General features: G+C 36.0%; 1 protein-coding gene and 2 long non-coding RNA genes across 6 annotated transcripts; 2 read left to right on the top strand and 1 right to left on the bottom strand.

Annotated features, from left to right (window-relative positions):
- Positions 1 to 1,093: 1,093 nt before the first annotated feature.
- Positions 1,094 to 7,313, top strand: LOC109791037 (uncharacterized). 4 transcript variants are annotated; one of them, XM_083076164.1, is made up of 8 exons: positions 1,094 to 1,284; positions 2,739 to 2,895; positions 3,002 to 4,786; positions 5,307 to 5,395; positions 6,023 to 6,436; positions 6,531 to 6,752; positions 6,829 to 6,953; positions 7,032 to 7,313. In XM_083076164.1, exons 2-8 carry the CDS (start codon positions 2,893 to 2,895, stop codon positions 7,172 to 7,174), a joined length of 2,781 nt encoding a protein of 926 aa, XP_082932290.1. In that variant the 5' UTR covers positions 1,094 to 1,284; positions 2,739 to 2,892; the 3' UTR covers positions 7,175 to 7,313. The 4 variants fall into 4 exon arrangements, with proteins under 4 accessions (XP_082932290.1, XP_082932287.1, XP_082932292.1 ...); XM_083076161.1 differs by lacking the exon at positions 2,739 to 2,895; XM_083076166.1 differs by lacking the exon at positions 2,739 to 2,895 and having other exon boundaries at positions 1,095 to 1,284; positions 5,310 to 5,395.
- A 15,200-nt stretch (positions 7,314 to 22,513) lies between these two features.
- LOC145958654 (uncharacterized) lies at positions 22,514 to 27,305 on the bottom strand. The gene is made up of 3 exons (XR_014434359.1): positions 26,990 to 27,305; positions 25,496 to 25,618; positions 22,514 to 24,023 (listed from the first exon to the last, which is right to left on the bottom strand). It is a non-coding gene; the product is annotated as an uncharacterized LOC145958654 (long non-coding RNA).
- Positions 27,306 to 57,657: 30,352 nt separating this feature from the next.
- Positions 57,658 to 61,193, top strand: LOC145958650 (uncharacterized). Its single transcript, XR_014434358.1, has 3 exons — positions 57,658 to 57,854; positions 59,469 to 59,568; positions 60,957 to 61,193. It is a non-coding gene; the product is annotated as an uncharacterized LOC145958650 (long non-coding RNA).
- The last annotated feature ends 356 nt before the right edge of the window (positions 61,194 to 61,549 follow it).

Here is a 61,549-nt window from a genome sequence, read left to right as displayed (position 1 = left end):
TTATATATATCATATTTAAAATTTATATAAATAAATATTTTTTAACATGTAAATTATATTTTAAATTTATGATAATAATTTATACTATGACATATAATTATTTTTAATTATTAATAATTTTTATTTTCTAAACATTGAAATACAATTTAAAAATAATACACAAATTATATAGATAAAAGATTAAAAATATCTTTGGAAACTTTTTCATTAAAAAAGAAGTACTAAAAATATTCTTATTAAATAATTAAATAAATAAAGTTCTTAAAATCTCCATTCGATATAGTTATTTTCATTTATAACTATCTATACATATATATATATATATTAATGTAAAATGATAACTATAATTCACGTTTTACATTCATAAAAAGATAATACAAAATATAACTTTTACCTTTTATATTAATCATATTCTCTTTTATATATATATATATATTTTCCCTATTTTTTCAATATTTAGTTAAGGATATAACAAAAACTATGTCAAATACTTTATAAATAATTTAATATTATAGAACGACAATAAAATTTGAGAAATATAATTTGTTCAAATATGAAATAAATCATAGCGAAGAAGAGATGATAATATAACAAGAAGTTGAAAACTATTTAAAAATAATTAATTAAAATACTTATAAAACTTTTTTTAGAATATTTTTTTTGTTGGTTCCTGGAGTATTCAAGACCGATAGATACAAAAGGTAGAATAACTGATCCCAAGATTTAACACGACTATATACACAAGGTACGATTCGAACCCCTGACTTTGCTTAAGGCGTAGATCAACTCCTACTGCTAAACCACACACTTGAAATTCCTTTTCCCGAACATATAATTGCATTTCTGATAAACTAATAAAAACATGCTTATAATTTATCTTTATAATCTCTAAAATGGCAACGAAATATCTTTGGTATCCGGAAATAAGCTTTTTTGTTTTTCATATTTATTTTTACTTATTTATAATATAAGAAAAATATATCAACAAAATATGGTAATTTTAAATTGTAAAAATTTAAATAAGAAACACATATAAGATTTTTATTTTTGTTTTTCCTTTTCCTTTTCCGTTAATCCTATAAATTTCTTTGTTTTATGCTATCCTCTTCTCTTTGCCGTAAAGTAAACCACTCCTCAGTAAACACTCAGTTTATTCTCTAGAATTTTTTCGCCTTCAAAGCCAATTCAGCACTAATTTGATAATCACTGTTACTGTCTCTTATTCCGTTCTTTCTCCAAAATTTTCAGCGTCCTTAACGTTGCACTCGTCAAACTGATACCATGGTTAGTTTCTTTTTCTTTTTGTATTTTTTTTTAATTTTTTATTAAGTTTTTTTTTTTCTCCTTTTTTTTTTTTGACGCTGCTTTATTCTATGGACGTCGCGGTTTTGTCTTTTGTGAATGTGTAAATTGGAATTTCACGCCCAAATAATTTGTGGGTGTTTGCGAAATTATTTTTTGGGTGTTTGCTCTGTAATGCGAGAAATCTTTCGATCTTTTTCCCTTTTTATTTGCTTAGAATCATTCGAATTTTTAGGGTGAATGATTGGATAGGAGAGAGGGATTGAATGAAAATATTGAAAGGGATAGTGCTGATAAAATGATGTGATAATTTCTTTTATAAAAAAATGAAGTGAATATAAGAAAAATGAGTTCTCGTGGGTATCTTTTTGTTTGCAGTAAGGGTATGAATCGTCATTAAATATTGCCCAAATTCTCAAGTAGTAAGGAATGTGATAGTATTTTTTTGGGCTTTTTGTGATATTAATTTATTTATTTTAAATTTTTAATTCTGTTGTTATTCGGGAAGTATGGAAATTGATTTGATGTGTGTGTAGAAGTAGCATTGTACTCTGTAATCTGTTATGTGTAATTTGTGAGTGTCAATAGATATTGACAAAATTGATCTGGGTAGGCGCAACAGTGGCAGTGTTGCACATGTTTTTGGAGAATATGAAATAAACATTGGTGATTGGATACTTGAATTATTTTAAAAAAAAAAAATAAGAATTGGCTAAGGAGGTCTGCACATGTGGTGATTGTTCTTGTCATTGTAAAAGTGAACCTTCACAACCTTTTCTTTGTTAAAATGGAGAGGATTATGGTACGTGGGTGTGTATATTGAACTTTTTAAGAGTTTTAGGCTGGTAACAACTGTTCTATTTACAACATTTTTGAATTTGTCTCTCTATGATCCGAATGGCGTGTGTAGGGTTTTAGTTAGATGCATGGCAGATTAATCAGGGAGGAGTATTTTGATTGGACAGTTGGAGAGTATGATGTCCAGTTAGAAGATATATTTGGTGTGACTTGGGATGAGTATAATCATATGGACTATAGGGCTGAGTTTAAGAATCAATTATCACAGTCCATAATGTATGAAAGAGAGGCTAGAGACATGTATAATGTGGGATGATAAAATGTTTTCTGTATTGATGGTAATAGTGAAGTGGAATTGCATGTGAAACTTACTCTGAGAAATAGTGGTTTTTTCTATGCTACATGTTTCATATTATGAATTTATGGAGCCACAAATTTATGAAAATGAATGGAACGCTTGATATTCTATATGAAAGATGGCCATTTTCACACTTATCTCCATACATAAATGAACATGCAGGTTAATAAATTTGGAAATGTCAGTATTTATGTTGGGACTGGGATTCTAATTATGTCGATAGTGATAATATTTCAATGTTTTTTTATTAAACCTGAATGCTTTCCTAAACCGGGACTAGGTTGAGAGTTCAATATGGTTTGGCTGTTTAGTCTGGCTTTGAGTCGTTGAATTACTCAAATACCAATGGGTTGACCCTGATTGCAAGCACCTTCAGGTGGTAGTGCAACTATTGAGACTAGTTTGTTGATTTCTAAACCAATGGAGGCCTAAGAATGGTTTTGTATCTCTTCTCTAACCCTTCCTTTATTCTCAAACTCATAGTTGAATGCTGTAGCCATATCATTTATGCACTGCTTCATATTTGAATTTTCTTTTTTGCAGTCTGGGGGGTATCAAAATAGAAGTGATTGGAACAATATATCATTTGGAGGGTGCAGTCAGAGCCAGTTTAACTACCATCATCAAGTTCCTCATCGTGGTTGGGATTACTGCTATGGTGGTGGTACATATGTACCTCATCAAACCTCTGGACCAACTATTCATGCTGCAGCACCATTGCACCAGCCACAACCAATGGCATATTGTAAAATTTGTGATGTTAAGTTGAGCAGTTACAAAGTGGTGGAACAACATAATAATGGAAAGAGACATCAAAGTAACTTGAATCTACGTGAGGAATTACAGGGACAAAGAATTTCAAATGGACTGATTCCAAATTCTCAAATGAATTTGGTAGATCAACCTTATGTGAGTTCTGAAGCCACTATTGTCAAGCACAAAAATCACCTGCAGAAAGATGTAGGAGTTACTTCTGAAGTTACAGTTGAAGGATGCAAAGAGAATCCCAGGGATAACACTGGCACACAGGGTCATAGTTTCAAGCATAAGATTGGTGGGGCCAAAACACGTAAATACATTAAGACAAATGATGGATTAAGAAGGCCTGTGGAATCATCAAAATTCGATGTCAATGTAGAAACTCCATTACAGGTATCTGCATTACCACCGCGGCCAAGGCTTATAAAAACAAATGGTCAGCCACATGGTCTTGCAGATTCTAATATTATTAATCCACCCAAAGATGTGAGGTCTGATTCTGCAGCAACAGCAACAAGATCACCAGAAGTGACCTACTGTAAGATTTGTGCGGTTTACATTGTTAATTCAATGAAAATGCATAACAATGGAAAGAGACATCAAAGAATGTTGAAGTGGCATGAGAAATTACAGATGTCGAACATTTCAAAAGGACAGATTCCAAAAACTCAAAAGAATGTAGTAGTTCAATCTGGGAAAAAAGAATGCTCACTAAATTACATGAGTTTTGAAACTACTATTGCAACCAGGAATAACAGTAGTGTACATGATCATAATTTCAAGCATAAGATTGGTGGAAACAAAGGTAAATACATGAAGACAAATGATGGGGTAAGGAGACCCATGGGATCATCAAAACAAAATATCAATTCTCTATCAGAATCTGTAGAATCTCCTGTACAAAACTCAATACCTACATTGGCATCACTGCCAGGTCCTGCCACTTCGCAGATATTGGCACCAACACTTATTGTTAGATCATGTTTTGAGCCGCAGTTTCAACATGTTTCAGCTTCACAGACACATTTATCAGAAGGCAAAGAACAACATGAGATTCAAAATATTACCACAGAAATAACTGATCAGCCACATGCCCCTTTTAAAACACAGGTATTAGAAAGCAAAGGACATCATGAGATTCAGAATCTCGCTATGGAAAAAAATGATCAGGCAGAATCAATTTCATTGAAGTTGCATGTCCTAGTAGGCTCAGATATTAACACCCGAACTAATGCAAATTCTGATGCTAAAGCAATAGCAATAGGACCAGCACAAGGCCTTATGGAATCTCATGTGGAAGTATCACCAGCAGTGGGATCAAATTTTGAATCTCAAATTCAACATGTTTTACATATTGAAACAGAACTCAAATTATCTAAAGACACAGCAGATTGCGAGAGTCAAAATTGTACTGATGAAAAAAACAATCAACTGTTGCCATCTGTTATAGTGGAGTTCAATTCCCCTTCAGGTTCCAGTACTAATACTCAAACTGAAGATGGATGTTCTAAAGTTGAACAAGAGATGACTATTCTCACCAATCAGTCTGGAATAACAAAACTGTCTCAGGTGTTTCTCATTTGCTAATTTGCTGTGAAATTGACAAATAATATATTGGTTGCTTCTCAAGAGATTTTGTATACAAATTTGTTTATAAATTTATTGTTTTGTTTGTGAACTAAATTATCAGTATTACTGTTATTGTGACAGGAATGATTCCTACCTAACTTATCCATTTTTATTAATTTAGGTTTGTTAATTGAACAAATATACAATTCTACTTGCCAACAATTGTTGACTGAATAATATTTTATTTTATTTTTCTTTTTTGAACAGTGTCTCAGCTTAATAAAATTTATAAATATAATAAAAACTATCTTCTTTTTTATTTTTAATGATCTCTAGCAAGAACATTGATGCAATTACTAGTTTAATGACACACATCAACATTTTGAAAAAAAAAGTCGAATCAAAAACCTACTAGTTTTTACCAGTATACGTCTGTTACAGTATTTGTGTGGAAGAATATGTGTATTTTTTAGTTGTACATCTTCTTTTATGAACCACTGAAGTAAAACTCTGCATGTAGCAGGTAGCTGTTTGTCTCAAGTGTGGTGATGTAGGCTTTCCAGAAACACGTGTCTTTTGCAACAAGTGTCAGGTTTATGCACTTCACAGGTACTTTTATTTACTCTTTTTGTCTATTTGCTTGGATGTACTAGTAGCAATCTTTCATCATTATACTAGGTATATGTACCCTGAACATGTTTCATATGCACATGGATTCCTATATGGTTTTTATTTATTTTTTTAAACATATATAAGGAAGGTATGATTTTAAACTTATAAAATTGCTTGGGGATTATGATTTTAACAGGTTTTCATTGTCATACATAGCTGCAGATGCATATATTTTTATTGCTATATGGACATTATTTTGAAATACTATTAGTATGGAATGTGGGGGAAATATATATATGAATTCTAAAAATAAAGGTAATATGTATCGCAAATATGATATAGATTTGTTGATTATAGTTTTTATTATAAAAATTTATTTAATACAATTCTGTAAATAAAAGAAAACCACCCTGTAAATACCACAAATATTTTTCTAGTGATTTGATACACATTACAGTTGTATTAATACAATAAACATCCTTTTCAGCGTCTAAAGGATAGCGATTTTAGGTTTGCTGTTTAATTTTTGTCCAGCATTATTTAAACCAGATGCTTTTGTGTTGTATGAACTATGAAGTTATAGTTTCACATTCTTAAATTCCTTGACCTACTCTTCCTTTTCAGGTATTGTTTAGATGGGCCTGTGATTTTTACAGATGATGTTACTTGGTTTTGTGAGGATTGTGAGCCAATGATAGTTGACACATCTTTTCATGATCAATGTACTCTTCTCTCATCTGAAAAAAATATCTCTCTAAATTCGGCAAAAGAGGCATCTCAAGCTAGAATAGAGCCACAAAGTTGCATAGAGAGAGTAGAGAACAACAAGCAAAAGCCACAGAATATTGCAGCTGAAACAAAGGTGCTATTATCTGAGAATAACAGTTTGTCTCCTCATGGATTATCTCAATGCCGTAACAACAGTGAAATGGAAAAAAAGTTTGAGAAAGAGTGTCAACCAGTTCCCAGAGATCAAGCTAATACTAGGGAGGGGTCTATGATTGTTACTGTTCAGCCTGTTGCTGATCCAGTCTGGAGGTAAGAAATTTGTTTTTCTATCTTTATTAGAATTTGATGAATTTCCTAGCTGCTATGATGAAACATTATTGAAGTTGAATTTTCTGGCCAACAGGGGAAGTTTGTGCCTCTTGTACCCAAGTTTTGAAACTGTAATTGGGCTTCTGTGCCATGTGTCCACTACAGCATGCTCCAAAGTTCTGGAGGAGACAAAACTTTTCCCTGACGTGTTTTGCCCGGACTTGCTTCAAAGATCTGCAGTGTGGCCCAAGTCTTTCATGGAACATGGACCAAATGAGGAGAGCATTGCTCTTTATTTCTTTCCCCATAATGAAAGGTCATTTTTCAGACAAACTAGCATGATCTTATTCTTCTCTCTTTTATTCATTAATAAATATGTCATGCTTTCACAGTGTTGAGAGGGCCTTTCACAGTCTGGTTGATGACATGATTTCCTCCGACCTTGCCATAAGAGCTGAGGTTGAAAATGCAGAACTTTTAGTTTTTCCTTCTACATTACTCCCCATCCAATACCGAAGTAAGTAGCATTTATATTTTACACTACTTTTTCAATGGCACATTACAAATTTGTTTGTAAAATGAAATTGTGTAATAGATATTCGAGTTACTTGTTGTGTAGGATTTCAGAAAATGTACTACTTGTGGGGGCTCTTCAGAGCAAAGAAAACTTCACGCAATACAAATAATGCGGTGTGTGGAGAGGCTACTAGTGCTAGTTCTAGTACAGTTACACAGTAATTCTGTCTCTACTAATTGATTTAGTGTGCACTAGTACAGTGATAGTCAGTAATGTTTGTTTAATCTTTGTTTGATTAAACTTTTGTTTTAGATATATAAGTAGTTTTTAATTAAAATATGTGATTAAAAATTATGCCAATTGAGTTTTTGTGTAAGAGTATTTTTTTGGGCAATGCTATTTGGTACGAAACCAAATAACACGAAACGCACGAATTTAAAATTAAGACCAATATGTGAATATTAAGTTAAATCTGAAGAAAATATGTAAATAAAATTTGACTAATATGAAAGCATTTGCACTATAGTACGAAAATCATTTAGTACCAAAATAATATTTTCCTTTTTAATTTTCTGTTTAAATTTTGTTACTTTATGTTCATTTGTTTTTGCTAAAATATCCTTTATTAATTTTTTAAATAAAAAAAACCGTCCTTTGTGTTAAATGAACGGTCATCTAATTTTATGATCGTTCGTGATCATTTTGAAGTGGGTTATATCCGATTCATTATTCAACCAATTAAAATAGTGAGCTTGGTTGATTTTGGGTAATTTTTATATCAAATTTTAACCAAATCAATTTGGTTGATAATAAGTTGGTTGTGTTAGGGTATTGGATACGAAAAATTATGTTATAATTAGAAAATAAAATTCCTTATCCTTTTCAAATGATATTTTAGTGACTTTCTAGTAATTGTACTGTATGTAATTTTATATATTATTTTTTCAAATAATTACGTTTGTATTTGACTTTTTTTAAATTAATTTTTTTTCTTAAAATATGACAACAAATTTTGATATTTGAAGTGTAGGTTGGATTTGGTTAATACTAAATAATCTAAAAGTTTTTATTAAAGTGTTTGGATTAGTTTGGGTTCATCTCATTTTAAAATGAACCCTATTCCCTAGCATCGTTTAATTAGCTTTTAGGATGTCTTTCACAGAATCGCAATAATAAATAAGTTTAGGCAAATAAATAAGTGATTGATATTTCATCTTTCATAGTAGTTTAATTAAGTTTGTAATATTTATTTATAAAATAAGTAGAGTTTAGGGGTAGAATGCTTTTTTCCCCTATTATTATTAACTTCACATATAAGTAAAGTAAGGATAGCGGGTACAAGGATGAGATCAAAGTTTCTACCTTTATAGGGTATAAGATCAGGTATGTGTATTGTTTTTAAATATGGGTACAGAGACAAATATTATATGACTCTACATAAATCCTACCTATTGTCATTCTTAATTTTTATTGATTTGGACAATTTGATAAAATTGATGATCCAAACCAAACCAATAAATATGAGCATAATTGATTCAGGTCATGAAAATGTTTTGCTTGTTGAAGGACTTAAACATAACTCATTAAGTATAAGCTAGTTGTGTGATAAAGGTTTTAAAATTGTTTTTGACAATGATTGTTGTTTGATAAGTGATATACAAATTAAATAAAATTCATAGGTAGAAAAATAGAAAACATTTATATGTTTGATTTGGAATTTGCATCTACACACACACAAAGTGTTTACTATCTAAGGAAGAAAATGCATGGTTATGGCATAGGAGGGCTACACACATACACATGGATCATTTAAACAAACTTATAAGAGAGGAATTAGTAATAAGACTTCCTAAACTAAAGTTCTATAAGGACAAAAAGTCTTTACAACTAATTCACATAGATTTATTTGAACCTTTTAGAATCATGAGCATAAGTGTTAACTATTATAGTCTAGTAATGGTTGATAATTACTCTAGATTTATATGGGTTGTACTTTTAGCCTCATAGTGATGCATTTAGTGATTTTAAGAAACTTATAAGTTGTTCAAAATGAGAAAAACATTAAGGTTGCATCCATAAGAAGTGCTCATAGAAGAGAATTTCAAAATGACTTGTTTCAAATCTTTTATGAAAAGCTTTTCATTAATCAATTTTTTTTAGCTCTAAGAACCTCCTAATAAAATAGGGTAGTTGAGAGAGAAAAAATAGATCATTAGAAGAGTTGGCTAAAACAATATTAAATGAAAATAAATTGTCAAAATATTTTTGGGTTAAAGCCATAAACATTGCATGTCATGTTTTGAATAAAGTGTTAATAAGACTTATTTTAAGAAAGACTCCATATGAACCCTATAAAGGAAGAAAGCCTAATATATCTTACTTCAAAGTGTTTGGATGTAAGTGTGTTTTGCTACATAATTGTAAAAAACAACTTGGTAAATTGACTCAAAAGTTGATGAAACAATCTTTTTAGGATATGCATTACATAGTAAGGCTAAAAGAAGCTACTAGAGAGGATTTTTCTTAGACCTGTGCTTATCATAAGCATGAAGTATGTATTTTCTTCCTTGTTTCCTAGTCTTCTATCATATATACTTTGTATAGTTTATTTTTCATTCCTTTGTATGTAGTAGTTAAATGTATAGATTGTTTTTACCCTTGTATTTAGGAGTGTATGTTTTCTTGTTTATAGGTCATGACTTTAGGATTTAGAGGCATGTTTCTCATGAAATGTATTCCTTTTGACCTTGTATTCATGGTCACAATTTTTAGTTTTCTTGAGTTTTAGTAGTTGTAGTGGAAATAGTCATTCTAGTAGTGTGTCAATAGTCATTTTAGATGATATGGAAGTAGTAAAGGTGTGGAAATATTCAAAAGTGATATTTGTCTTGTTTTTCTTCTCTTGGCCCAAGGAATTGATTTGACTTGGTTTAACCTTCATTTGGTTAACAAAAGTAAACTATTCCCTTAGTTTTTAGTTCGGTCAAGACAAGCCAAAGGCCACCTTGGCTGCCCATTTTGGCTACTTCTCACCTTGGAACCACTTCTCCAACCACCTACAGAGGACACTTGGCACTTGCTCGTTGGCTCTTCTAGATCTAGATGTCTCTTACATGACTCAACATGTCCCCTAGAACTTGTTTGTGATTGGTGGATCTAGATCTAAGTGTATACTTGTCTCCTAGATGTCTAGTTTCTTCTCTAAGCAACCTAAGCTATATATATAGGTGTTTGTAACCATTTGTACTTAGGTTTTGAGTATTATTGGACTTGGCCAACATTTCTCCCTAAATTTCTTTCTCTTAAAATCTTAAATCTCTCTTTAATTTACTTCCAATTCTCTTATCCTTTTTTTAAAAGTGTGATGAGATTTGAAGTGGTTTATCTTCGTCCTTTAAGTGACACCACTTAAGAGTCTTTTGTAACGACCCGGCTGGCCACTACACTTCCAACCACCGCACACCGGAAACACTAGACAGAATAGAACGAGTATATAATTATAGGTTCTAGAATATAAATATATACAGAGTTCCAATCTAACTAGAGTTAGAGTGTACAAAAGAAAGTACAATCAAATGCTACTATCCCAAGTAGCTACACAGCAAAAATCATAAAAGCGATCAGCTCTACTGGTTCGCCGAAGACTCATCATCAGATGCCCACCTATCCCTGCTCTGCTCCCATACATAGTATGATCATTGCAGTCCAACATCATGGAGACAACAAAAGGGTAAGCTAGTGTAATTAAAATTCAACATACAAATATATATGTATCAATACAAATAACAACAGATACAGTTATCAGCACACTTGTACAACTTATACCACTCAACGAGCACCGCAATGCGGCAATATCAGCACTGCTAAGCAGCAACAACAGCACCACTCAAGTGGCTATAACGGCACCGCAAAGCGGCAACAACAGCACTGCCTTAGCAGTTAGAATCAGCACCACCTGTGTGGCTAACAACAGCACCGACTTAGCGGCTATAATATCACACCACTCAGCACAACCCAGCACAGCACAGCACAGCACAACGTAACACATCACAGCAATTCAATACAATTATTATTTTCTACCATTCATCCCAACAGTCTATAATTCCGCTATACTATAAAATTTCACTTATTTATCCATTGATTCCAGCTCAACAATACACCTCTAATACAACTAACATATTTATCTCAGCTTTATCCCCTAGTCATCACTGCATATTCATCAAATACAACTTGGTTCAGCATATAACATCATTGATTAACAATCTCGGTACAATTCAACAGCCAACATCATATAGGTCATCATCTCCTTGCGCGCCCGGCGCACTCGAGGTCGCGCCCAACGCGGCTTAACCCGAGAGCACCAGTGCCTGACACAATTCCAAATTGCGCCCAGGGCCTGCCTGGCAGAGACTCAAGGAGTCTCTTGAGCCCAGCGGGGCCTAGCCCGCGCCCAGCGTGGGGAAAACAGAGACCTACCAAGGTCTCACGCCCGGCGCAATTCGTATTGCGCCCGGCGTGCTCTTGGCAGAGACTCCCAGGAAGCCTCCGCACCCAGCGAGTCCAAACGGCCTAGCGCGGCACCAATTATCCCAAAATATGTTACTCTTGATATCGCGCCCAGCGCAGCTCGAGTCACGCCCGGCGCGGGCCAACCAGAGACTCCCATTTTGCAAGCTCGCCCAGCGCACACAGCCTTGCGCCCGGCGGCTTGCCTAAACAGAGTCTCCTGATGGTCGCGCGCCAGACGCGAAGAACAGCGCCTAGCGCGAACTCATCAGTAACTCTCCCGATGTTCGAAAATTGCTCAAAACCTGAAAATCTTAACAAAAAACCACATGCAAACGGTTCATAGTGTCACATTTTCACCAAGGAGTTCGAAAGTATAAGCTTTTTGTGCATGCAACAACAATTCAAGAAAAAATCCCAACTTTGACTTAAAACCCCAAAACCCCCAAAAAAACCCCAAATTTTCAGCAGCTCAGCCATACACAGAAAAACCCCAATAGCCAAAAGAGTCCCTAAACTCGCTTTCCAGCCAAAACACAGCAAAATACTAACTTCCCTTACCTCGGTGAAGAAATTCGAGCTTCCGGGAAGAGACGATTGAGGAACGGAGAAGAGAGAATAGTCAGAGAAAAAGAGGAACCCCCAAATGTTCAGCTAGCAACCTTAATCACTCCACGCCACCACCTTGAATCCAAGAAACCAAAGTGAAATCAGCCAAAATGAGAATAGAGGGAGAAAAGAGAGTGAAAGGGAGAGTTAGTGTGGGAGTTGGGAGGGGGAGTGTGGTCAGCTAAGGGTAGGGTCTCACAATCTCCCCAACAACAAGAGTTTTCGTCCCCGAAAAAAGACTTGGGAATAGAAACGGGTAACGCTCCCGGCACTGCTGCTTAACCTCCCAAGTAGCCTCACCAGTAGCTGTATCCCACAATACTTTCACCAGGGCAATGGACTTGCCCCTCAGCTCCTTCAGCTTATGATCCACCACAGCTACTGGCAACTTCTCAAAAGTCAGGTTCGGCTTCACTTGTACATCATCCAGCTCCACCACATGACTCGGATCATGCACATACTTCCTCAACTGGGATACATGAAACACATCGTGTAGGTTTGAAAGAGACGGTGGCAAAGCCAACCGATAAGCAACTGGACCTACACGCTGTATGATATGATAGGGACCCACAAATCTCCGTGTTAACTTCCGAGCCTTCAGCGCTCTTCCCACACCCGAGGTCGGAATCACTTTTAGAAATACATGCTCCCCTTCGGCAAACTCCAAAGGCTTACGCCTCCTGTCAGCATAAGATTTCTGCCTACTCTAAGCAGTCTTCATCTTCTCCTGGATCATCTTCACCTTTTCAATAGTCTGTAGGATTAGCTCCGGTCCTACAACCACAGACTCACCATCCTGATACTAGCACAGAGGAGTCCTACATCTTCTGCCGTACAAGGCTTCATATGGTGCCATCCCAATGCTAGCATGAAAGTTGTTGTTATAAGTAAACTCCACCAGTGGTAAGACCTCCTCCCAGCTACCCAAATGGTCTAACACACAGGCCCTCAGCAGATCCTCCAAGGACTGGATTGTCCTCTCTAACTGACCATCCGTCTGTGGATGATAAGCAGAACTCAGCTTCAGCTTCGTGCCTAGGGCCTGATGTAGACTCTGCCAAAATCGGGAACTGAACCTTGGATCTCGGTCGGAGATAATACTAGAAGGCACCCCGTGCAATCGTACTATCTCCTTTACATACAACTGAGTCAGCTTCTCCAAGGACCACTTGATGTTGACAGGCAAGAAATGTGCACACTTGGTCAACCGATCAACAATTACCCAGATAGCATCACTATTCCTAGCTGACCTAGGCAACCCAACAACAAAATCCATAGTGATACTATCCCACTTCCATTCTGGAATCTCTATCTGTTGCATCAACCCACTCGGCTTTTGATGTTCAACCTTTGCCTTCTGACAGGTCAGGCAGGCCTCCACATACTCAGTGATCTTCCTCTTCATACCAGACCACCAGAAATTTTTCCTGAGGTCTTGGTACATCTTAGTCATACCCGGGTGTATGCTAAGTCTACTCTTGTGGCCTTCTTCCAATACATCTTTCCTCGGCTCAGCATCCTGAGGTAGGCAAATCCTACCTCTGAACCTCAAGATCCCATCTTCCCCCAGTTCAAAACCAGCAGCTTTCTCGGTACCCAGCAAACCAAGAAGTCTCACCAACTCCTTATCCTGCAACTGCTTGAGTCCAACCTGCCTCAAGAACTCATTAGTTATGGTAACTGCCCCACAACTAATGTGATCCTGAGCTAACTCCACACAGAGATTCAAATCTCTGAACTCCTCAACCAGCTCCAGCTCTCTAAGCATCATACTCAACATGTGTATGAATTTCCTACTCAGCGCATCTGCCACCACATTGGCCTTGCCCGGATGATACATCAACTGAAAATCATAATCCTTCAGAAACTCCATCCACCGCCTCTGCCTCATGTTCAGCTCCTTTTGATCAAACAAGTACTTCAAACTCTTGTGATCACTGAAGACGCTGAACCGGGCACCATATAAGTAATGCCTCCAGATCTTCAAGGCAAACACCACAGCTGCTAACTCCAAATCATGAGTGGGATAGTTCTTCTCATGAGTCTTCAGTTGCCTTGAAACATATGCCACCACTCTCCTATTTTGCATCAGCACACACCCCAGACCCTGATGAGAAGCATCACAATACACGTCAAACAGCTCACCAGAATCCGGCAACACCAGCACAGGAGAAGTAGTTAACCTCCTCTTCAGCTCAACAAAGCTCTGCTCACAGGCATCTGTCCAAATGAATGGCTGCTCCTTCCTAGTCAATTGGGTCAGAGGCGCTACTATCTTAGAGAATCCTTCAATGAACCTCCGATAGTAACCCGCTAAGCCCACGAAGCTCCGAATATCCATAACAGTCCTCGGGCGCTCCCACTGCAACACCGACTCCACCTTAGCTGGATCAACAGCAATCCCCTCGGCTGAAATCACCTGGCCCAAGAACTTCACCTCATCCAACCAGAACTCACACTTCGAAAGCTTAGCATACAGCTGCTTCGCTTTCAAAATCTCCAATACTGTCCTCAAGTGCTCTCCATGCTCCTCCGGGGTTCTCGAATAGATCAAGATATCATCAATAAACACTACCATGAATTTATCTAAAAACGGCTGGAAGATCTTGTTCATGTAGTCCATGAACACTGCGGGGGCGTTGGTCACACCGAACGGCATCACAACATATTCATAGTGGCCATACCTAGTCCTGAAAGCAGTCTTCGGTATGTCACTCTCCCTCACCCTAATCTGGTGATATCCTGACCTCAAGTCAATCTTAGAAAACACCGACTCGCCCCTCAACTGATCCATTAAGTCATCTATCCGGGGAAGTGGATATTTGTTCTTATTGGTCAATTTGTTCAGCTGCCGGTAATCGACACACAGTCGACTACCCCCATCCTTCTTCTTTACCAACAACACAGGAGCACCCCACGGCGAAACACTCGGCCGCACCAACTGCTTTTCCAACAAGTCCTCCAATTGACCCTTCAGTTCAACCAGCTCAGTAGGGGCCATCCTATAGGGAGCCACTGACATTGGTCCCGCACCTGGAACCAAGTCAATGCTGAACTCCATCTCCCTAACAGGAGGCAATCCAGGCACCTCATCAGGGAACACCTCGGCATACTCCCTCACCACATTGATATCAACTAAGACCCTCTCGGTCTCCATACTCATAGCAGCAAGCAGAAGACAGCACTCTGCTCCATCTCTCAATAATGACTCAGCCCGGCCAGCTGAGATCAACAACTCACTTTCCTCTTGAGGAAAGATCAACCGCCTATTGGCACAATCTATTAGAATGCGATTGGCAGACAACCAATCCATTCCCAAGATTATGTCAATATCCACCAAAGGTAAACAAATCAGGTTCACCTTATACTTCTTCTCATTCACCACAACCGGGCAACCCACACACAATTCCGAAGCAATCACAGAAGTAGAAGCGGGCGTAGACACTAGCAGTCTCAACCCCAAATCACACACAGGTACACCCAACACAGCAGCACATGCATAGGATATAAAGGAATGGGAAGCACCAGAGTCAAAGAGAATCATCACATCCTTACCAGTAGCTTTGCCCTTCCCCTTCACAAGATCGGAAGAAGTCGAAGCCTCAGCACCTGTCAAGGCAAATACTCTACCAGCCGTAGTGGGTCTGTCACCCCTCTGAGTATCAGCTCTTTGTGTGCTACTCCTCTGAGTATCAGCTCTCTGCACATCACCCCTCGGAGTACTCCTCTCGGGTCTGCCCCTAGCAGAGCAGTTGGCTGACTCGTGGCCCATCTGATGACATCTAAAGCAATGACTCTCTGTGTGTGGGCAGTCCCTGACAAAGTGAGGCCCAGCACACTTGAAACATCTCAGAGTGGCACCTCCACTCTGTCTACCTCCACTAGCAGCACTGGAAGATTGCCGAGCAATAGAACCCCCTTGCTGAGACTAGGGCCTGTCATACGGCTTCCTCTGACTCTCACCCTTCTTGGACCCAGATGGCCCCCCAACAGTCCTCACAGCACGGTTACCACCTTTCAACCGCTCCACCACTTCGCCTTCTCCACTAAGGCCAGGAACTCAGTGATGGCCATAGGCACCACCACTCTCCTCAACTCATATCTCAACCCATCAGCAAATTTCCTGCATTTCCAGGCCTCAGTTATACCTTGCGAATAAAAACGAGCCAGGTGCTCAAATTTCATCGCATACTCAGAAACCGTCATCCCTCCCTGATGTAACCTCATAAACTCAGCCTCCTTAGCGTGCCTCACGCTCTCCGGGAAATACTTCTCCATGAACACCGTCCTGAAGCATTCCCAGTCAACTGTAACTCCTCTAGCAGCAAGCATTTGATAGGTGCCTCTCCACCAATGTTCAGCCTCTCCAACAAGCATGTACACAACATATGCTAACCTCCTCTCTGGAGGACATCCCAGTACTGTAAAGATCTTCTCTAGCTCACGGATCCAGCGGTCAGCTACCTCTGGATCCGCATCTCCTGCAAACTGTGGAGGATTACACTTCCGGAACTCAGCAAGGTCCCGACTCTCCTGTGTAGGTCTTGTTGCACCAGCTGTAGCTCTCTCAGCCTCCATCCTAGCAAAATAGGCATTTTGCTGTTGCATAGCCATGGCCATCATCTCTATGGCACGAGCTATCTTCTCATTGGTCCTAGTCATCGTCTACAAAAGTAACAGCATCTTTAGTAAACAATAACTAAATCACACAACAATCAATAGCACAACAAATCATCACAACAATTTCAGCACAGCAAACATCACAGCAAAACAATACAGCACAGAGTTAACACAACCAAAAAGCCTAAAGGGACCACCCCCAAAGAGTGTCCACTAGACTCGACCTGCTCTGATACCACTAAAGTGTAACGACCCGGCTGACCACTACACTTCCAACCACCGCACACCGGAAACACTAGACAGAATAGAACGAGTATATAATTATAGGGTCTAGAATATAAATATATACAGAGTTCCAATCCAACTAGAGTTAGAGTGTACAAAAGAAAGTACAATCAAATGCTACTATCCCAAGTAGCTACACATCAAAAATCATAAAAGCGATCAGCTCTACTGATCCGCCGAAGACTCATTATCAGACGCCCACCTATCCCTGCTGATGGAACTAGGTGAGGAGATTGATGATTCCTTCACTTGCTCCATGCTTAGGACCGTGAATGCTATTGAGGTTAAGACTCCAATGACTCTTTGAAGCTCCTTGAAGTGTTCTTCAATGGAGAAGAAGCCTTGAAGTGGCTCGGTTACTCCTTAGCTTGAGGTAGAAGCTTAAGGAACCAAGGTAAGGTTGAAGCACCTTTGGAGAGAACTTAGGAGAGAAAGTTTTCTTCGGTTTTTGTGACTCTTGATTTAGAGAGAAAATTCAGATTTCATTTCTCAAATTGGTCAAAAGTGTTTTACAATCAAAGAATTACAAGTTTATAGGAGTAGGAAACTTAGAGAGCAAGCTAGTCTTGACCATGGTTCACTACGAACCATGGTTGAGTCTAGATAAACCGTCCAAGGTCAAGAGGCTTGGAGAGCAAGCTTCTCACTTGGCTTGCTTGGTAAGCTAGCCAAGGAGAAGCTTGTGCTTCAAGCTTCCAAGCTTAAGAAACTCCATGAATTTCGTCCAAGTGTGAACACAAGTGTTCACACAAGTGTGAACACAAGTGTGAACACACTTCTAAGGTGGGCGGCTTCTTGGAATTAATTTACTCCTTTTGATTTGAAAATGGTTAATTTGGTTTAGTTAGGTTCATTCAATGGGAATGGAACCTAGCTAAATCAAATCTATGAAAAATTAGGAGTAAAATGAGTCCAATATGAAAAATTTAGCCTAGGACCACCTTTGGCTAAATTGCTAGGAGCACTCTCTAGCTTACTAAGGACACTCTCTAATTTGCTAATGCCACTCCTACTAGAAAACTAAGAAAAGAATGTATTTCTAGGTTAGGTTAAATGGAGTCAAAGTGTCCAAGTAACCTACCCTAGAATCAATATACAATAGCTACTAAAAAGGGAAATAAAGTGCCTTACAAATACAAAGGCAAAAATAACCTATACAAAAGAAACTATGTACAAAACATATGAAAAGGTCTTGAAGATCATCCCATTCCTCTTGGTTCTTTTATGATATCACCTCTTGGATTCCTTGGCCTTGGCCATAGTCTATCATCCCCTCCCTCTTGAAAAGGATTTGACCTCAAATCTCGAGGGTCCTCATGATTATTGGCCATACCTACAAATATATAATGAAATTCATCAGAAGTGATATTTTCAACAAATAAATGTGAAAGGAATATCCTAGAAGGAATCCTTTCATGAAACCTAAAGAAATTTATGATACTAGACCTACTAATATAATGAATAGGATCTTCTCCTAAACATAGACTAGGTATATTTCTAAATCCTAAAAATGTGCTAAAGCTAAAACTATAGCACACTAAAGACTTAATCCTAAAAACTAAAATATCTTGCCTAAAGTACCCTATGTGGTAAGCTAGGCTTTTCCTAAAAAATAAGGAAAATACTACTAAGAAATTCCCTAAATAATTTTGGATTATATTATTTGTTGGATAGTTATGAAAAGAATTTGTCACAAGGAACCTTGAAGATTCAGATTTTATATCCAACAAATAATATATTCCATAAATTGGGTGCATTATTGACACAACTAAGGTAGGAAGACTATCTACCTTGGGCACCACCAAGGAAGTAGCATGAGAAGTAGAACTAAAAGAAGTCCACTTCTCCTTCACAAAATCTTGAAGTTGAGATTCTTTTTCTTTAAAAATAATGGATTTGTGAATCTCTTCTTCAAGACTAGTGGCAGCGTGAGAGTAAGAGTTAAGGTCTTTATGAATAAAGAGAATAGTTTTCATAGGTTCTTTATTGACAAAGTAATTCTCTTTAGACATAACTCCCTTAGAGGATATTTCTTCCTCTTTACTCTTCCCTACTTTCTCACTTTTTCTTTTTATTTTCATTTGTGTTTGATCCTCAGCCACTTGTTGAGGTGAGAGAGGATAAAACACAAATTTCTTTTCCTTATGAGTGAAGGTAATTTCATTAGTAAGACCATCATGTACTGTTTTCTTTTCAAATTGCCATGGTCTTCCTAACAAAATATGACAAGCTTCCATTGGTACTATATCACATAAAACTTGGTCCTCATACTTCCCAATGGAAAACTTGACCTTCACTTGTTGGTTAACTACTATGTCACCATCCTTATTAAGCCATTGCAAATGATAAGGTTGAGGATGTGGCATAGTAATTAGACTCAACTTTTTAACCAACCTAGTGCTACAACAGTTGCACCATGAACCACTATCAACAATGAGAGAACAAGCATTATTTAAAACATTACATCTTGTATGAAAGATGTTCTCTCGTTGTGATAGGGTACCACTAGGTTGATTATGAAGGAATCTCCTAAGCATTAGAAGCTCTCCTTCATAAGGATAAATTGGCTCCACTTTGGACCTCTGAAGCTTTGTTTCAACCTCACTCTCACTAGAAGAGGAGGTAGTAGTCTCTTCTTGACTACTATAAGTGTCATGCCCCCTTAAGATCATAACTTTCTTTGTAGGACATTGAGAAGCAATGTGACCTCTCCCTAGACACTTGAAACATTTAATATCACTAGTCTTTGTGCTAGTGTGTGGAGTGATGAGATCTCTATCCTTATCTTTATTTTTCTCTTTCCTTTTAGCCAATTCTTTGGAGGGTTCTGAAATAATTTTCTTTTCAAAAGGTTTTTCTTCCTCCAAGTAGTCTTTCCTAAGAGATCTAGAGTGGGAGCTTTCTCTTTTAGAAGATTTTCTCAACATTTGTTGTTCTACCCTTACACAAAGTTGGACCAAGTCATTTAGGTCCCTGTAGGGTAGTAGCTCCACTTGGTCTCTAATCTCTAAGTTAAGACCACTTAAGAATCTGGCTACTGTAGTGGCTTCCTCTTCTCTTATGCATGCCCTCATCATTAAAAGCTCCATTTGTTGTCTATAGAGTTCTACAGACATATCTCTTTGTTGAAGCCTTTGGAGCTTATTCATAAGCTCCCTACCATAGTAAGAGGGAATGTGTCTCCTCCTCAATGCACTCCTAAGATCATTTCAATATTGGATAGGTGGATCATTGTGGAGACGTCTTTCTCTTTCCAAAGAGGTCCACCAATACATTACATGCCCTTGAAAGCTAAGGGTTGCAAGAGGGACTTTTCTTTCTTCACTTACCCTATGGCAAGCAAAGAGTTGTTCTACCTTCATCTCCCAATCAAGGTAGGCCTCCACATCATCCTTCCCAAAAAATTGAGGGAGATCCACCTTGGATTCCCTAGTTTTAATAGTTCTTCTTGGGGGAGGTTGATAATGGTTACCTACATTAAGGCTTTCATTAGGAGATGTGTATTGTGAATGTGAACTCCTACTCTTTTTCCTATGTTTTCTCATATCTTCTTTCAATTTTTCTTCCTCTTGCTTTAAAATTCTCAACTCTTCCTCAAGATAAGCAAGATGTCCTTCTCTTTCAATTCTTTCCTTCTCTCTTTCAATGGGTTCTTGCTTTTTCCATAGTTTAAGTGATTTGAGCTCTTTAGTGATATAAGAAAGACTTTTTGGAGAGCCATCACTTTCACTATTGGAGGAATTTTGAGACATTTTAATTCAAGAGATATTTTCCACACAAAAATAGTTTTTATAAAAATAAGGTTTTGGAGTGCTTTAGACTTGGCACTTAGAGGTCTAAGAGTACAAATTGAACTTTGGAGGGAGGTGAGCTACTAAAGAGCCACTTAATAACCAAGCCTCTTCAAGTAAAAATCTCTAAACCCCCTTGTACTTTTGTCTTGCACAAAACAATTTTCACAAAGAACTTTTCTTAAAGAAAAATAACAAGCAAGTGCCTATGTGTACAATTTATAAAATGCTTGAAAACATAAAGAGCATGAAAACATAAATTGCTTGAAAACTTAAATGACTGAAAACATAAATTGCTTAAAACATAAGTTGCTTGAAAACTTAAAGACAAGAAAACATAAACTAGACGTTTAAAGGCAAGTAAACCTAAGTGAGAGCTTGAAAGCACCAAAGACCTTCAAGGACCACTCTCACAAGTACTACACATGAATGACTATAAGAGTTCTTAAGGAGAGATGGAGATACACCAAAGGCACTCCAAGACACTCCTTAATAAAGGCCTTGTACAAAAATTTAGAAAGCAAAAAATTACAAGTCAAAATGAAATTCAAATTTGTTTCAAATGAAATGTAAATTCACACTCCAAATGAAATGTAAATTTAATCTCAAATGAAATTAGTGGCTGCACTTAATTTCAAGGAAAACAAATAGCCACTAATTTAGAACAAATTTAGAGACGGATTTTGTAAGGAAAAACTAGTTTTAGCAACCAAAATTTCCGTCACTAAATTTAGTTCTAAATTTTCACAAAAATTTTCACAATTAGCTTCACTCCTTCTTGCTCCAATTCAGCCACCAACTGCAGCCTCACAAGGTGTTTCACTCCTCTTTTTAGAAGTAACCTTGAGGTTAGTCACTTCTAGGTGTATTCAAGAACCTTGCCACCAAGAGAGAACAAACTCCCTAAGCAACCACCAAAGCCTTCAAGTAGATATCCCTTGCCTTGGCCTCCTACACCTTTTAAGAAGCACTCAACCACCTTCAAGACTAGAATATTAGTGCTAAAACTGAAAATGAACAATTTAAAATGGCTACACCAAGTGGTAGAAGAAAATGAGACAAGACTAGAAAGAGTTCCACAAATTGACAAGCAAAAATTAAGGCAAATTTGGAAGCTAGCATACACAAGAGTAACCTAGGAAAGGCACTAGAATGGATTACAAAATTAAAAGCTAAGATTATGAACAAAAACAATACACAAATAGGTGGCTGGACCAACTAAAAATGTAAGCAAAAATTCATCAAAACTGAGAGCAATTTTAAGCAAAATTTTCACTCCTTTTGGCTTTTTCTTTTGCTTTTTCTTTCTTTTCTTTTTAGCAAAATATTTTTCTCTTATTTTTCTTTCAATGTTCAGGAGTTTTAAATGCCTTTTTATCACTTAGGAGTCTCGGTTTTAAGGTAGAAAAACTGCAGCAAATTTTGACACAAAACAAGAGGTGTTCACATGTAATTTTCAACTAGTGCTACACAATTTTGTACTATTTTTTTTTTGTCAAATTTTTAAGCACTCTTTCCCTTGTTTTTCTAATGCATTTAAGACACTCACACCTCTGTTTTGGTTCTGTTTTAATGTTCAAAAAATTTCAATAAGTTTCAGCCACACAACATACTCAAGGAAAACCTAAGAGGAATTAGTGTTTATGAATTTTTTTGACAAAACTTTTAATATGACATAAAGGAAACCTAACTCTAGGAAATTTGCTAGAACTAATAGCAAATTAAGAACTCAATTATGTAAATCAAAAGCACATATAGTAAGGTTCAGATTTAATAAGAAAAAGACACACAAATTCGGACTCAACAACTCAACACAAAAACTAGGTCAAAACAAGCTAGTCTAGGAATCAATGACATTCAAAGGACTACACATGACTCTAGACAAAACATATGATTCAAAAACAAAAACATACACTAAACAATATCAATGTCCAATCACGGACTCATGTTATAGGAATAGAGAAGACTCAAACAAAAATCAAAAGCACAAGTACAAGAACCTAAAGCACAAACCGAATTGATTCAAGGAATTAGGAACAAGCAAAAATCATGAATCAATTACTTCACATGTGACATAAGGATCCATCAAGATATGAACAAAATTAGATCCATACAACAAACACACATTAAGACATAGAAAAGGAAGATTAGACAACACGGATTCAAGAAGGAAAAGTTAGAAACAAAAACCTCAAGAGCACTAGGCTCTAGATACCAAAAATGATGGAACTAGGTGAGGAGATTGATGATTCCTTCACTTGCTCCATGCTTAGGACCGTGAATGCTATTGAGGTTAAGACTCCAATGACTCTTTGAAGCTCCTTGAAGTGTTCTTCAATGGAGAAGAAGCCTTGAAGTGGCTCGGTTACTCCTTAGCTTGAGGTAGAAGCTTAAGGAACCAAGGTAAGGTTGAAGCACCTTTGGAGAGAACTTAGGAGAGAAAGTTTTCTTCGGTTTTTGTGACTCTTGATTTAGAGAGAAAATTCAAATTTCATTTCTCAAATTGGTCAAAAGTGTTTTACAATCAAAGAATTACAAGTTTATAGGAGTAGGAAACTTAGAGAGCAAGCTAGTCTTGACCATGGTTCACTAGGAACCATGGTTGAGTCTAGATAAACCGTCCAAGGTCAAGAGGCTTGGAGAGCAAGCTTCTCACTTGGCTTGCTTGGTAAGCTAGCCAAGGAGAAGCTTGTGCTTCAAGCTTCCAAGCTTAAGAAACTCCATGAATTTCGTCCAAGTGTGAACACAAGTGTGAACACACTTCTAAGGTGGGCGGCTTCTTGGAATTAATTTACTCCTTTTGATTTGAAAATGGTTAATTTGGTTTAGTTAGGTTCATTCAATGGGAATGGAACCTAGCTAAATCAAATCTATGAAAAATTAGAGTAAAATGAGTCCAATATGAAAAATTTAGCCTAGGACCACCTTTGGCTAAATTTCTAGGAGCACTCTCTAGCTTACTAAGGACACTCTCTAATTTGCTAATGCCACTCCTACTAGAAAACTAAGAAAAGAATGTATTTCTAGGTTAGGTTAAATGGAGTCAAAGTGTCCAAGTAACCTACCCTAGAATCAATATACAATAGCTACTAAAAAGGGAAATAAAGTGCCTTACAAATACAAAGGTAAAAATAACCTATACAAAAGAAACTATGTACAAAACATATGAAAAGGTCTTGAAGATCATCCCATTCCTCTTGGTTCTTTTATGATATCACCTCTTGGATTCCTTGGTCTTGGCCATAGTCTATCACCTGCTCTGCTCCCATACATAGTATGATCATTGCAGTCCAACATCATGGAGACAACAAAAGGGTAAGCTAGTGTAATTAAAATTCAACATACAAATATATATGTATCAATACAAATAACAACAGATACAATTATCAGCACACTTGTACAACTTATACCACTCAACGATATCAGCACCGCAATGCGGCAATATCATCACTGCTAAGCAGCAACAACAGCACCACTCAAGTGGCTATAACGGCACCGCAAAGCGGCAACAACAGCACCGCCTTAGCGGTTAGAATCAGCACCACCTGTGTGGCTAACAACAGCACCGACTTAGCGGCTATAATATCACACTACTCAGCACAACACAGCACAGCACAGCACAGCACAACGTAACACATCACAGCAATTCAATACAATTATTATTTTCTATCATTCATCCCAACAGTCTATAATTCTGCTATACTATAAAATTTCACTTATTTATCCATTGATTCCAACTCAACAATACACCTCTAATACATCTAACGTATTTATCTCAGCTTTATACCCTAGTCATCACTGCATATTCATCAAATACAACTTGGTTCAGCATATAACATCATTGATTAACAATCTCGGTACAATTCAACAGCCAACATCATATAGGTCATCATCTCCTTGCGCGCCCGGCGCACTTGAGGTCACGCCAGCGCGGCTTAACCCGAGAGCACCAGGACCAGAGCGCCCAGTGCAGGAGTACTCACGCCCAGCGAGACTCAACCCGAGAGCACCAAGGCTTTCCCGCGCTTGGCGCAATTCCAAATTGCGCCCAGCGCCTGCCTGGCAGAGACTCAAGGAGTCTCGTGCGCCCAGCGGGGCCTAACCCGCACCCAGCATGGGGAAAATAGAGACCTACCAAGGTCTCACGCCCGGCGCAATTCGTATTGCGCCTGGCGTGCTCTTGGCAGAGGCTCCTAAGAAGCCTCCGCGCCTAGCGAGTCCAAACGCGCGCCTAGCGCGGCACCAATTATCCCAAAATATGTTACTCTTGATATCGCGCCCAGCACAGCTCGAGTCACGCCCGGCGCGGGCCAACCAGAGACTCCCATTTTGCAAGCTTGCCCAGCGCACACAGCCTTGCGCCCGGCGGCTTGCCTAAACAGAGTCTCCTGGTGGTCGCGCGCCCGGCGTGAAGAACAGCGCCCAGCGCGAACTCATCAGTAACTCTCCCCAAGATCGAAAATTGCTCAAAATCTGCAAATCTTAACAGAAAAACCACATGCAAACGATTCATAGTGTCACATTTTCACCAAGGAGTTCGAAAGTATCAGCTTTTTGTGCATGCAACAACAATTCAAGCAAAAATCCTAACTTTGACTTAAAACCCCAAAACCCCCAAAAAAAACCCCAAATTTTCAGCAGCTCAGCCATACACAGAAAAACCCCAACAGCCAAAAGAGTCCCTAAACCCGCTTTCCAGCCAAAACACAGTAAAATACTAACTTCCCTTACCTCGGTGAAGAAATCCGAGCTTCCGGGAAGAGACGATTGAGGAACGGAGAAGAGAGAATAGTCGGAGAAAAAGAGGAACCCCCAAATGTTCAGCTAGCAACCTTAATCACTCCACGCCACCACCTTGAATCCAAGAATCCAAAGTGAAATCAGCCAAAATGAGAATAGATGGAGAAAAGAGAGTGAAAGGGAGAGTTAGTGTGGGAGTTGGGAGGGGGAGTGTGGTCAGCTAAGGGTAGGGTCTCACATCTTTCACCATTGAATGTGATTTTTAGAGGTTTCCTCCCCCATTGGAGACTTTGAAGAAGCTTGAGTAATGTCAAGAACAAAAAGATTAAAAAAAAACTTGAAGGAAAAGTTACAACAATCTAGTTTCTCCCAAGATTTTTCATTAGAGTGCTCTTGAGAAAGAGGAGAAAGAGTTTAATGAACAAAAAAAAGTAAAAAGGTAATGGATGAAACTATATATATATATATATATATATATATATATATAAACAATAATGAGCTTTTTTGATGGGCTTAAGAAAATTTTAATGTATATTTGAAATTTGAAAAAAATCAAAATTTCAAATTATTAAAACTATTCATAATTTTAGTTTACGAATAAGAGTGTTATATCAACCACCAAATTCTTGTTTGTTGGGATAAGAGATATTTGATGTGATTTGGCATTAGAAAGGCATTAAACGCATAGACTTTTTTTGAGAATTTGTATGGGAGAAGAATAGGTTTAAATCAAAGGAATAGACGAATGAAGAAATTTGTTATAAAAATTAGTTGTTCTCAAACAATTTGAGACAAATATTTTTTAGGGGCATCTATGTGCAAATTTTCAGCATACTTGAAGGTTAGAGATTGAATGAGAAAGACCTAGAGGGGATAATCATCAAAAGAAATTTTCGAAAGAAAAGGAAGTTAGAGAAGTTAGCAATAGTTGTTAATGGTTTATCGAAGGTTGTATAGTGTCATGTTTAGGATTGAATAATCATTGTAAGTTTTTCTTTAAATACTTGAATCAGATCTGAGTTAAGAATCAAAATCACTTTACACAAACCTCTAGATACCATTCTGCCTACTCACTTATGACTTCCGGTTTCAAGAGATGTTTGTATATATTTTCTTACCACTTTTTTTTTTCTTTTTCCTTTTAGTATAATAATATATTTAATTTTCTTTCTTCTCTTTACTTTCCTTATTATTAGTATTTTCTGATATAATTTTTTCTATCAATTTTCATGTTAATCACTAACCATTATAATTTTTACTCTTTGTGATTCAAGTCTTATAATTAATAATTAAAGAATATTTAGAAATCATAATTTATTAAACATTGTTAGAATATAAAGAATCTACCGAACAAAATTCACCCACACAGTGTAACGAGTAAGATGCCTAACTACTAGTACCTTTACCCATTCGGTTGAGTTATCATTGAAACAAAAATATCAATTGTGTCAAAATATGTAGAATCTCCTGTACAAAATTGAATACCTGCACCACTGCCATGTCCCGTGACTTCTCAAGATAATATGGCACCAACACTTGTAGTGAGTGAGATCAAGTTTCAACATGTTTCAGCTTCACAGACTCATGGCAAAGACATAATTAATGAGATTCAAAATCTCACTGCATAAATGACTGATCAGCCACATGCTCCTTTTAAGACACGGGTATATATAAGAAACCAAAGAACATCACGATCAGAATCTCAGTATATGGAAGAAAATGATCAGGCACAATCAATTTCACTGGAGTTGCATGCCCCAGTAGGTTTAGATATTAACACCCCAAATGTCAGGGAAATTTGTTATATATTTCAGCCTAAAATTATTAAAAATATATTTAAATTAAAAAAATGAAAAATTCTCAATAAACATATAGTAATAAACAATATTATAAAGTTTTAATAAATTTTTATTATTTGTAAAGTTTAATTAATGTACTATATTATTTAAAGTTAAAGATGTAAACAATTTGTTAAGTTTTTTATTTCTAGTCTTATGTAAGGAAAAAAATGTGGTTAAAAAGAGAAATCTCATACCTTCTGAAAGATGATTAGTTAGATTTCTTGATAGATATTGGTGATCATCAATTAATTTTGAATACTTCACATTAATAATATAATTTTTTTTAAAATGTTAACTTGTTTTTTAAAAAATTAAAATAAAAAACTTTTATAAATTAGTTAATACACAAGCTACTTTTAAATCATTAAAAAGCTTGAGTCTTTAAGTTTTATTTATTTAAAAGTACTTATATGGATAATTTGATCTAAATATATCGTAAATTTATATCCGATGATCAAAATTATAAAACAACATTAATTCATGCACCTTATTTCAAATATTCAAGACGAATCTATCTATAGTATCGATTTCTTCCATCCAACGTTACCGACAACAATGAAAATGAAACAACTTGTGTGGGTTTGTAAATCGAAACTTCGATTTCAATCTCTCCAAAGTCCAAACCACAATAGTGTTGCTCTTGTCTTGGTCCAAACTCCTGACGTAAGAGATTATAGGAGTCTTTAGGTTACAGTTTTCTTGAAGTAATTTACATTTTGTTTTTCAATCCTTCTAAGTTATTGGCTTATTATTCCTTCTCTTTTTTGTGTTTCGGAATGTGTAATCCGATATTTGGTGTGACAATGTAAACAACTTAAGAAATTTTTTGTCTTTTTAGTATTTTGCATGAGATAAAAAAAATTGAGTAACATTTTTTTTTATTCTATCTTCTTCAAATTTGTCTTGTTTTATATATAGTGTTTTTAAAATTAAATACAAATTAATTATATTTATCTTATATAGTACTTTAATAAATAATCAAATGGACTCTAAGACTCAAGAGTTTATTGGAAATTGTAAGTTTAGTCGAATTTAATTTTCATGTCTTTTTAGTATAAAGATTTTTTACACATTCAATTCTCTTTATATAAAAATTAAAATAATTACATTGAAAAAAAGTGTTATTAGAAGATATTTTTTGACAGGGTTGTTTTTAGAAAATTTATTTAATGCAAATGATTTTACATATATATTTCTTTAATTTTATATCTTTCAATACATATTTTATCTTTATTTCTATATTTTATTTCAATATTTTTGTTTTCAAAAAAACTACCAATAGATAATTTTTAATATTACAATATAAATTATTTAACATAAATCTAAAATATAATTTTATACATTAAAATATAAATATTACGAAATTTAATTATAACATTACTTTTTAAAAAAAATATTTATTGTAAATTTTAGTTATAAAAAATAAATAACCATCATATGCATTACACATTAAAATATCAATTAATTATAAATTATTTTAATTATAACATTTAAAGTAATTATTATAAAGAATTTGATTTTATAAACTGTCAGTTAAATATTTTATATATAAGGACTGATTCCTAACTGAAAATATCATTTATCTCTATAAGAATTGATCTAGTAGGAAGAAATTACAACTTATTATTAAACAAGTCTTATTTTTACCCTATAATAAGTATTTTTAGTCTATTAAATTAAATGTTAATCTCATTCGTAAAATTGTCATTGACTTGCAAGATTTGTACACTTAAGAATCAAATTTAAGATTATCCATTAAATTAATTATCACTACATCAACTTGTAAGCACGTATGTCATATCATAACTTCAACTCATCAAATTATCTACAGTCATTCCAAAAAGAATTAATCAATAATGAGAAGAGAATTGGTTGACCAAGATGACCGTGAAAGTTTTAGACATTAATGGTATATACACACGCGAGAAACGCAAATATTTAATAATATTACTTGTTTATATAATCTAGACATATAATTATTAGGGGTAGTTGAAAGTTGAACAAAACATTTTATTTATTATTTATTGCGATTAGATAATTTTCTCGATATTATTGGTTCACTCATTAAACACAAGTTGTCGATGATTTTTTTTAATCTCGGTAAAGATAAAATAAGATAAGATTAATTGAAAATGAAAATAAGATAAACAAGATAAATTTGACTTCCTCTTTTATAACAATTAAGTGTCGTATTAAAAAAATTTCAAATAAATATTATATTAGTTTTTAATATAATATTGATTGTTTATTTTTATTTATACCTCTAATAATATTATATAAAAAGTGAGTTTTATACCAATTCTAATAAAATTAATTTATAAAATTATTATTTTATTTTATCTATTTAATAATGTTTTATTTATATAAGATAATTTAGAACAACATTTGTTATGATATAGGATGAATAATTTATATAATATTTGATATGCTTTGATAACATATCATTTTGTATTTTATTATATATTATAAACTAGTAGTATACGATATAATTGAATTACGTTCAAATAATAAAATTATTATTGTGCTATAATTGCATATATATTTTTTAAAAAGTAAATTTTAATTTAATTGTTTAAATTTTACACATTAGAAAATTATAATTTTAACTATATTATACAAATTAAATTTAATTTTATTTATACTTTTACTTTTAAGATAAAGCTTATTACACTAAATCAATAGAATGAGATAAAAGAAATAAAATTATTGTATCATGTTAAGAAAAAAAATATTATAATTTATAACATGATAAGATAAGAATTGTTAGAGAAGTTGCCTCAAATAACTTAAGAGAGGGAGGGGGTAAATTAAGTTATCTAAGTAATTTTTACTTTTAAATTTTGAGAACTACTTTTTTATAAATTCAATTTTCTTGATAAAATCTATATGTTGAAAATGACAATTGTCACTTCTTAAATACAATTAAAAAAACAAATAATTAAAAGAGCAAGAGGAATTGCAAACTTATTTTTATATGGGTTCGATCAATCTTATTTACGTCCAGTCCAATCTCCAACTTGAGATTTCACTATACTTGTAATCTTTATAAGACTTGAGTCCTCAAATACCTTGGAATTATCTTTCCTTATGTTGAGATTCAAAAACACACAGGAGAAACACTTTCTCCTTATACAGATTGAATGGTCGAATAGGTATTTCAGAAGAATTCTCTTGATCAGTAGATTTTTACAGTATGATGAACCTTGTAGAACTCTTAAAGAGTTTTCAAGTAATTATGGTCAAGAAGTTTTTAGTAATAATTTTTCACACTTTGAGTTCGTAACCCTTTCTTGAAAAATTGTAAATATTTATAGTCAAGTATCTCATGGTTGTATCTTCTCATGAAAAGTTGTAACTCTTTGAGTTTTTCAGAAAAGACACACTGTTAATCGATCATAAGGATTTGGTAATCAATTACAATAGTTATAATTTCAAAATAATTTAAATGTTGTATCTTCCAATTTGAATTTTAAAGTTTCCACTTCTAGTAATCGATTACATCAATTGGTAATCGATTACAACAGTTATAAATTTTAAAGTAACTTAAACGTTGTATTTTGAAATTTGAATTTTGAAGTTTTCTTCTTCTGGTAATCAATTACTACATCTGGTAATCGATTACCAGACCAATATTATTACTTTTGCTTAAAAAAACTTTTGATATAGGAAACTTCTTTTTCATGATTAAAAAAAATTCATTAATCCTTTTTGAACACTCTTTTACTTTCCTTTCAAAATATTTAAAACTTGCTTTTAAATTCAAAAGGATTAAATTGAGGTTTTTGAAATCTTAATTTTAATGGCCAAGTATACTTGCAATTTCTAAAAGTTTCTTTTATATGTTTAACTAAGTTGACAAGACTTACCTATTTAATTCTTAAAATTTTGTTCATTGATCAACTGGCTTTAACTTGACCTTCAATATTTTTTTCAATACTTTTGACATCATAAAAAAATTTGTGCTTATTTTCTTCCACAAATATAATATATTCTTATTACAGCACCGATCAGTCCAAAGTCTCCATAAGAAATGATTAATGTAGTCATAATTTAAGAGAAAAGCTGCTTAAGTTTAAAACACATCATAACATAACACAACAACACATACTCTTCGTCACTCTTAAACAACGGTCTGAACATAAATTATCGCATTTCACATCTAAGGTAAAAATTGGAGCCCAAGATAAAGAAAAAAAATAACAATCAGCTAGCAAAAGAAAACTGGAAAATAAGAAATTTAAAAGGCCAAGCTAGCATAAAAAAAAAAATTTATTTGAGGCCTCTAAAATCTAATTAATGAAAGAAGTAAAAATCCATATAATAAATGAAAGAAACTCAACCGAACATAAATTGAAGGTAACAGCACTGATTTAAAATTCGCTTTGAATTGACTCATCAAACCGATCCATTGATTGGGACTTAGGCACCCAACTGGTTCCACCTAATCATTAGATTATATGTATATCTAATTAATTTGGTGCTAATAACATTAATCTAATTTATGTTAGTTCATCTGATTCAATCAATAACTTATTTGATTTAACTAGTAACTGAATACTTCTTCTGAATTAATTATTTATTCGAGTTTTAAAATATTGGGTAATAAAGTTATGGATGTTTATTATGAATGTTTATGGTTGAGTTTATTGAGTTTAACTAAACATGTTATTAATCTAATTAAAATTTTACGTATTGAATTGGGTTGAGTTTATAAATTTTTTATGTATCTTTTTATACATTATTTTTTATTTATTTAACTTTTATTAATATTATATTGTGATATATTAGCTTTAGTTTATTCTAATGAGTCATTTTGGTTTTAGTTGTAAATTCTAGTTAATTTTTGTAATTTATTCTAATTTGACATTGTTTCTTATGCAGACTATATCTAGATCTCCCGATATCAGATTTAGGTGATCTTGGTGTCCTTGGAAAGATAAAGAGAGTTCTACAACTTCTATGTTGAAATCAAAGGCAAGTTTAGATGTTAAGTGATCCAAAATTATGTTGCAAGGTTGCGGCCCTACACAACATTTCTTTTTTCTTTTTTAAATTGTAATGTTAAGATTTGTTTAGTGATGTAATTAGTTAATTTAGTGGGCTAGACTTTTTATTGCTCTGATTATTAGGCCCATTAGTGTAGTCTATAAATAAGTGTAACACATGTACACTTTGTTAAGATTCATGGAGTTGTGAATCAACTCAGATTTGGAGTATTAAAGTTTTGATGATAACAAAGGGTGGATTCTGAGAATCAAAGCTGACCAAGGATATCAACAAGTCAAAAACAAGTCAAGAAGAGGATATGACTATTAGGATGTGTAATAGGATTAGTTTATAAGGTCTTATGAGTTGTATTGGTTTGATTAGCTCATTTTGCATGTGTGCGCTTTGTGCATGAGTTAATTTTAATCTAAAATTGACTGATAGTTAGCATGATGATGATTTAAATACTTGGAAAGATTTTTTTTAGTATAAAATTGAGTTTTTGAAAACTAACTCAAAATAATTGATTATCATTAAATGTAATCGATTATTCCAGTAACAGGTGAAAAGAAGCTTTGCTGTAATAATCGATTATTTGTGAAATAATCAATTATTTCAGAAAGCACTCTTTGGAATAATCGATTATCCTGAAAAATAATCGATTATTCTATTCTTAAGTGATTTCTAGAAATCATGAAGAACAAAATAATCGATTATCCTTTAAAATAATCGATTATCTGGTTCTGAAAATTTTATAAATAGCATTCACACTTTGAAACTTCAGAACAAAGAATGAATTGAGAATCAAAAAGAGAAAAACAATATTGCGAAGTCTTTGTGACCTTCTTGGAGTGTTTTCTTTGTGAAACCAAGAAGCAAAATATTTTAGAATGCTTTGAAAGAGATCATCATCATCATTACATTCTTGGGAGAGAAAGAGTAAGATTTGCTTTTGGAATTCATAGTCTGATTTGTTCAGCTTCCAGGTGAATTCCTTCCTTAACTCTTGTATTGTGTAAGGGAAATTTTGAGTAGGTGTCTCAAGTGGTAGGGAATACAAGAAGTGCTTTCTTAGGGTCAAGAAAGTGGTTATCTTGAATGTAGGAGTATATGCATGTGTTGTATGCTTGTAAAACTTCTTCATTGAGATAGTGGAACAAATCTTGATCAGGTTATGATTGAGGACTGGATGTAGGTCACATGTGGAGTGGCTGAACTAGGATAAAAGACTTGTGCATTCTTCTCTCTCACCCTTATCTTTTACTTTGAGCAAAATCTTGGTTGAGTGTTAAAGTGAATAATCTTGATTAGTATGTTTGTATGCACAACATTGCTTTAAACTGAATCAAAGTGTTGCATATTAAGTGTTCTTAACATTGAACTTTATCAAAATTAATCAAGAAAGCATATAGGACTCATTCCCATTAGCAAGACTTTCAAGGGACTTCTTTGAGAATTCAAATTAGAAAAGTTTAAGTTGAAATAAAGATCCTTAGAACTCTAAAAAAAAATTTTAAGTGTCATAGAATCCAATTCACCCCCCTCTTGGATTGAGCCATTCTTTTCTAACACACTTGACATCATATTCCTCATTTTTCAAATTTTAAAGTTGTTTCCTTTACAAGTTTTTCTAAATTCTCTCTCTCTCTCTCTCTCTCTCGGATCTTCTCTCTTACTTACACGAATTGGATTATTGCAACATGATTATGATGCGTGGCTAGTTCGTCAATCAATTCTAGGTTTCAAGAACTGTAGTAAAATTTGTGACACCCTTCTACCCCATAATAAATAAGTAACAACAATAAGAATAATTCAATAAATATAACATCAAGAAGGGTCCACATATTTTAATAAAAACTCATAGGTTCACAAGTCTTGAAATAAATAGAAATAATAATAATAATAATAATAAAGTTTTACTCTTAAAAGAAAATTATCAAGGTCTCTAAAGAAAAATGAAAGGAATCCAGAATTTACAAATATAAGGTGAATATAAAACTCTTAAAAATAAGTCTCCTCAAACGACAAATAACAATTCATAACTAAAGCATCCTAAATTCATGCCCCAATGTCACATCCTATCAGAGCAGAACCCTTTCCCTTTAGAACTCAACACTATGAGTGCCTTCATCTTCACCTAAAAGAAAACCACATAAAAACAGGACGGTGAGAGATAGATAACATCGTATATGAACATAGAGCTACCCAATTCCCCCCCACACCGTGCACCAAAATATCATTATTAAATATAAACAACAAATACATCTCATATAATTACCAAACATCATTTTTTTTTCAATCATACAAGCTTTCATACACATGCTCACTATATGTTCATACACATCTCCTCTCCTAAGAGTCTCAACTTGGCACTCCGCACAATGGGCGTACCTCGTCAATTCCCTTAGTTGTTGCCAATGCGGGCATACCATTCTCACACCCTCCCAGGGCCGGTATGTTGCACGGTTAAACACCCAGCGGCCCGTGCAAAGGCAATCCACCCACCGTTAAACTCTCTGTGGCCAGTGAGCTGCGCAGTTAAACACCCAACGGCCCACGCATGGAATGCCTCCCGTCATGGTCCCCCCTGTCTCAACCCCTCTCTGGGCCCAGGGTCCAATGCAATATAGTCACTTCTGGCTTCTCAAGCACCACATGCAACTCATAAGTCTCATGCAACTCATGCATCCCACGTAACTCATAATTAATGCATCTCCATTATATAACATCATCACATGTCAATAACAATCCATGCAATATCATCCTCACATACTAGGTACCTATCATTAAGTTATCAACATCATAGATCACAAATTTCACATAATTCTTCTCACACATCACAATATCTATGACATTCAGTTAATAATTTAACCATAACTCGAGATATACATATCCTTTATAAGTGATCCCAACTCCATTAGAATCCTAACATCAATATCTACAACTTTCATGAAGAACACAAATCCTAATAAAGTCGTTTAGGTTACCATTCAGGGCTCACAAAAATTGATGTTGTGATTCGCACACAGATTGGAAGGCTCAAATTGCAACTCACATAACTTGATCAAATATTACTATTTTTACACGATTATTGTGTCTAAATGGTAGCCCCAGATGTCTAGTTTCTAACAAAACAAACGGCACTCGATTTGGATAACTACACAGAAAGATATCGCAAAATTACAAATGTATGTCGGGGTCCCGACGCCCGACGCCCAAAACTGGCGCTGAACGCCCAAATCTCTGCCCAGACTCCCCTCTGTGAAATTGAACCTGCGTTTTACGAGTTCCAACAAGGTTTTTACCAATTTTCACTACTTCTACACCCCGCTGGTTCAGTTTAACTCCATTTATATTCATCATACGATCCAAATCAATCCATACACATCTTAAGCCTCAAAAATTGGTTTCCATTGGTTTTACAAAAAATAAATCTAAACTCTTCTTAACGCATAAAATTCAATTCATCAAATTTAAGGATAAAGAATTAACAAGAAAGCCCCAACGGAATTCAAAGACAATTCAAGAAATAAGTTCTTCCAAATGAATTAAGAATTTAGAACATCGATTGCACAGATAATCGTTCAGAATTTTAAATAGAGTTCCTAGAGGGACTTAGGGATTGCCCTCACTACCCGAACACCCTTATATTCACATATGAAGAAACCCATCTCCCCCGTACCTTAAGGATGATGAACGAAGGCCAACAGAAGAACGACGAAGCAATCTGAACACTTTACGCCTTCCTTCAAGAATTTTCTCCTCTCTTTTTTTCCCTAACCCCTCAGAATGCAAATGAGGCAGATAGGGTTAACACTACCTGATTCCTTTCTTAAAATTAATCTATTGGGTTGGGTCAACCCAACCCATTTTCCTTCTCTTCTAACTGACTTCTCTTTTTCCCCAAAATAATTAAATAAAATAAATATATGTATATTATAAAATATTTTTCCTCTATAATAATAATATATTTCTAACCCAAAATATAATAATAAAAATTTCAATAACGAAATATCATATAAAATCAACCTTCTCTTAAAATATATAAATATTTATTTAAAAATACTAATAAAAATATTTATTTAATACGTACAAAATATTTGTCCAAAATAATAATTATTTAAAACGTACAAAATAATATTTCTATTTAATTATTAAAATAATTATGATCAAATACCATATAATAATAATAATAACAATAACCTTTTTGAAAACTTGGGTGTTACAAAATTCAAGTTCTCAATTTTTTTACCAAACAAATTCTTTTTTCTCTTCTTCTCTAGATCTATTTTAGGTTTTTCTTTCATTTTCATGATTATAAATTTTATTTTGGATCTATAACAAATATTGAAGATTAATTTTAGATCTAGTTTTATATTTAAATTTAGACATAAAATAACTTAAATCGCCTAATTCAACTGTTCATCATTATTGAATCTAATTAAAATTGTGAGATCACGATTGTGTTTCATATTTTGATGGAATTCATATATCTATATTTTCTTATTAAGTTTGTGTTGAATTAGGTTGATTGATAATTTAGATTTATTGTTGAATTATGAATATTTTACCGTACAGGTTGAAACCTTGAATCGATATTTCTTTGATTCTTAATTCTCTATTTTTTTGACTAAATATTGTGTTGAAAAATTAAAAATCACCTTGCTAATTGCGTGGTAAAATGTGAATTAATTGTGCTCGTGTCTTTGTGAAAAATGACCTAGGTTATTTTCTGTATTGCAAATTTTTAGGGAAAATCTAGTTTACTTTTGATAGTGACTGAACAACACTATCACTAACAACATTAATCTAATATATATAAGCTCATGTGATTCAATTAGTGACTATTTGATTCGACTAGTGACTCAATACTCCTTGTGAGTCAACTATTGATTTGAGTTTTAAAACATTGGGTAATAGAGATATGGGTGTTCACAATTTAGTTTATTGGGTTTAACTAAACTTGTTATCAATCCAATCAAAATTTAACGTGTTAGGTTAAGTTGAGTTTATAAAATTGAGATTGTATTTTTGATAGTTTTTTTTTATTCTTGATATCAAGTTTCAATGAATGATAATTCAGCAAAATAAATTATTTTTTAGATGATATAGAGAAAATTAAAGGGTTTAGGGTTATTCTTAATTAGCATGAATTGGTTTTTTTTATGCTTTTATTTAGAACAAAAAAGAGTGAAACCCACATATTTTATTTAAACCAATGGATATGTGTGTTTGACTTATTTTATGATTTTGTGTGATTTGTTTAATATTAGAGAAACAAAATAATAGTAAAATTAAACGAATAAAATTAGTACTAATTTATTTTCATTTTTATTTCGTCTAATTTTTTACATTCATTATATATATATATATATATATATATATATATTATTTTTTTATGTACATATGTTTTTTTTTAATGGAGATATTACCTGTTATTTTGGAAGTGAATTACCCCCTATCAACACATATTGTAGTATCATACAAGATCAAAAGAATTAAAAATAAAAAGAATTGAAAAACAGGATATTTTGATAAATTAAATTATAACATCACTATACAAGAAATAGATTTTTTTTAATCTAAAAACTGTAGCATATTATATTAATAAAAATTAAAGACAATTTTATGGGTGAGGAAAATTACTTAATTATTTTAGGGGTAGTTGAAAGTTGAACAAAACCTTTTTTTATTTTATTTATTTATTGCGATTAGATAATTTTCTCGATATTATTGGTTCACTCATTAAACACAAGTTGTCGATGATTTTTCTTTAATCTCGGTAAAGATAAAATAAGATAAGATTAATTGAAAATGAAAATAAGATAAACAAGATAAATTTGACTTCCTCTTTTATAATAATTAAGTGTCGTATTAAAAAATTTTCAAATAAATATTATATTAGTTTTTAATATAATATTGATTGTTTATTTTTATTTATACCTCTAATAATATTATATAAAAAGTGATTTTTATACCAATCCTAATAAAATTAATTTATAAAATTATTATTTTATTTTATCTATTTAATAATGTTTTATTTATATAAGATAATTTAGAACCACATTTGTTATGATATAAGATGAATAATTTATATAATATTTGATATGCTTTGATAACATATCATTTTGTATTTTATTATATATTTTATATAAACTAGTAGTATACGATATAATTGAATTACGTTCAAATAATAAAATTATTATTGTGCTATAATTGCATATATATTTTTTAAAAAGTAAATTTTAATTTAATTGTTTACATTTTACAAATTAGAAAATTATAATTTTAACTATATTATACAAATTTAATTTTATTTATACTTTTACTTTTAAGATAAAACTTGTACTATCCGATCTATGAAACCGAGCTCGGAGCTCGGCCTCGCATCACAAGATAATCCCGAGCTCGCGCTGCGTGACGTCAGTTCAGCATTTAGGTGAATCATAACTGATTCTCGAAGATCCCGTCCCAGACGAGATCTCTTATCTCATCATACCATATCATATTATATCTTATCTCAGGCCCAGAGCCCAAAACAACCCTAATTCACACTAAGGTACGTGCATTATTTATACGAGGCTCATACTCATACAAACCCTAACTTTAGCATCGGAGTCTCTTTTGCAGGTACCTCCCCCATCTCGGAGCACCAGCACATCAGCAAAGGAGGCCCACCGTTCTTACTGGATAGGTCACCACCATAACCAGATTCCGGTAAGAACATTTGGCGCCCACCGTGGGGCCGATCGCGACAGCTCTCATCGGCCACCTGTATGGTTTCTACTAGGAGCCACATCAGACGAGCAACGGACGACGTAAGCCACTCAGTCACCATGGACAGCGATGCAACAACATTGAGAAGGCTGATTGATCAGGTCAAACAGATGCGACAACAGCACGACACCAACCTCCAGAACATGCGCACTCAGCATGCAAACGATCTCGCAGCTATGCAAGCAGCCAATGAAGCAGAACTCGCAGCCTTACGTGCTGAAAACGAGCATATCCGCTCTCAGCTCCCTCGACACCATTCCAACCAACCTCCCCGCGAGAGCAACACACGCGAGGAAGAGGCACATTCAGCCACCCAATCTCGGGCAACGACCAAGGCACCAACCTCGCAGCCCGCTACGCACCAATCTCACGCACCGACGTATAAGTCAGGGCAGGACGCCAGCAAAGCCCCCACCCATGCTTTCGAGGGCCAAGAGCCCTTCCGCCGCCACCCTTTCGTGGACGGCATTATGGAGACTCCGCTACCCCGCGGATGGAAACCCCTCCACCTCGACCGCTATGATGGCACAACTGACCCCGAAGAACACATCGATTCGTACACAACCCAGGTAAACCTCTACACTAACAGTGATGCTATACTGTGTAGGGTTTTTCCGATCTCACTTAAGGGAGCGGCACTTCATTGGTACACCCAACTACCCGCCAGATCCATCGATAGCTTCAACACACTGGTAAGGCGGTTCATGGCACAGTACGCCACTTGCCGACCCCATCACACTACCTCGGCCGCTTTGGCCAACCTCCGACAGAATGACGATGAGTCCTTGCGAACCTTCATGGAACGCTTCTCCAGCATCTCGGTGAAGATACGGAATTTGAACCCCGAGGTCGCCCTACACGCCATGCTCATGGCACTCAAGCCCGGGCCATTCGTTAACAGCCTATTTCGCGACGCCCCTCGCGACATGGATGAACTCCGCGCCCGCGCAGCTGGATACATTCAGATGGAGGAGCACTCCGCATTCTGCGACCAGATTCGCGGGGAAATACTGGCAAAGTCGGAGCAAGGGCATAAGGACAAGGTCAAGGTCAACAACGACAGCCACTTCAAAAAATCGACTAGAGCAAGCAGAGGAGGGAGATACGATTTCTACACTCTCCTAAACGCACCCAGGGTACATATCCTGGAGGAAGCCAACAACAACAACTTGCTCGCCCTTCCACCACCGGGCAATACCCCCAACAACGCTGACACGTCCAAGCACTGCCGATACCATAGAAACCATAGTCACACCACGGAGGAATGTCGCATGCTCCGAGACCGCATCGAAGAGCTCATTCAAGCGGGTCACCTCGGCCAGTACGTACAGCGACAGCAGGGCGGTAGAAATGGCCATGGAGGCCGAGGACGAGGAAGGAGGCCGAGGACGAGGAAGGAGGCGAGGCTCAGGAACTCGTACCGATGCACCCTCAAGTCCCCAACAAAACACTAGTGGCGCAGTGCAAGCCGAGATAAGCTAGGAGACGGAATCCACTCCGTTGCGGGGAGTAATCAACACAATAGCGGGCGGCTTCGCTGGAGGAGGCGCCAGTAGCTCAGCCCGAAAAAGACACTTGCGGAACGTCAGCTGCGTTCACTCAACCACCTCAGCCCCACATCAAAGTTCACCATCGATTTCTTTCTCCGACGAAGATTACGCCGGCCTCAGCCCTAACCAGGATGACCCCATGGTCATCGTCGTGGAAATAGCCAACTGGAAAGTGCAAAAAACACTCATTGATCAGGGAAGCTCGGCTGACGTCCTGTATTGGCCAACTTTCCTCAAACTAGACGTCCCCCACTCTCTCATTCAACCTCACACGGAGCCCCTAGTCGGCTTCGCAGGAGAGCGAGTCCACACTCGGGGGTACGTAGACTTGCTGACGACCTTCGGAACACCACCAGATACAAGACGGGTCATGGTCAGGTACCTCCTCGTGGAAGCCAACACTTCCTACAACATCATCATCGGGCGACCGACCCTGAACCAACTCGGAGCGGTCGTCTCAACTCCACACCTCACCATGAAGTTTCCAGGGAAGGACGGCAAAGTCATCTCAGTCAAGGCTAACCAAAAGACAGCTCGGCAATGCTACGCCGCAAGCCTGAGAATCTCCACTCCAAGCAAGCAAAACAAGAGGAACTCCCCTACTATAGACATTTAAATTTTAGCACTCCTTTTATTTCCAGCATGAATATACTGTGCACTCTTTTCCCGCCTTGGTCCTCGACTAAGAGGGTTTTTAACGAGGCACGCAAAAACCATCAATAAAATTATGCGTTTCGCACAAATTACCTCTTCCATCGCTCTTGCATAAATGAAATCACGCACTCTAAAGGCCTACATTTACAACGTAAGGTCGAATACGAACCTTACACGCTTTTCCGAGGTCAAGTCTGAACCTCGCAGAAATCCTAAGGTCGAACACGAACCTTACACACCTTTCTGAGGTCAAGTCTGAACCCCGCAGAAATCCTAAGGTCGAACACGAACCTTACACACCTTTCCGAGGTCAAGTCTGAACCTCGCAGAATTCATAAGGTCGAATACGAACCTTACACGCTTTTCCGAGCTCAAGTCTGAACCTCGCAAAATTCATAAGGTCGAATACGAACCTTACACACCTTCCCGAGGTCAAGACTGAACCTCGCAGAAATCCTAAGGTCGAACACGAACCTTACACACCTTTCCGAGGTCAAGTCTGAACCTCGCAGAATTCATAAGGTCGAATACGAACCTTACACACCTTTCCGAGGTCAAGACTGAACCTCGTAGAAATCCTAAGGTCGAACACGAACCTTACACACCTTTCCGAGGTCAAGTCTGAACCTCGCAGAATTCATAAGGTCGAATACGAACCTTACACGCCTTTCCGAGGTCAAGTCTGAACCTCGCAGAATTCATAAGGTCGAATACGAACCTTACACACCTTTCCGAGGTCAAGACTGAACCTCGCAGAAATCCTAAGGTCGAACACGAACCTTACACACCTTTCCGAAGTCAAGTCTGAACCTCGCAGAATTCCTAAGGTTGAATACGAACCTTACAAGCTTATCCGAGGTCAAGTCTGAACCTCGCAGAATTCATAAGGTCGAATACGAACCTTACACGCCTTTCCGAGGCCAAGTCCGGACCTCATCGGGTCCGTAAGGATTAATACAGACCATAACACGCTTACTCAGAATCGCAAACGATCCCCACGTGAGATCGTTTCGCCCAAACCTAAGGACAAAATTGGAAATACAATAAAACCCAAATCATGCTCAAACTTGCATGCGAACTCCAGCGCATTTGTTTAAGGTAACACACAAATTCCGAAGTCAACAATGGGCCTCGAAATCCGTTCCCGAGGTCAAGTGCAAATCATTCACTGAAGCTGAGATCCCACTCTCGGTACCGGGGTCAAGACACCGACACGACTAATCTCAGGTGAGATCCAACCATTGACTCCCGTATGGGATTAACTACGAACCTACACAGTGCCTACTTAATCAAAATCTGAGGTCGAACGCGAACCTCAAACACGGCCCTCCAAGGTTGAGATCGATATCCGTCTAAGGTCAAGCTCGAACTCCCACGCGAAACTTGGAAGAGCTCAAGTTCGATCCCGAACACCATCCTCACCAACTCAAGGTAGAGGCATAATCACATACAAAAATATACACACAGGCACCAAGCGTGTACCGTAAACAGCGCGAACACCCCAAAATCAAGCGCACGAGATAGAGCAAAATATGTACATATACATATAAGTAAAGTTCCAAAATTCATTACACAAATCCAGACAAAATATTAATCAAGTCATTACAAAGGCGGCCTACGCTGAAGCACCCCTACTAGAGCTGTCATCGGCGTCATCCTCCCGAATCAACCTCCCAAAGCAGACGGTCTTCTCCACATGCATGGAAGAAAAATCAAATCCGGGAAGTCGGGCCTGGCGAGCAGCCTTTTGGAAGCCCCTCTTGTGCTCAACCACGACGGAGCGCTCAACCTCGGCGAGCCTCCTCTCCACGGCCGCCTTGCCCGCAGTTAGCTCGGTCAGCTCCATCTTCAAAGCAGCAATCTCATCCTCATAGCCACCCTGAATAACCTCGCTGCGGAGGCGCTCCTCAGCCGCCGCTGCCAAATCCCCCTTGAGGGAAGTCACGGTATCCTCCAGCACCCGTACTTCGTCACAGGAAGACGTCACCTTGTCTTCCAAGGAGCGAGCACGTTTTATGGAGAAGGCCGCGAGCTCCTGCAACTCCCCCACCTGAGCAGCATAAGCCTCATTGGATCGCAGCGCAATCTCAAGAGACTTTTGGGCCCGCGCGAGATCACCTCTGGCAGATCGAAGCTCGGCCTCCTGCCGCCTCGCCTCGCCAACGGCAACACTAAGGGTTTTATTTTCCTCCCTCAAGATCTTGTTAGCCTCCTTCCAAGGCTGGAGTCGCCCCCTCAACTTGGCCAGCTCTTCCTACTGCCCGGCCAAAACCTCCTGCTGCTGACTCTATTTGGGCTTCCAGTGGCCCATTATCCCCATGACCCTATGCAGCATAACCTGGGCAGCATCAAAACCGTCCACAGGACCGACCTCATCAATCAACCCCTGGTCCTCGGAGCTCAGCGAGCCTTGAGGGAAGAACCTCTCCGCGGTCACCCCCGCACTCCACAGAGAATTCAAGTTCGCGGAGGCACTCACATGGTCCAGCCGCACGGTGTCAAGACCCTTCCCGAAGCGGTGGGCCAAGTACTTAGTCCGAGGAGGACCCCGCGACGAACCCTCCAAGGGCACCGAAGCCGCAGCAGAAGCCGGCATCCCCTGCTCAACATCCTGAAAATCCACCACGGGGACCTCCGACCTCGCCTACAAAAGTCGGTCACACGTCAAAAATAGACAGAAGGGCTAGAGGAGAACCACCAGAAGAAACATGCAAACACTACTTACCTTGGCATCAGGAATAACCCCCTTAGCGGCCTGGGTAGCCTCCCCCGCAGTCTGTGTCGCCATCTCGGCAACATTTCCTGCCTGTGAAAAACCACCTTGAGTCAGACGACCAACCAACATAGCAAAAGGCAGACGGAAAGCTTAAAGAGCAAAAGACTCACCACCTCGGCAACTTGAGCAGACTGCTCAGCCACCTGGTCTCCCATTCCGGCAGCAGCCACCCCGACCTACAAAAGAAACTGACCAGCCTCAACAAACCTAGCTTAGTCGAGATAAAAAGAAACATTTGGAAAAGCGAGCTCACTACCTCAGCAGCCGGTACGGCGGGCTCAGCAGTCCGCGCCACCTCTTTAGTAGCCACCTGGGAAGGCGGACTCACGGTACGATCCGCCGCGCTAACTTTGACCGTGCAGGAGGTCACCTCCCCGGCACCCAAAGGAATGGAAGGCCCAGCGACCTCTGTCTCCTCCCTCCTCCTCTTCCGACTAGCTTTAGGAAGAGGAACCTCCTCCTCAGGGAAATCGGGAACTTTGAGCTCAGCAACATTGTAGCGATGCTTAAGCTCTTTCCACAATTTTCCCATATGACCTGCAAAACAAAAGAGGGAAACTTGAAGGAAAACGGAAAAATAAGCAATCCAACTACCAATCGAAGGCAAAATACTCACTCTCTAGGTCCCTCTCCTTGTGCGCTGACCTCTCGAGCGACAGGATGAACTTGCAATCCAGCGGCCGAGGAAGCGCCTCAAGGTCTTTGATGGCTACCAACTCCGCAGCCGTCAACTTCAATTGGCCCACCCCATGAAACCTAGACGGTTTGGGGCACCAATAAAATGGGAACCTCGGCAACCCACCAAAGTAGAATGCACCATCCTCCATAGGATTGACATTCACTAAGGCGACCCGAAAAAACTCGTGTTTGAAGTTTTTGTACGATTAGGAGTAGAGGGTGAACAAACCCCCACCCTTACCCCCATTCAACGAAAAAATGCCGTAAGGAGGGACACCCAGCTTCAGCTGATAAAAGTGAAGAAAAACGGGAAGAGACGCTTCTATCCCTAAAACTGTACAAAGGACCTCGAAGGCCCGCAAAAAACCCCAACTATTGGGATGCAACTGACAGGGAGCCGCATTGACATGATTCAAAAAATCGCACTCAAACTGAGTAAAAGGGAGACGAACACCTAAGTCCCTAAAGAAACACCAAAACATATAGAAGTGGGGAGAGTCGGTCGACTTCCCCATAAACACACCTTCCCCGGCCTGACAAGGGTCAAGCCGGAGCATTGAAGAAACGGAGGGGTCACAAACCCGCCCCGTTTCCCAAACTGCGTCAACATCAGAACGCGAGCGGAACACACTCTCAACCCCAGCCACGTCGCGCCTGACCCAATCATAGCCAGGAACCCCTGGAACCAGATCCTTGGGGGGATCAACCTTCGCGGCAGCGGCCTCTCTGGTGACCACCGCCTTACCCCGCGCCCTGCCTCTCCCCCTAGCAGGCGCAGAAGAACCAGCACCACTCTCCCCAGCCATATAAGAAGAAGAAGAAACGAGACAGACCCCACGAAAACCCGGAGAAGAAGATGAGAAAAAAATGAGAGGAGCAGGAAGTACCTGGTACTATTCCTCAGAAAAACTACCCTAGCAACAGTTGAGTCACCGGGAACGATGGTGGAAACCGAGAAAACGAAGACGGAAAGACAATGAAGGATAGAGAAGAAAGCGTGCACGAAAAGCCAGAAGAAGCGAGAAATGGGAAAAATGAAGAGAGAAGAGGCGCGGAAAAGAGAAAAGGTTCTACCCTAATTCAAACGGCCACAACATTTGTCAGCCAGAGGGTACACTCGAACACGCAATAAATGAGGCCCATTATGACAAAAAGAGCCATCATTGCATAACCGTCACACCCATCAACACGCAGCCCTCGGTTACTGAAACGAGAAACGACACGCGGCGCAATGAATAGGCCAGCGTATCCAAAAAGCCATTCCCTCTGGTGAAGCTCGGACTCACCTACGCCGCCCGACCTGTGAAACTTAGTTCAGAGCTCGGCACCTCGATGCAAAACGACCCCGGGCGTGTAATATGTGTTGTTAGCTCGGTATTTATGACCAGGAACCCTCGCCCCAGACCAAATTCACTACTCAACAGAAGTCCTAAGGTCGAGTCCGAACCTTGAGACTACATTCTCCCAACCAAGGTCGAGTCCGAACCTTGAGACTACATTCTCCCAACCAAGGTCGAGTCCGAACCTTGAGACTACATCTCCCAACCAAGGTCGAGTCCGAACCTTGAAGACCACACCTACCTAGCAAGGTCAAGTTTGAACCCTGTAGAAACAATAGATGGGGAGGTTTGACCATGAAGCATAAACTTCAGAAACATCTCATCGGCCCAAAGAGGTCACGCCATCAAACAAATGAGCACACAATCTTGCCACCATGCCACCCTCACATTTCCAAAAAGCGGGACAACAACGACAACGTGTAGCATCGTAACGAGCAGAAGCACGACCCTCCAACGAGCTTGATCTTAACTCCTCGACCCACGCTTTTCGGAGCTCGGGGGGTTACTATACTGTCCGATCTATGAAACCGAGCTCAGAGCTCGGCCTCGCATCACAAGATAATCCCGAGCTCGCACTGCGTGACATCAGTTCGGCATTTAGGTGAATTATAACTGATTCCTGAAGATCCCGTCCCAGACGAGATCTCTTATCTGATCATACCATATCATATTATATCTTATCTCAGGCCCAGAGCCCAAAACAACCCTAATTTACACTAAGGTACGTGCATTATTTATACGAGGCTCATACTCATACAAACCCTAACTTTAGCATCAGAGTCTCTTTTGCAGGTACCTCCCCCATCTCGGAGCACCAGCACATCAGCAAAGGAGGCCCACCGATCTTACTGGATAGGTCACCACCATAACCAGATTCCGGTAAGAACAAAACTTATTACACTAAATCAATAGAATGAGATAAAAGAAATAAAATTATTGTATCATGCTAAGAAAAAAAAATTATAATTTATAACATGATAAGATAAGAATTGTTAGACAAGTTTTGCCTCAAATAACTTAAGAGGGGGAATTAAGTTATCTTAAGTTATCTAAGTAATTTCTACTTTTTAAATTTTGAGAACTACTTTCTTATAAATTCAATTTTCTTGATAAAATTTATATGTTGAAAATGAAAATTGCACTTCTTAAATACAATTAAAAAAACAAATAATTAAAAGAGTAAGAGGAATTGCAAACTTATTTTTATATTGGTTCGACAATCTTGTCTACATCCAGTCCAATCTCCAACTTGAGATTTTACTATACTTGTAATCTTTATAAGACTTGAGTCCTCCAATACCTTGGAATTGTCTTTCCTTATTGTGTTGAGATTCAAAAACACTCAGGAGAAACACTTTCTCCTTATACAGATTGAATGGTAGAATAAGCATTTCAAAAGAATTCTCTTGATCAGTAGATTTTTACAGTATGATGAACCTTGTAGAACTCTTAAAGAATTTGCAAGTAATTCTAGTCAAGAAGTGTTTAGTAATAATTTTTCACACTTTGAGTTCGTAACCCTTTCTTGAAAAATGGTACATATTTATAGTCAAGTATCTCATGGTTGTATCTTCTCATGAAAAGTTGTAACTCTTTGAATTTTTCAGAAAAGACACACTGTTAATCGATTACAAAAGTTTGGTAATCGATTACAATAGTTATAATTTCAAAATAATTTAAATATTGTATCTTCCATTTTGAATTTTAAAGTTTCCACTTCTAGTAATCGATTACAACAATTGGTAATCGATTACAACAGATAAATTTTAAAGTAACTTAAACGTTATATTTTGGAATTTGAATTTTGAAATTTTCTTCTTCTGGTAATCGATTACTAGACCAATATTATTACTTTTGCTTAAAAAAACTTTTGATATAGGAAACTTCTTTTTCATGATTAAAAAAAAATTTATTAATCTTTTTTGAACACTCTTTTACTTTCCTTTCAAAAGATTTAAAACTTGCTTTTAAATTCAAAAGGATTAAATTGAGTTTTTTGAAATCTTAATTTTAATATTGCAATTTTTCAAAATTTCTTTTATATGTTTAGCTAAATTGACAAGACTTACCTATTTAATTCTTAAAATCTTGTTCCTTGATCAACTTGCTTTAACGTAACCTTCAATTTTTTTCAATGCTTTTGACATCATAAAAATTTTGTGCTTATTTTCTTCCACAAATATAATATCTTATCTTATTACAGCACCGATCAGTCCAAAGTCTCCATAAGAAATGATTAATGTAGTCATAATTTAAGAGAAAAGCTGCTTAAGTTTAAAATACATCATAACATAACACAACAACACATACTCTTCGTCACTCTTAAACAACGGTCTGAACATAAAGTATCGCATTTCACATCTAAGGTAAAACTTGGAGCCCAAAATAAAGAAAAAACATAACAATCAGCTAGCAAAAGAAAACTGGAAAATAAGAAATTGAAAAGGCCAAGCTAGCATAAAAAGAAAAACTAAATTCCTTTTTTTCTAAAAAAATTATTTGAGGCCTCTAAAATCTAATTAATGAAAGAAGTAAAAATCCATATAATAAAATAAAGAAACTCAACCGCTAAAAACATAAATTGAAGGTAACAGCACTGATTTAAAATTCGCTTTGAATTGACTCATCAAACCGATCCATTGATTGGGACTTAGGCACCCAACTGGTTCCACCTAATCATTAGATTATATGTATATCTAATTAATTTGGTGCTAATAACATTAATCTAATTTATGTTAGTTCATCTGATTCAATCAATAACTTATTTGATTCAACTAGTAACTCAATACTTCTTCTGAATTAATTATTTATTCGAGTTTTAAAATATTGGGTAATAAAGTTATGGATGTTTATTATGAATGTTTATGGTTGAGTTTATTGAGTTTAATTAAACTTTTATCAATCCAATTAAAATTTTACGTACTGAACTGGGTTGAGTTTATAAATTTTTGTGTATCTTTATATACATTATTTTTTATTTATTTGACTTTTATCAGTATCATATTGTGATATATTAGCTTTAATTTATTCTAATGAGTCATTTTGGTTTTAGTTGTAAATTCTAGTTAACTTTTGTAATTTATTCTATTTTGACATTGTTTCTTATGCAGAATATATCTAGATCTCCCGATATCAAATTTAGGTGATCTTGGTGTCCTTGGAAAGATAAAAGAGAGTTCTACAACTTCTGTGTTGGAATCAAAGGCAAATTTAGATGTTAAGTGATCCAAAATTATGTTGCAAGGTTGCAGCCCTACACAACATTTCTTTTTTCTTTTTTAAATTGTAATGTTAGGATTTGTTTAGTGATGTAATTAGTTAATTTAGTGGGCTAGACCATAGTTTTAAAAACCGGACCGGTCATCGAACCGGTTAAGGTACTGGGTTAGTGGGTCAAAGGTTGAACCGGTGGGTCACTAGTTGAACCGCATGACTAGATTTTTATTTATTTTTATTAAAAAGTATTCATATTAAATATATTTTATACTTATAAATTTTAATAAATTCATATCTTATTTTAAATTTCAATTTTTCTATCTTATTTAAAATTATTGTTATTTTTATTTTGTAAAAAAATACATAAAAAAATTACATGTTAAACGGTATTTTAATACAAATTAAAAATATAAATAATATGTACATATATAATATGCTTGCAATTAATATCAGAAAATAATATATGTAATATTTACATAGATATTGCATTATTAAATATATAATTTAAAATTAATAATATACTATAAAAGTTATTTAAGTTGTATATATTGCAAACAAATATATTAGAACAAGTAGTCATTGTTATATTTAATAAGACTCCTTGCTTTTTCATTAAGAGATTCAATTTTCATTATTATTTTTGTGATTTATGGTCCCTTAAAAAAATGTAAAAAAAAAAAAAAAAATAGTGGTTGAACCGGTTTGACCCACCGGTTCACCGGTTGAACCGGAAATTTGACCGGTTCAATCCGGTTTGAAACGGGTCGACTGCATAACCGATCCAACTTCAGATTCGGACCGGCTGGACCACCGGTTCCCGGTCCAACCGGTCCGACCGGCCGGGTCGGTCCGGGTTTTAAATCACTGGGCTAGACTTTTAATTGCTCAGATTATTAGGCCCATTAGTGTAGTCTATAAATAAGTGTAACACATGTACACTTTGTTGAGATTCATGGAGTCGTGAATCAACTCAAATTTGGAATATGAAAGTTTTGATGATAACAAAGGGTGGATTCTGAGAATCAAAGCTGACCAAGGACATCAACAAGTCAAAAACAAGTCAAGAAGATGATATGACTATTATGATGTGTAATAGGATTAGTTTATAAGGTCTTATGAGTTGTATTGGTTTGATTAGCTCGTTTTGCATGTGTGCGCTTTGTGCATGAGTTAATTTTAATCTAAAATTGACTGATAGTCAGCATGATGATGATTTAAATACTTGGAAAGATTTTTTTGTATAAAATTTGTAACGACCCGCCATGGTCTCTACACTTAGTGGAATCGCACTACTGCTAGTGAAACTAAGAGAAATATTAAGCTGGATAACTCATACATACATGTACAAATAAAAATAAAAATAATTAAGTTTCTGGTTATAAAATAGAATACCATATATGTACAGTCATCCCAAAAATAATATTCCCTAGTGCTAGTCAAGCACAGATAAAACCGTTACCCAAAATGGAAACTCTAACACGAGGATCAAAACTCTTCGTCTCACAACGGACACCTCAACTCCAAGCTAACCCTGACCTGCTCCCATACCAAGTATGATCATCGCAGTTCCACCACATGGAAACAGAAGGGTAAGCTAGAGTTCAAAACCAATCATACAAGTACAGAATAAAATCTATACTACACATCATCCAACTATCAATCATGTTCATAGAGTCACACCATACACTCTATCCAACACTACTCATGCATAAAATACAATCCACCAATCATGAAGTCAAACACCACACTTCATCATATTAATAATTATTCAATAATTGCATCTCATGACAAATATCAATGCATATCAATCATCTAATGCATCGTCACGCATACACCTAGGAGATCTCCCTAATAACAGAGCTGTATAAGTGACATTCCATCCTACCGAAACCACCCCAACTGTTTTCACGCCCAATGCACCCGCTCGGTCACAGCTAAACAGGATATAATCCTCACTCAAGTTTACTCGGATGATGTCACTTACACAATTGGAAGTCCAGATCCACCGTCAAGTATAGCACAGCTGGGTACGGGCTTACCACAATCTTGGCGTGCATAACCAAGTCAATTGTGGAGTTCGCCCACCGACTATCCGCAAGGATTCACACAACCTTCCCGAGTACTTGGTTGAGGGAATAACCCTCGACCTCATTCCCCGCTCCAACACTAGCTAAGGACTTAGAGGAGACTCACCCAACCTAGTGGCCTATTTGAGCACCACTCCCAAATCCAGTGGCCTACCTGAGCACCACTCTCATATATCAGTGGCCTATCCAAGCACCACTCTCATCAAGAGACTCTATGTGAGCTCTTCCAGTTCGAAATTATTTTTCCTCTCCGTCCTAGGCTAGACTCATGCCATAAAACATCACATGCAATTATGCATCACACATCATACATGGTTTTCCCACCATCATGAATCAACACTGCTACACATGTTATAAGACATCACATGCAATAATGCATCATACATCATACATGGTCTACCCACGATTATGATCAATAAACATACTCATATGGACCAACCACTACTGACTCACCCTCCTGATACCAACATAATAGAGTCCTACACCTCCAGCCATACAAAGCCTCAAAAGGCGCCATGCCAATACTCGAGTGATAACTGTTATTATAAGTGAACTCTACCAATTGTAACACCTCCTCCTAGCTACCTAGATGATCCAACACACAAGATCTCAAGAGATCCTCCAGTGACTGAATTGTCCTCTACGACTGACCATCTGTCTATGGATGATAAGCGGAGCTCAACCTCAACCTCGTCCCCAAAGCCTGATGCAGAGTCTGCCAACCTAGAAGTAAATCCTTGGATCTTTGTCAGAAATAATACTGGAAGGCACTCCATGCAACCATACTATCTCTCTGTTATATAACTGTGCAAGCCTCTCCAAGGACCACCTCTTGACAAGAAGAAAGTGCGCACACTTTATCAACCTATCAACAATCACCCAAATAGAGTCATTGTTCCTAGTTGTCCTAGGCAACCCAACCACAAAGTCCTTAGTGACACTATCACACTTTCACTCGGGAATCTCCATCAGCACTAAGTTCAAAACCAATTGCCCTCTCGGTACCAAGCAATCCCAAAATCCTCAACAACTCTGGATCATGTAATTTCTTAGTTCCCACCTGTCTCAAGAACTCATTAGTTATGGTGATCATACCACAACTAATGTGATCTTGAACAACCTCCACCTCGAGTCTCAAATCTCTGAATTGCTGAATCAACTCCAACTCCCTAATCATAATAGCCGACATATGAATGGATCTCCTAATTAATAAATGTAATCGATTATTCCAACAACAGGTGAAAAGAAGCCTTGTTGTAATAATCCATTATTTGTGAAATAATCGATTATTCCAGGAAGCACTCTTTGGAATAATCGATTATCCTAAAAAATAATCGATTATTCTATTCTTGAGTGATTTCCAGAAATCATGAAGAACAAAATAATCAATTATCCTTTAAAATAATCGATTATCTGGTTCTGAAAAGTTTATAAATAGCTTTCACACTTTGAAACTTCAGAACAGAGAATGAATTGAGAATCAAAAACAGAAAAACAATATTGTCAAGTCTTTGTGACCTTCTTGGAGTGTTTTCTTTGTGAAACCAAGAAGTAAAACATTTTGAAATGCTTTGAAAGAGAACATCATCATCATTACATTCTTGGGAGAGAAAGATTAAGATTTGCTTTTGGAATTCAAAGTCTGATTTGTTCAGCTTCCAGGTGAATTCCTTCCTTAACTCTTTATATTGTGTAAGGGAAATCTTGAGTAAGTGTCTCAAAGGAATACAAGAAATGTTTTCTTGGGGTCAAGAAAGTGGTTATCTTGAATGTAGGAGTATATGCATGTGATGTATGCTTGTAAAACTTTTTCATTAAGATAGTGGTACAAATCTTGATCAGGTTATGATTGAGGACTGGATGTAGGTCACATGTGGAGTGACTGAACCAGGATAAAAGACTTGCACATTCTTCTCTCTCACCCTTATCTTTTACTTTGAGCAAAATCTTGGTTGAGTGTTAAAGTGCATAATCTTGATTAATATGTTTGTATGCACAACATTGCTTTAAACTGAATCAAAGTGTTGGATATTAAGTGTTCTTAACATTGAACTTCATCAAAATTAATCAAGAAAGAATATAGGACTCATTCCCATAAGCAAGACTTTCAAGGGACTTCTTTGAGAATTCAAATTAGAAAAGTTTAAGTTGAAGTAAAGATCCTTAGAACTATGAAAATTTTTTAAGTGTCATAGAATCCAATTCACCCACCTCTTGGATTGAGCCATTCTTTTTTAACACACTCGACATCATTTTCCTCATTTTTCAAATTTTAAGGTTGTTTCCTGTATAAGTTTTTCTAAATTCTCTCTCTCTCTCTCTCTCTCTCTCTCTCTCGGATCTTCTCTCTTACTTACACGAATTGGATTATTGCAATATGATTATGATGCGTAGCTAGTTCATCAATCAATTCTAGGTTTCAAGAACTGTAGTAAAATTCGAGTTCTCAATTTTTTTACCAAATAGATTCTTTTTTCTCTTCTTCTCTATTTTAGGTTTTTCTTTCATTTTTCATGATTATAAATTTATTTTGGATCTATAACAAATATTGAAGATTAATTTTAGATATAGATTTATATTTAAATTTAGACATAAAATAACCTAAATTGCCTAATTCAACCGTTCATCATTATTGAATTTAATTAAAATTGTGAGATCACGATTGTGTTTCATATTTTGATGGAATTCATAAATCTACGTTTTCTTATTAAGTTTGTGTTGAATTAGGTTGATTGATAATTTAGATTTATTAATTGTTGAATTATGAATATTTTACCGTACAGGTTGAAACCTTGAATCGATATTTCTTTGATTCTTAATTCTCTATTTTTTTGACTAATTATAAATACTGTGTTGAAAAATTAAAAATCACATTGCTAATTGCGTGGTAAAATGTGAATTAAATGTGCTCGTGTCTTTGTGAAAAATGACCTAGGTTATTTTATGTATTGCAAATTTTTAGGGAAAATCTAGTTTACTTTTGATAGTGACTCAACAACACTATCACTAAAACCATTAATCTAATATATATTAGCTCATGTGATTCAATTAGTGACTATTTTATTCGACTAGTGACTTAATACTCCTTGTGAGTCAACTATTAATATGAGTTTTAAAACACTGGGTAATAGAGATATGGGTGTTCATAACTCAGTTTATTGAGTTTAACTAAACTTGTTATCAATCCAATCAAAATTTAACGTGTTGGGTTAGGTTGAGTTTATAAAATTGAGATTATATTTTTTGTTTTTTTTTTATTCTTGATATCAAGTTTCAATGAATGATAATTCAACAAAATAAATTATTTTTTAAATGATATAGAGAAAATTAAAGGGTTTAGGGTTATTCTTAATTAGCATGAATTGGTTTTTTTATGCTTTTATATTTTAGAACCAAAAAGAGTGAAACCCACATATTTTATTTGAACCAATGGATATTAGGCCTAGGCAAAAACTTCCGGCCGATCCGAAACCGGCCAAACCGACGATCAGATCGGGTGAAGCGGATTAATTCTCAGGTATTTCGGATTTTTTCTGAAGCAAATTTCGGGTTCAAACGGGTTTTAACGGTCGGATTCGGTGTTAGAATTTTCTCATCCGATGCACCCGAATCCGACCGTTCGTCTTCACCGTTTATTTTCTCCGTCTCTTTTACTTCATCTTCTTTCTTCTTCTTCTTCTTCACTCCGTCTTCTTTCTTCTTCTTCTTCACTCCGTCTTCTTTCTTCTGCTTCTTTCTTCTTCTTCTTCACACTGTCTTCTTTCTTCTTCTTCTTCACTCCGTAAACATCCTCTTTTCTTCAACTTATTCCTGCCATGGCTACCGCCGCTGAGAAGCTCCCTGTTCTGGTTGATGAAGGTGGTGATGTGAAGATCTGAAACTCCGTGATTTCCCCCAAATGAAGCAGTAATAAAGACCGGCTCTTTGACGAAGGATGGCGGAAGGATGGCGGCACGAGACGCTAGAGGAAGCTTCTCAAACCGATGAATCCATCCGATGAACCCGTAACCCGCACGGATTGAACCCGCTAAAACCCGAGTTCTTCGTCGGTCGGAAATGGCTCCTGATTTTTCTTAATCGGTTTCGGATGATTTTAAGAATTTTGGTCCGAAACCGACCGTGGCCGACTGATGCTCAGGCCTAATGGATATGTGTGTTAGACTTATTTTATGATTTTGTGTGATTTGTTTAATATTAGAGAAACAAAATAGTAAAATTAAAAGAATAAAATTAGTACTAATTTATTTTCATTTTTATTTCTTCTAATTTTTTACATTCATATTATATATATATACATATATATATATATATATATATATATATATATATATATATATATATATTATTTTTATGTATATATGTTTATTTTTGAGATAGTACCTGTTATTTTGGAAGTGAATTACCCCCTATAAACACATATTGTAGTATCATACAAGATCAAAAGAATTAAAAATAAAAGAATTGAAAAAAAGAATATTTTGATAAATTAAATTATAACATCACTATATAAGAAATAGATTTTTTTAATCTAAAAACTGTAGCATATTATATTAATAAAAATTAAAGACAATTTTATGGGTGAGGACAATTGCTTATTAGAAATAAAGTGTGAATAAAATACAAATATGTTAAAGATAATTAAAATGTAGTACAATGTCATCTATATTATATAATAATGAGAGAAAAATTTAATCCACCCTTATGAATATAGATCTATCTCTGTTTTTAAACCCATTTTTTTACTATTTCTTTTTCCTCTGGTAAGTTAAGTAATAGGTTGGACTCTTGAAGTCTAAAACCTATCACTTAATCTTCAAACTAAACAATCCAACTAGTCCACTATTATTTTTTTATTTTATTATTAAAACACCTTCTTAATTTATTTTAATAAAACTTAAATTAATAAACTAATTTAAGCCTACTAAAATAAATAAATAAATTATTATTATACTATTATTTTTAAGAATAGAATGTTACTGGTCTCTTTCCTAAAAGAAAATTTGTCCTCAAATTTTACATGAAGCAAACATGTAAGACTTTTCATATGGCTTTCTAATAACCATGTAGTATTTTCTTCTCACTAGTAGAAAATATACATTCTATGTATGTTATTTTAGGGGTTTTACGTCAGAAAAACCTCCGACGTCGATGCGGGAGACGTAAATTTACGTCGGTTGCAAACACTGACGTAAATTTACATCGGACATGCCAAGGTCCAACGTAAAAAAGTCGTAAAAAAATTTTATAAAAAAAAAGAAAAAAAAAATGAGTGCAAACAGAACAGGCCGTTCTACTTGGAGAACGGCCCGTTGTCCAAGAAGAATGGCCCGTTCTGCTTGATAGTCCCAGGAGTGGGTTCTCCAAACTTAGACTTGGCCACTTCCTTCTCCAGCTTCAAAAACTCGGAATGCAATGCAAACTTCACCTTCCTATTCCTGTGAACACACTCAGCAGAAGACGCCACCTCATAGAACCTCCCAGAAAAGCCCATGACCAACGCAACCTTCCCAAGAAGAAAAACATCATCACGCGAGTCAACATCTTCCCCAGCCTTCCTAAGCTCCAAAGGAAGGTGCGAATGAGGAGGTATAACTTGTCGTAGCGGAGGGTGTTGATGCCGGACCACTCGCAGCGCATGGTGTGGAGGAAGGTGGACGAGGTCGTCGGGGAATGGCTCTGACTGCGAGGGCAGCCACGATTTGAGGCGGAGGCGGAGGGATTTCTCGCGTGTGGCCTCCATTGCACAACAGGAGAAGGAAACCTTAGTTGGACCCTAGGAGATCCGACGTAAATAATTTAACTAAAATTACGAAACATGCCACCGTGTTTTTATTACGTCGAGTTTTTGTATGTCCGACATAAAATAGGTGACGTAATATACTAACTTTTTTCTAGTATCTTAAGCTCTTCCCTTGACAACCTTAACTAAAAGAATTTATTTTCGTCTAAGTTGTAACATCCTCTTATTTAAAAATAAATAAATACATAAATAAATTAGAATAATCAGAATATAATATAAGAAAAATATTTTTATTAATAAAATAAAAAAGGAGAGGTAATTTAAGAGGTTTTAGGTTAGACTCTAGACCCAAACCTAAAGAATAAAGGATAAGGGTAGAGAGATGACTCAAAAACCTCTCAAGTTGTTTGTTTATTCAATTTGTATTGATGCATACAGATTTAATTCAGAACCATTAGTGTTGCCTATAAATAAGTTTAATACATATACATTTGATATCATATATCTCATTTTTCAGAAACTGAGTTTTTTCTGATTTTAGAAGTCTCTCAAAACTCTCTTTCTCTCGCAAAATTTTTTTCACTCTCATTTCTTTTTCTTTATCTGAATTTTATTCTTTGTTCTTCTCTACAAGAATTTGTGCAGCATTTTAATGAAGATGTGCAGTTGAATTCATTCTACCAATTCAAGAATTCAATAATTGCTGTAACTTTTCTTTTATTCGAATTGCAATTTCATTTTCTATTCTTTACTTTGAACATCTTAACAACTAGATTCTATACGGATTGAATTTCATAGAGAATTACAAATTGTGATTGCATTTGCATTTGCATTTTTGGTGAAATTTCATAGAATGCAATTGCAATTTTTATTTCCATTCATATTAATTTTTAAATGGTAGAATTCAAATTATTTTTTGAAATTGCAATGATTATCTTCTCAAATTTGTATTTCTCCGATTAGAATTCAATTTTATTTTGTAATTTTTATACATTTTATTGTTGCATTTAAACCATTTGTTAAAATTTTTCTTGCTAATTCGTATTATAAAATTCGTGTTCAATGATTTGTATCTCTAGATTTTGACCCAAAGTTTCCTATATCGCAATGTTTAATAATTCATGCTCTACAGTCAATTTTAATTATCTAATCATTGAATTAAAAAATTTTAAATAAATAAATAAATTTACATGTTTTTACAAAATTTAAAAATTATTTACAATCAATTATGATTATAATGATTATGTATATATCCATGATCAATTATCCTTGTACACGTATGTAGACGGCCCCATTTTGAACAATAATTTTTCGCTCTCTCCACCAGCTTCTACCTCAGATTTGTGAGGAAGATTTTGACATGTCTCAAAAAAAAAAATAATAATTCACAAACTTTTATAGATACTTCTAAACGTTTCTCTCCTCTTTTCTTTCCTTCTCATCTCTTTACTACACCAAAAAAGACAATATTGTATTAAACAAATATTTAATGACTCGTTCAACTAAAAAGGAAAAGGAAAAGTCTGAAAATGGAGAAATCAAGATAATTTTAACGAACAATATATTTAGTTTCAAATGGATATGTCAACGATTTCCTAAATTTGACATTGATTAAACATTACATTGAGTTAGTAGTGTCGTTAACGTGAAATTAAGAAATAAACAATAAACAAAGAGATTTAAAACTAAATTTAAATTTCCGTGCATTCCTCGCAATCGCAAACCACGGAATCCCCACAAATTATTTGATAAATCATTCAACGAAAGAAAACGAAAAAGGGGAAAAAGACTTGAATTCAAAATGAAAAAACGTAGATAATAATGGAGGGTACGGTAGGTGCACCTAGGTGTCAAAGTAACCCGATATTAGGTTCTGTCACTATAATAAACCCTCCATCTCCATGTCTTTCGCCGTGGTAGTTATCTTTTGTGTTTTGTAAGACTTATATAAAAGTCATATTAGTATTATTTCAATAATAGAAAAGGTTTCAACTTTCAATCTTTGTGAAGAGATTAAGAAGAGAATAACGATCTTATGTGTGCTTATAATTTGGTGTAGATTAGTTTGAGTTTTCGATTTAGTTTAATTTTTTTTTAGAAAAATTATTTTTCACTTATATATTATTTAATATATATTTTTTAATTGTTTTATCTCTAGTGAATGTGAAACTTTGAAAGTGTGAGACCCCCCTCCCGTGGTTCTTTCTTTCTCCCCCCCCGACACTCTCCACTCACTCTTTGGCTGAATCACCTTCCACTTCCATATCTCTTTCTCATTTTTTCTTCCTCACTCTTTCCATTCTTGCCTTGGAACCGTAGGTGCTGCTGCTGAGTAAGGACTCAGATTTTCGTTCAAGCTCTTCTCCGTTCTTCCCCGTCTTAGCTTTCTCCTTCCTGGAACTCAGACCATTGGACGGAGGTAAGGGAAGCTAGTGTTCTTTTTGTTCTACTTGGCTAAAAACGAGTTCTTTGAGCTCTTTTGCTGCTGATGATGATGACTAAGGCCTGTTTGAGTTGCTGAAAAATGGAAGTCTTGGGGGTTTTGTGGTTTTGAGTCAAAAGTTTGGAATTTTCTTTGATTTGTGGTTGCATGCATTTAAAGTTGGTATCTTTGAACTCCTTGATGAAAATGTGACATTTTGGTTGGATTGCATGTGAATTTTCTGTGAAGAATTGCATGTTTATTGAGGATTTGAGTGAAAACGGAGGTGAAATCCATGGAATTTTCGAAAGATCTGAAACCTACAGCTATAGCCGTGGAATCACAGCTATAGCCGTGGATTTGCAGCCATGGGTGGAAGGGAAAACTGATCTGGCCGAGAGTTGCAGCTAAAGCGCTGGATTGAGCGCTGCAGCGCTGGGCCTAGATGACCGAATTTGGTCTCAAGGTCTTCATGGAAGTTGTAGCCTTGGATGTTATCTTTCCAATGGCGCTGGAATCACCCAAAAAGGAGTTCTAGAACTCCAGATATGGCCGTTTTAGTGAAGAGGGGTCAAGCTGCCAGCATTACTTGTAGCTGTTGCGGTTTTTGGATTTTTTAACAAGGTAGATGAAGGATTTGAGACTTGGTGTCTTCATGAGAGTTGTAGGAAATTTTATTATCTTTCATATGAGATAAGGATGAGCATGGTAGGAGTAGTATAACTCCCGATGCGCTGTTTGTTGTGATGGTTGCCCTTTCACATTTAGTGATTTGGTTAAGTGGAAAGTTGTTTTAGGTACTTAGGTGTACTCTTGTTGTTGGGTGAGTAATTTGACAAGATAGATGAGTTGTAAACAAGATGGTTGGGTCAGATTAGATGTTGTTTATGTTGATTTAAGCTGATAAAATGATGAACATGTTTAGCTGTACTAGATGTATACTGTTGGGTTGAAATATATGTAATTAGTAAACCTGTTGAATGGTTGTGCCGTGTTGTACCATGTTGAGCTGTGTTATGCCATACTATACTATGCCAAATAGTGTGGTACTGTAGCCGTTAAGTCGGTGCTGTTGTTTGCCACATACGTGGTGCTGTAATAACCGCTAGCTGGTGCTGATGTGTGCCTAAGTGAGAGGCCATTCTAACCACTTGAAGTGGTGTTGTTGTTGTGCTGTTGCTGCTACTAAGCAGTGTTGATGTAACCGCATCGCGGTGCTGATGTTGTTGAGCAGTATGAGTTGTGCAGATGTGCTGATAATTATAGCGATGAATTTAATTACCTTATTATGCCTTTGCTGATATGTTTGATTAAAGAATACTAGCTTACCCTTTGTTGTTTTCCATGTTGTTGGACTGCGATGATCATACTATGTATGGGAGCAGAACAGGAATAGGTGGGCGTCCTGGGATGAGTCTCCGGTGGACCTTGGAGCTGTTTTGCTTGTGTGGATATTTTGATTGTAGCTACTTGGGATAGTAGCATTTGGTTGTAATTTTCTTTGGTGCACTTTAACCCTAGTCAGACCAGAACTTAGTATATTATATATTCTAGATCCTATATTTATATACTTGTTCTATCTGTCTGGAGTTTCTAGTGTGCGATGCCGTGTTTAGTGACTAGCCGGGTCGTTACAATTATTATTATTATTATTATTATTATTATTATTATTATTATTATTATTATTATTATTATTATTATTATTATTATTATTATTATTATTATTATTATTATTATTATTATTATTATTATTATTATTATTATTATTATTATTATTATTATTATTATTATTATTATTATTATTATTATTATTATTATTATTATTATTATTATTATTATTATTATTATTATTATTATTATTATTATTATTATTATTATTATTATTATTATTATTATTATTATTATTATTATTATTATTATTATTATTATTATTATTATTATTATTATTATTATTATTATTATTATTATTATTATTATT

Source organism: Cajanus cajan, chromosome 1 (genome assembly GCF_000230855.2).
Source record: "Cajanus cajan strain Asha chromosome 1, NIPB_CcT2T_4, whole genome shotgun sequence".
NCBI classification, from domain to species: Eukaryota; Viridiplantae; Streptophyta; class Magnoliopsida; order Fabales; family Fabaceae; genus Cajanus; species Cajanus cajan.
This window is presented reverse-complemented; position numbering and strand designations above follow the sequence as displayed.

Coding starts and splice junctions, on each gene's coding strand:
- LOC109791037 (XM_083076161.1), top strand. Junction 6,437..6,530: donor GTTGCTGATCCAGTCTGGAG/GTAAGAAATTTG, acceptor TCTGGCCAACAG/GGGAAGTTTGTGCCTCTTGT. Junction 6,954..7,031: donor ACTCCCCATCCAATACCGAA/GTAAGTAGCATT, acceptor ATTGTGTAATAG/ATATTCGAGTTACTTGTTGT.